Genomic DNA, 70014 nt, shown 5'->3' with positions numbered 1-70014 from the left:
AATAACAAGTAGTAATGCTATTCCTTTACCCTTCTTGGTCACAGCAATGTAGTGGGAGCTGCCAGCTTCACGTGTTTTAATTTTGTCAGAGCACTTTGAAAAAGTGGTATGTGGTATCTGGAAAGCTGATATTACGTGTGAAGATTACAGACAAGCTTTATCTAAGGAAATCTGGCTCTCGAAGTTCTGAGAGTTGTGCCTCTTCGGCTTTCGAAGAAGCAATCCCGTCGAGGATCTGACTCTCGAGATTCGGAAAGCGGTGCTACTCCGGTTTTTGAGAAAGTAATTATGTTGGGAGTCTTTTCTCGAATGTGAGTAAAGGTTGGACGTTCTTGCCAACCTGTCTTGCCGCAAAACACGGAGGTCGACACACATAGGGACTTTCCAGTTGTCAAGCAGTGGTGCTGTTCCTTTACCCTTATGGGTAATAGTAGGGTAGCTGGAACTTCGAAATTCTCGTGCCTAAACTTTGTCAGAGATCTTTGACTAAGTTATATGTGGTACCCGAGGAGTTGATGGTGCATATGGAGAGCGGTGATTGAACAGTAAGATTCACGTGCTTTCTACTTCACCAGAAATCTTCGACAGATTGCCCGTAATTTCCGCAAAGCTGATTGTGCATGTGACAGGTGCTGACGAGGCTGAAAAAGCAGGTGCTTCTTCGATTTCTGAGATCGGCCCTCGTGGTCTCTGAGCAGCCCAGCTTTTGAGAAAGCAAACGCCTCTTCGATTTCTGAGATCGGCCCTCGTGGTCTCTGAGCAGCCCAGCTTTTGAGAAAGCAAACGCCTCTTCGATTTCTGAAGCTCCGTCGAGTGCAGATTTTTATAGAGGCTGGCATTAAGTTCCACAGCACACTTGAATCTCTACCAGTAGAAGCTCATTTCTTGCACTTCTAAGATCTTGATTTGTCTGACCTCTTCCTTCTTCAACACATTTGAAAATGTCTGGACCCTCCGACCGTCGTTTTGACTTGAACCTTGGAGAAGAGACAGCCACGCCTTCTCCAGACAACATATGGCGCCCATCCTTCATATCCCCTACTGGTCCTCTTACCGTTGGGGATTCTGTGATGAAGAATGATATGACCGCTGCAGTGGTGGCCAGGAACCTTCTCACTCCCAAAGATAACAGACTACTTTCCAAACGGTCTGATGAGTTGGCTGTTAAGGACTCTCTGGCTCTTAGTGTTCAGTGTGCAGGTTCTGTGTCTAATATGGCCCAACGCCTATTTGCTAGAACCCGCCAAGTTGAATCATTGGCTGCTGAAGTGATGAGTCTCAAACAGGAGATTAGAGGGCTCAAGCATGAGAATAAGCAGTTGCACCGGCTCGCCCATGACTATGCTACAAACATGAAGAGGAAGCTTGACCAGATGAAGGAATCTGATGGTAAGGTTTTACTTGATCATCAGCGGTTTGTGGGTTTGTTCCAAAGGCATTTATTGCCTTCGTCCTCTGGGGCTGTACCTGGTAATGAAGCTTCAAATGATGAACCTCCAATGCCTCCTCCTTCTGGGGTTTTGTCAAGTACTGAGGCTCCGGATAACCACCCTCCGGTGCTTTCTCTTTCTGGGGCTCTACCGACTGCTGAGACTTCCCCTAAGCAACCTTTGTGAAGGCTCCCTTTTGTTTGTTTATTTTGACTCATGTATATGTACATATTTGTGGCTTATCGAAAATATTAATAAATAAGCTTTGCTTCATTTCAACATATTGTGTTAAATACACCAAAGCCTTCTTCATAAAGTTCTTTGAATTTTTTGCTTTTGTTGAAACCTGTATTGTTGAAGCTTTGTGAGTGGAGCATGTAGTTTGAGGTAGTGTTCCCTTAATTTCCCGAGTGAGGAAAACTTCTCGGTTGGAGACTTGAAAAATCCAAGTCACTGAGTGGTTGTGAGACTGCCGAGTATCAAGGTGCAGTAGCATATGGTGGGAGTCCCCCAAGTCTTCAGGCGAAGAGAGTTGCCGAATGAGGTGTCTAGCTAGTAGTCAATGTCATGAGTAGGAAAACTTCACTTGTTTCTTTTCGAAGTGGTAACCCAGGGCTCTTTCTTCATATATTGTTTTTTGTTATGAAGATGTGTTAGGCCCAAAGAAGTGGAGGCTAGGAACTTTTTTTTTTTTTTTTTTTTTTTTTTTTTTTTTTTTTTTTTACTCCCTCCCTTTTTCTTGTGTCATTTACATGGGTGTATTCGAATGGAGCTGAATGAGGGGTAGGGTATGACTCATTATCATGTGCCATGATTTTGTCTTCCTTTAGCTTCTCTTTTGCTTTGCTTTAGTCTTCCTTTAGCTTTTCTTCAATATAACACCATTTTCTGTGGCTCAGATCGCAAAACCATCTTCATGAAAGTTGTTCCTTAGCTCGTGAACTACAACATATCCGAATTGGAGATCCATCGGAGCAGTACAACTCCAGAAATTCAGGTATGATGAGTGATTGTTCGTCATTTGTATATCAACGCGTCAGACTTGTTGTGAGCTTCAAAAACTCCATTTTCTCTTGCTCAGATCAACATACTTTCTTCATCGAAGTTGTTCCTTAACTTGTGAACTACAACATATCCAAATTTGAGGTCCCTCGGAGCAGTATAACTCCAGAAATCCAGGTATGATGAGTGACTGTTTATCATTTGTCTGTCAACCCGTCAGATTTGTTGTGAGCTTTGAAACTCTATTTTATCTTGCTCAAATAAGCATGCTTTCTTCATTGAAGTTGTTCCTCAGCTTGTGAACTACAACATATCCAAATTTGAGATCCCTCGGAGCTGTATAACTCAAGAAATTCAGGTATGATGAATGACTGGTTATTATTTTTCTGTCAACCCGTCAGATTTGTTGTGAGCTTTGAAACTCTATTTTCTCTTGCTCAGATCAGCATGCTTTCTTCATTGAAGTTGTTCCTCAGCTTGTGAACTTCAACATATCCAAATTTGAGATCCCTCGGAGAAGTATAACTCCAGAAATCCAGGTATGATGAATGACTGGTTATTATTTTTCTGTCAACCCGTCAGATTTGTTGTGAGCTTTGAAACTCTATTTTCTATTGTTCAGATCAGCATGCTTTCTTCATTGAAGTTGTTCCTCATCGTCTCTTTCATAACATATCAAAAATTCAGAATGAACTAATGGTTAAATATTTCCAGATCTTCGAAACATCACAGCAGCTTCGAAATCTGCAAGAATCCGACTGTCATGCTTGGAGCTTCAACACTTTAATTTCCGTGGCTCAAACAGAAATGGTTCCTTCTTGAAAGTTGTTCATCTGCTCAAGAACTAGAGGGTGTCCAAAATTCAGCTCCATTGGAGAGAAGCAGCAGCTGCAAAAATTTGATAGAGAAAAGGAGGCGAAGCTTTGTTGGATTTCTAGGCTGGGGAAGATTCCAGTTTTTGTAGCAACTTCAGTACTGGTGAATTGCTTGTATTTTTGTCCATAACTAAATTTTGGACTTTGAATTATTATTTGATCTATCATAATATGTTTGGGAACATATATAAGTGAATAAATAAGAAGGAAGATTTTGGGCCCTTGTGGGTGTAAAACAAAAAATGTTTAGGTTGTGTGAACAAAATTTGTTTATTTGGAGCAAGGTTTTGTGTTGAAGCTTTGTAGGTGAAGCTTTGGTGTTGAAGCTTTCTAGGTGAAGCTTTGATGGTGAAGCTTTGTAGATGAAGCTTTGTAGATGAAGCTTTCTAGGTGAAGCTTTGATGGTGAAGCTTTGATGGTGAAAGTATGTAGATGAAGCTTTCTAGGTGAAGCTTTTTTAGGTGAAGCTTTGTAGGTGAAGCTTTTTTAAGTGAAGCTTTGGGCCCTTGTGAAGCTTTGGAGGTGAAGCTTTTCGGGTGAAGCTTTTTTGGGTGAAGCTTTGTGGGTGAAGCTTTTGAGGTGAAGCTTTGTGGGTGAAGCTTTGGAGGTGAAGCTTTTCGGGTGAAGCTTTTTTGGGTGAAGCTTTGTGGGTGAAGCTTTTTAGGTGAAGCTTTGTGGGTGAAGCTTTGGAGGTGAAGCTTTTTTAAGTGAAGCTTTGGGGGTGAAGCTTTTTTTGGGTGAAGCTTTGTGGGTGAAGCTTTTTTGGGTGAAGCTTTGTGGGTGAAGCTTTTGAGGTGAAGCTTTGTGGGTGAAGCTTTGGAGGTGAAGCTTTTCGGGTGAAGCTTTTTTGGATGAAGCTGTTTTTTTTTTTTTTTTTTTTTTTTTTTTTTTTTTTGGCGCTTGACACGGTCTTCATTTGCTTGTTTTGTAGTGACTGTGGAAGACGGATTGCTTTCTGATTGAGAAGGGTTCCGGCATCGCTTTGCACCATCTTCATGTGGGTAATATAGGAACTTCCTTATGTTTTGATCATGCATGTAGTGATAGAATTTGTTTCTTCTTATTGTAGATGTCAGAGCCTGGAAGTTCTAGTGATGAGGGCTCTTCTAGCTTTAGCTCTAAGTCTGAGTCTGCAATGTCGGAGTCTTCAGGGTCTTTGTTAGAGTCCGGTACTAGAGAAACATTGGATGATCTTCCCAACCGTCAAACTTTAGCTATTGCTAGTTCTTCCTCCATGGCGTTGGGTGAGGGGGTTGTTTTTGATGCCATACCCATAGTTCGCTCTGAGTTCACAGCAGACCATCTAAAGAATAACTTGTTAGATAATGAGAAGCAGGTTGAGGCGCTAAGGCAGTCATGTAATATCCCTCGTAGTGTAGGGATACGTTTGGTACATGATGAAGAATGGCCTTCTGAGCCTCCCCAGGGTCATGTTATGTTCTACACCCAGATATTACTGACTTTAGGGGTGAGACTACCTTTACATCCGTGGTTGCAAAAGATGTTATCTTTGATCGGATATGCACCTGGGCAACTCAATCCTGGTTTCTGGGATACTTTGATTGGATTTTATATCATTTGGATGGAGTGTGTGTTGTGTGAGCCTTCCTTCCATCAGTGGCGTTACTGTTACAAGATGCGCCCAGCAAAATCATGCACTGGTTATGCCGAGTGTGCATGTCGGAGTGAGAGAGAGCGTATTGTGTATGGTAAGAAAAAGGCATACTACACATGGAAAAACCGTTGGTGCTTTCTGTATAATGATTGGGAGTATGATAAGGGTGTCACGCCTGAGCGACGTGTGCTTACTCACTTCCAGACTGTAGGTTGTAACGTATCCACCGTTCGTACTATTTGCTATTTGTTGTGGTCTTTTCTTGCTTCTAACACTTTGCTTCATGTAGTGACGCGGGGCACCATCCAACTGTTTGGGCAGGAGCTATCTGACATAGAGAAGGTGTTGAGGGTGCCCAAAGAGGATAGACACTTAAGCAAGCTACGACCCTTATTTCGTCGGTACGGTTTCCAACCCTTAGTTTCCGAGAGCCAGGGACGATCGAGTAAGTTGTATCCTTCATGTAAACTTAGCTCAATTCCTTACTTTATTTGGAAAGTTGTATTTCTTATTTTGATTTTCCTTATGCAGTGGAGAAGGTAAGCAAGAAAACAGGGACTAGCACCCATAAAAGGAAAGCACCAGTGTTAGTTCCTTCGGAAGACATCCTACCGCATAAGAAAATTCATAAGTTCCGAGGGGAACCATCCGTTAGACCTAAGTCCCAATATGTGGTCCTTAAGGGGCCTGCCTTTAGGAAGACTGGAGTCGAGGCCGTTGATAATGCTGCTGCCGTAGTTGCAGGAGAAGGGAGCCGACTGTTGCCTCATCCTCTTACTATGGAGCACACTGTCCAGGAAAGTGATCCTGGTTCCCGCCATGAGGGGAAAGGCAAGGAAAGAGCTGGCAGTGTCCCGTGGAAGGACTTGAGGGTTGCCACGCGGCCAAAGGATTTTGGGGATATCAACAATTGCTTGGCAGGGCGTCGATTCGCCTTCGATGAGCTCGGAGAGCCCTTAGCTAAGGATGAATCGGATTGCGACCGGATGTTGAAGCTGTCTTCATATGTGAGTGTTACTTTGTCATTTCCTTACTTTTTCCTCTTTATTATCATTATTTAGGTAGTGATGATCGTCTTGCCATGCATGTCATGGCCGAGTATCACGACAGACTGCAAGAGGTTGAGCGGTACAAGGCAAAACTGAAGGAGAATAAGCAGCTTGTGGACGAGGCCCGGAGGAATAAGGGACTTTTGACTCAGGCCCTCCAACTGAAGGACGAAACCATGGAGAGCTTGAAAAGGCGAAATGGTGAGAACCTAAGGCTTAAGAAATTGTTTGAGGCAACTAAAAAACAGTTGGAGGTGGCTACCTTGGAAGTATCCAAGGTTAGGGGAGAATTGGATGGTGCCTTAGTTGAGATTTCTGAACTGGAGAAGAGCATTCCAACTGAAAGGGAGGCTGCTGTGCAAGAATACTTAAGTTCTTCGACCTTTCATCTTGCTATTAAACCCTACTGTGCTCAAGAAGCTCGCTTTGAAAAAAGGAAATGGATGGCCGTCCTTGATCGTTATGATGATGGGAGCATTCTTCGAAAATACCACGAAGATATAGATGAGCATCATCGAAAGGGCGAGACATTTGTCCTTGCTGTTGATCCTAGCAGCGAAGATGAGTCTGATAATGAAGGTAGTGCTGATGCACAGACTCAGCATGGTGAAGAGGATCTTGGGGATGCAGAGGATGATGGTAGGACACGGAGTGATACTGCCAGGGGCTCGGCTTCAGATGAGAATGAATAGCAGTGTCTTTACTATCTGCATGTATTCTGGATGTAGTAGTCTGATGTGTGTATAACATGTGCCCATGTTATAAGCTTGAGAGTTTTGGATTTTAGGTGTTTATGAGTGTTTGCACTATTATTAATGCATGTTTGGCTATGTATGAATAGATCTATTGTTTGGATATAAGCCATTGTTTGGTTGTTCCTTTCTTTGTATAGTCTTGTCGACACATACTTAGATTTTGCTTCGTGTTGGATATATCTGCTTTGAGGTTTCAACACTTGAGTGTTCCCTTGCTAGGAATGTAAAAGAGTGAGGGCTGAGTTGGCTAAATTACCTCTTTATTGAATTCATTGCCAAATGGCCTTCATTACATAGGATGCCGAACGGCTATAGCTCAACACTTGTACATCGTGAGTCTATTTGTAGTAGTACTTCAAGTGATCAGCGTTCCATGGATGGCCAAGGGTCTTGCCATCGGAGCTTCTAAGTGTGTAAGAGCCAGGGCGACTGATGCCAATGACTTCATACGGTCCATCCCAGTTTGGACTAAGTGTGCCTTCACTCGGGACTCTGTCGCAGAGTAATCTTTTCTTTAAGACCCAGTCTCCTATTTTGAAAGAACGAAGCTTGACCCTAGAGTCATAATAGTTGGAGATGCGCTGCTTGTAGGCGACATTCCTCAAGTGAGCTTGGTTTCTGTGTTCCTCGACTAAATCCAAGTTGAGGGTGAGTTGTTTGTCATTTTCACTTTGAATGTAGTTCTGGACTCGGAATGTTGCTTGCTCGAGCTCAACAGGGACAACCGCCTCTGTGCCAAAGGCAAGTGAGAATGGAGTTTCTCCTGTTGAAGTCCGATATGAAGTGCGATATGACCAAAGAACTTGGGGTACAAATTCTGGCCAACAGCCTTTAGCTTTGTCCAAGCTGGTTTTCAAAGTGCGCTTGATTATTTTGTTGATGGCCTCAACTTGTCCATTAGACTGGGGATGAGCTGGAGAGGCAAAGCATAAGCTGATGTTGAACTTAGAGCAGAACAACCTGAACTTCTTGTTGTCAAACTGTCGCCCATTGTCAGTGACTATCGCATTGGGAATGCCGAATCTACAAAGGATGTTCTTCCACATGAAGTCTTCTATCTTTGCCTCAGTAATGGTTGCCAAGGGTTCTACTTCAGCCCACTTTGTGAAGTAGTCCACTGCAACGACTGCGTAACAGACTTTGCCCTTCCCTGCCGGCATTGGGCCGATCAAATCAAGTCCCCACTGGGCGAAGGGCCAAGGGCTGATCATAGGAGTAAGAGGCTCTGGAGGGGAATGAGGAATAGTTGCATATCGTTGACATTTGTCACATGAGCGGGATACTTTGATGGCATCCTGGTGGAGTGTTGGCCAGTAATATCCTTGGCGAAAAGTCTTGTGTGCTAGAGACCGAGATCCAGCATGATCTCCACAGACTCCCTCATGTATTTCCCGAAGGACGATTTCCGCCTCGGCAGGCGTAAGACACCTTAAGTATGGCAGGCTAAAACCTCGCTTATAGAGTTGATCATTGATGATCAGGTAGCGGGTAGACTTGTATCGAATTTGCTTAGCCTGGACTTTATCATTTGGGAGGGTGCCATGAGCAAGGAAATTATAGATCGGGGTGATCCAACTATCCCCCTGTTGTAAGTTGCATACTTCTGCGGCCATGGTGCTTGGTGTTGCCAACAGTTCGACATGAATTTTTCTTCCAATCTTGTCTTCCACAGCTGAGGCGAGGCGAGCCAGGGCGTCTGCATGACTGTTTGCCGCTCGAGGAACTTGGGTGATCTGGTAGTGGAAGTGCTTGAGCAAAAGTTGTGTTTGCGCAAGATATGCTGCCATGGAGCTGTCCTTAGCATCAAAGTTGTTGGTAACCTGGTTGACCACTAATTGGGAGTCACTGAAAATATCAATTTGTTTAACCCCGAGGTGTTTGGCCAAACGTAATCCTGCTAGAAGGGCTTCATACTCGGCCTCATTGTTTGATGCCTTGAATTTGAAACGAAGAGCATACTCCATTGCTACTTTGTCGGGCGTAGTCAAGACTAGTCCCGCTCCACAGCCCTGTTGGTTGGATGAGCCATCAACATACAGACTCCATGCTGAGGTCGTTGATTCTACTTTCTGAGCTTCCGAGGGTAATGAAGCCACTGCTTCAGGTGTAGAAGCAATGTCAACCGGATATGTGAAGTCGGCAATGAAGTCTGCCACTGCTTGGCCCTTCTCAGCTGGCTTTGGTTGGTAGGAGATGTCAAACTCACCCAACGCTATTGCCCATTTGATCATTCGCCCTGAAGTGTCAGGACTTTGGAGTATCTGTCGAAGAGGATAATTGGTAAGCACGATGATGGAGTGCGCTTGGAAGTAAGGGCGGAGTTTTCGAGCAGACATGACCAATGCCAGAGCCAATTTCTCAATGTTAGAGTACCGTGTCTCCGCATCTTGTAAGGCTTTGCTAGCGTAGTAGACAGGTCGCTCAATATTCCCATCCTTTCGAATGAGAACGGAACTTACGGCTGAAGCTGATACCGATAGGTAGATAATGAGAATGTCTCCTACCTCGGGCTTGGAGAGTAGAGGGGCTTTACTCATGTACTCCTTGAGGTTTTTGAATGCCTCGGCACATTCATCAGTCCATGTAATGTACTTCCTACTTCCCTTAAGTGCTTTAAAAAAGGGAGCACATTTGTCTGTGGCCTTAGAAATGAACCTGGTTAAGGCTGCCACCTTGCCAGTAAGGCTCTGGATGTCCTTTGAAGTTACCGGTTCCTTCATGTCGAGGATTGCTTTGATCTTCTCGGGATTAGCTTCAATGCCTCGTTGGCTAATCATGAAACCTAAGAATTTGCCAGAGCCTACGCCGAAGGCACATTTGTTGGGGTTTAACCTCATTCGATACCTCTTCAAAATAGTGAAAGTTTCAGATAGGTTGGTGATGTGTTGGTCAGCATGTTTGCTTTTGACTAACATATCATCAACGTAAACTTCCATGCTCTTCCCAATCTGCTCGGCGAACATTGAGTTGACTAGTCTCTGATAAGTCGCTCCTGCATTCTTTAGGCAGAAAGGCATAACTTTATAGCAGTATAGTCCTCTGTCGGTAGTGAAGGCTGTGTGTTCTTGATCCGAAGGGTTCATGAGGATTTGGTTGTATCCTGAGTAAGCATCCATGAAGCTCAGGAGTTCACACCCGGCCGTAGAGTCTATAAGTCTGTCAATAAGAGGAAGAGGGAAGCTATCTTTCGGACACCCTTTGTTTAGGTCGGTGTAGTCAACACACATTCTCCACAAGACCTTTTGAAGCAAAATACTTTCTTTGGTCGGATTTTTCTTAACAAGGACCACATTTGCTACCCATGTCGGGTAATTGACTTCGCGGACAAAGCCTATGCCTTTGAGTTTTTCAACTTCTGCTTTCATTGCCTCGTATCGTTCAGCGTCATAAGATCTTCGCTTCTGTCTCACCGGCTTGATCTTGGGGTCAATACTCAAACGATGACAGATGACATCGGGAGAGATGCCTGGCATGTCCTCGTATGACCAGGCGAAGACTTCAGTGTTCTCTTTCAAAAAAGATATCAATGCTAACCGAAGGGGTGGTGACAATGTGGTGCCAATCTTCACCATGCGATCTGGATAATCTCTTGAGATAGGTACCTTCTCCAACTCTTCAGCAGGTTGGGCTTGCTGGGTGAAAGAGTCATCTCGAGGATCATCGGGTTGATTGTTGTTATCAGGAAGATCCAAGTTCGCTTCATCTAGGCTGGTCTTTGTGACTTGGTCATGTACAGACAGGGTTTCCTTGGGTCCGGGCAAGTGTTGTTGCTTAACTGAAGTGTTGTAACATGATCGTGCACTAAGCTGATCTCCTCTGATGTAGCCGTTGCCATGGGGGGTTGGAAATTTCATCAACAGCATATGCGTGGATACCATAGCCTTGAGATCATTGATGCCTGTGCGCCCAAAGATGACATTGTATGCCGTTGGGCAGTCAACCACTAGGAAGTTAGTGGTAATGGTAGCCGTGTAAGGGCCTGTACCAATAGTAAAGGGTAAATGTATGCTCCCTAAGGGTTGCACGATATCACCGGAGAAGCTTATCAGAGGAGAAATCGAGCGATCGAGCAAGTGTTCAGCTACACTGAGTGCCCTGAAAGCTTCGGCAAACATGATATTGACCGAAGCCCCTGTGTCTACGAGGATTCGTCGAACATCAAAGTTGGCTATGTGAGCCTCCACGATCAATGGGTCGTTATGAGGGTAGATGATGCCTCTTTCTTCCTCAGGGTAGAAACATATCGGATCCCAGTTAGGTTTTTGATACTTCCCTCCCCTGATGTCTTCCACGTGAAACACTTGGTGACCAGGCCTCAGACTTCGTTCACTGTTTTTCATGGCCCTATTGGAAGATTCAGATATGGGTGTGCCGCCGCTTATGGAATATATGACATTCACCTGGCGTTGGTTACGGTTATCCCTTTGAGGGTGAAGAAGGAATTGATCAATTTTTCCTTCTCGTGCCAAAGCTTCAATACGATCACGGAGGATGATACATTTCTCGCTATCATGGCCGTTATGCTCATGGTAGCAACAAAACGTGCCCGCGTTATTCGGGGGCGTGTAATCTGGGTGCCTCGGCTTTGGCTTTGGTATCAGGTGAGCTATGCTGGGGTAAATGGCCGCGCATGTGGCATTCAAGGGCGTGTATGTCTCATACCTTGGGGTAGGGGGTATCTTGACGCGGGTTTGACCCACTGCATTGACTGCCTGGGGGCGAGCGTTATTGTGGCGATACCCTTGGTTATCGGGATAGTGTCCCTTACTCTTTTTACTGAAAGGAGAGTGGTGAGGATGGAAATCCTTCCTCTTGCCTTGAAATTGATATGTCTGTTGATTCGGTGAAGCATTATGCAAGGCATGGGGAGGTGCCACTGCTGTTTGGGAAGTCGAGGTCTTCTCATTTAGGTGAGTCTGGCTTCCACCTCCCACTTGTTGATAAAGGATGGTTGTAGGGGGTTTCTCCTGATATGTCTTTGCCTCGCCGGAGGCATGGTTATAAGCCTGCGCCATCACCTCAGAGTAAGTCTTCCAAGTATTGGCATTGATCATGTATTTAAAGAAACAATCACGTAGGCCTGCCGTGAAGGCTTTGAGGGCAGTCTTGTCATCTGCTTCGGCACACCGGGAGTATTCATGGCTGAAGCGGCCAGCATACATACGTAATGACTCGTCTGGCTTCTGGCGGATAGTGTACAAGTCATCTGCAGAGTGCAAGCGATCGGTTTGGAAAATGTGTTGGGAAACAAATAGTTTCCTCAATTCCTCAAATGAGTCTACCGTCTCAGGTGTAAGACGACAATACCAATTTAGAGCTCCACCAGAGAGGGTGGAGGGGAAGAGAAGACATCGCTCTTCGTCGGTGTGCATCCGGTATGCCATGGTGGACTCAAAGAGGTTAAGGTGTTCAATCGGGTCCTCTTTTCCAGTATAAAGTTGCAAGCCAAGCTTTTGCTTTGTCTTTGCTTGAAGGGGGGTGTTGAGGATCCTCCTTGTAAGAGGGCCAGGCCTGGGTTGGTTCCAGTCAGGTATTTCAGCCTGACGTTCAGCCTTCAACTTGTTTACTTCCTCAAGAAGTTGTAGGACAAGGGGGTCCTGAGCGGAGTTATGTGTCACTGGAGCTTTCTTTCGTAAATCTCCATCTCCTCTTGGAATTAGGAAGGTTTGATCAAGGGCATGTGATTTTTCCCTGGACTCGCTGTACTGGCTTCCAGGGTATGTCTGTCGGAACACCTCTGAGTCCCCTGTACCCTCATGTCTCTCTGGGACTTGTTGCCCCTTCCCCAAATTGGTGGCCGGCTTGGGCCGTGGCAGGGGACCGAGTCTCTCAGAAATCCTTGGGTCATTAATCTTTGAGCATATATGGATGGAATTCTCTCGACGTTGCTTCAGGAAATCCCGACAATCGCGAAAGACGGCTTTTGATCCTTCTGCCCCTTCAGTAAAGAGGTGTCTCCCTCCACTTCTCATGGTTCGGGTTGAAGCAACTGGGTTAAGAGAAGCCTCATGTTGATTATCAAGTCGAGGGGTAATCTGTTCCCTATCAGGGATATCTATGTCGAATGCATGTGACCCTCCATGTTGGAGGGCACCCAGTTGATGGTTGACTTCCACGGGGGCAACAAGCTCGCGTGTCTGAGCTTGCCTAGCTTCGTGGAGTGTCTCGAAGAGCTTCTCATATTGCTCCTGGAGGACCTCATTCTTCATTGCTATCTTGTTGTTCTGAGCTTCCAACTCATCGACTTTAGCTTGAAGAAGAACTCGTTTTCCTTCCTTCTTTCGTTGTTTCGCACTATGTGCAAGGGGGGTGTCATTCTGTGTGCTGTGGCTTCCTTCGCTTCCCATGCTGGAGAGGGATGCCTGGTCAAAAGAAAGTGTACGAATGATAGAAACCAGCTTGACACAGCTGAAGAGAGTAGGAATAAGTGTCGTTTCCCACAGACGGCGCCAAATGTTGATGCACAAAACCGGAGGTCTTGGAACAACAGAAAGTGTCAGGTTTTGTGACCTTCGCTTGGTTGCTTAGTTGCTTCAGTCACTAGTGAGGATAAGTACGTGAATGAATAGAGACAGAGAAGCAAACACAGGATGTACGTGGTTCACCCAGATTGGCTACGTCCACGGAGTAGAGGAGTTCTTATTAGTAGTGAAGGGCTTACACAAGTACAAAGGATCAAGCTCTCAATTTAGTGAGTTCTTGTGAATGATTTAACACAAAATGGCATTAGGCAATATTGTGGGGGAATGACCCCTATTTATAGAAAAACTTGTAGCTTTGTCACATTGACATGTGTCATGTTGTGATTGGTTCTTGATGTCGACACGTGCTGCGCTCTGATTGGCTTCTAATCTTGACACGTGTCGAGTAGTGATTGGCCTCCTGGTCGGAGGGGAACTCTTCTGGGTCCTTGACAGTATAGCGTTGGCCGGTGCTCGGTAGTTTCGGGATTGGTCAAGTATGGTACAAACAAAGTCCATCAAATCTAGAGTACGTTCGACCTTGATGATATGGGATACTTTTGCTGTTGACGGAATAATGAATGTGATCTGGAAAGGTGTCGTGCTGTAGTGATCTGTTTCAGCCCACCGTTGAACCTTCTGCTTCAATCTTTTGCATGGCAGAAGTGGTGTGCAACCTTTGCATTTAAATGGTCCTTCAGAACATTCCTTCATAGTGACTCATCCCCGTTTGGCAGCTTCAGTGTAAAGAGCCAATATCTGATCAACTGTCATGAGGTATTTGCCGGTGGAATTCGTGACCTTGACAGCAGTTGAGGATGAGTACTCGAGAGCAATGCTAAGTAAGCAACCAGGCAAAGGCTCCAGGCAGTCAGTTCCAAATTGGAGGTTTGATTTCAGGTTCCGACTGACTGCTCTCTTTCTCCTTGTCCTGCAGGTGTGGACAAGGACAAAGACAAAGACAGGGAGAAAGCATGATATGGGATACTCTTGCTTTCGACCCTGATGATATGAGATACTCTTGTTCTTGGTGTGGCTTATTTGCTGAGGTATTATCGGGGGGAAATAAAGCTGAGTATTTCGAGAGGTTATGTTGAGGGTGCCTTTTCGAATGCGAGAAAGGGTTGAGCATTTTTGCAGGTTTGCCTGTCCGTTGAGGAGGGAGGTCAATGTATATAGGGATTTCCCAATAACAAGTAGTAATGCTATTCCTTTACCCTTCTTGGTCACAGCAATGTAGTGGGAGCTGCCAGCTTCACGTGTTTTAATTTTGTCAGAGCACTTTGAAAAAGTGGTATGTGGTATCTGGAAAGCTGATATTACGTGTGAAGATTACAGACAAGCTTTATCTAAGGAAATCTGGCTCTCGAAGTTCTGAGAGTTGTGCCTCTTCGGCTTTCGAAGAAGCAATCCCGTCGAGGATCTGACTCTCGAGATTCGGAAAGCGGTGCTACTCCGGTTTTTGAGAAAGTAATTATGTTGGGAGTCTTTTCTCGAATGTGAGTAAAGGTTGGACGTTCTTGCCAACCTGTCTTGCCGCAAAACACGGAGGTCGACACACATAGGGACTTTCCAGTTGTCAAGCAGTGGTGCTGTTCCTTTACCCTTATGGGTAATAGTAGGGTAGCTGGAACTTCGAAATTCTCGTGCCTAAACTTTGTCAGAGATCTTTGACTAAGTTATATGTGGTACCCGAGGAGTTGATGGTGCATATGGAGAGCGGTGATTGAACAGTAAGATTCACGTGCTTTCTACTTCACCAGAAATCTTCGACAGATTGCCCGTAATTTCCGCAAAGCTGATTGTGCATGTGACAGGTGCTGACGAGGCTGAAAAAGCAGGTGCTTCTTCGATTTCTGAGATCGGCCCTCGTGGTCTCTGAGCAGCCCAGCTTTTGAAAAAGCAAACGCCTCTTCGATTTCTGAGATCGGCCCTCGTGGTCTCTGAGCAGCCCAGCTTTTGAGAAAGCAAACGCCTCTTCGATTTCTGAAGCTCCGTCGAGTGCAGATTTTTATAGAGGCTGGCATTAAGTTCCACAGCACACTTGAATCTCTACCAGTAGAAGCTCATTTCTTGCACTTCTAAGATCTTGATTTGTCTGACCTCTTCCTTCTTCAACACATTTGAAAATGTCTGGACCCTCCGACCGTCGTTTTGACTTGAACCTTGGAGAAGAGACAGCCACGCCTTCTCCAGACAACATATGGCGCCCATCCTTCATATCCCCTACTGGTCCTCTTACCGTTGGGGATTCTGTGATGAAGAATGATATGACCGCTGCAGTGGTGGCCAGGAACCTTCTCACTCCCAAAGATAACAGACTACTTTCCAAACGGTCTGATGAGTTGGCTGTTAAGGACTCTCTGGCTCTTAGTGTTCAGTGTGCAGGTTCTGTGTCTAATATGGCCCAACGCCTATTTGCTAGAACCCGCCAAGTTGAATCATTGGCTGCTGAAGTGATGAGTCTCAAACAGGAGATTAGAGGGCTCAAGCATGAGAATAAGCAGTTGCACCGGCTCGCCCATGACTATGCTACAAACATGAAGAGGAAGCTTGACCAGATGAAGGAATCTGATGGTAAGGTTTTACTTGATCATCAGCGGTTTGTGGGTTTGTTCCAAAGGCATTTATTGCCTTCGTCCTCTGGGGCTGTACCTGGTAATGAAGCTTCAAATGATGAACCTCCAATGCCTCCTCCTTCTGGGGTTTTGTCAAGTACTGAGGCTCCGGATAACCACCCTCCGGTGCTTTCTCTTTCTGGGGCTCTACCGACTGCTGAGACTTCCCCTAAGCAACCTTTGTGAAGGCTCCCTTTTGTTTGTTTATTTTGACTCATGTATATGTACATATTTGTGGCTTATCGAAAATATTAATAAATAAGCTTTGCTTCATTTCAACATATTGTGTTAAATACACCAAAGCCTTCTTCATAAAGTTCTTTGAATTTTTTGCTTTTGTTGAAACCTGTATTGTTGAAGCTTTGTGAGTGGAGCATGTAGTTTGAGGTAGTGTTCCCTTAATTTCCCGAGTGAGGAAAACTTCTCGGTTGGAGACTTGAAAAATCCAAGTCACTGAGTGGTTGTGAGACTGCCGAGTATCAAGGTGCAGTAGCATATGGTGGGAGTCCCCCAAGTCTTCAGGCGAAGAGAGTTGCCGAATGAGGTGTCTAGCTAGTAGTCAATGTCATGAGTAGGAAAACTTCACTTGTTTCTTTTCGAAGTGGTAACCCAGGGCTCTTTCTTCATATATTGTTTTTTGTTATGAAGATGTGTTAGGCCCAAAGAAGTGGAGGCCTAGGAACTTTTTTTTTTTTTTTTTTTTACTCCCTCCCTTTTTCTTGTGTCATTTACATGGGTGTATTCGAATGGAGCTGAATGAGGGGTAGGGTATGACTCATTATCATGTGCCATGATTTTGTCTTCCTTTAGCTTCTCTTTTGCTTTGCTTTAGTCTTCCTTTAGCTTTTCTTCAATATAACACCATTTTCTGTGGCTCAGATCGCAAAACCATCTTCATGAAAGTTGTTCCTTAGCTCGTGAACTACAACATATCCGAATTGGAGATCCATCGGAGCAGTACAACTCCAGAAATTCAGGTATGATGAGTGATTGTTCGTCATTTGTATATCAACGCGTCAGACTTGTTGTGAGCTTCAAAAACTCCATTTTCTCTTGCTCAGATCAACATACTTTCTTCATCGAAGTTGTTCCTTAACTTGTGAACTACAACATATCCAAATTTGAGGTCCCTCGGAGCAGTATAACTCCAGAAATCCAGGTATGATGAGTGACTGTTTATCATTTGTCTGTCAACCCGTCAGATTTGTTGTGAGCTTTGAAACTCTATTTTCTCTTGCTCAAATAAGCATGCTTTCTTCATTGAAGTTGTTCCTCAGCTTGTGAACTACAACATATCCAAATTTGAGATCCCTCGGAGCTGTATAACTCAAGAAATTCAGGTATGATGAATGACTGGTTATTATTTTTCTGTCAACCCGTCAGATTTGTTGTGAGCCTTGAAACTCTATTTTCTCTTGCTCAGATCAGCATGCTTTCTTCATTGAAGTTGTTCCTCAGCTTGTGAACTTCAACATATCCAAATTTGAGATCCCTCGGAGAAGTATAACTCCAGAAATCCAGGTATGATGAATGACTGGTTATTATTTTTCTGTCAACCTGTCAGATTTGTTGTGAGCTTTGAAACTCTATTTTCTATTGTTCAGATCAGCATGCTTTCTTCATTGAAGTTGTTCCTCATCGTCTCTTTCATAACATATCAAAAATTCAGAATGAACTAATGGTTAAATATTTCCAGATCTTCGAAACATCACAGCAGCTTCGAAATCTGCAAGAATCCGACTGTCATGCTTGGAGCTTCAACACTTTAATTTCCGTGGCTCAAACAGAAATGGTTCCTTCTTGAAAGTTGTTCATCTGCTCAAGAACTAGAGGGTGTCCAAAATTCAGCTCCATTGGAGAGAAGCAGCAGCTGCAAAAATTTGATAGAGAAAAGGAGGCGAAGCTTTGTTGGATTTCTAGGCTGGGGAAGATTCCAGTTTTTGTAGCAACTTCAGTACTGGTGAATTGCTTGTATTTTTGTCCATAACTAAATTTTGGACTTTGAATTATTATTTGATCTATCATAATATGTTTGGGAACATATATAAGTGAATAAATAAGAAGGAAGATTTTGGGCCCTTGTGGGTGTAAAACAAAAAATGTTTAGGTTGTGTGAACAAAATTTGTTTATTTGGAGCAAGGTTTTGTGTTGAAGCTTTGTAGGTGAAGCTTTGGTGTTGAAGCTTTCTAGGTGAAGCTTTGATGGTGAAGCTTTGTAGATGAAGCTTTGTAGATGAAGCTTTCTAGGTGAAGCTTTGATGGTGAAGCTTTGATGGTGAAAGTATGTAGATGAAGCTTTCTAGGTGAAGCTTTTTTAGGTGAAGCTTTGTAGGTGAAGCTTTTTTAAGTGAAGCTTTGGGCCCTTGTGAAGCTTTGGAGGTGAAGCTTTTCGGGTGAAGCTTTTTTGGGTGAAGCTTTGTGGGTGAAGCTTTTGAGGTGAAGCTTTGTGGGTGAAGCTTTGGAGGTGAAGCTTTTCGGGTGAAGCTTTTTTGGGTGAAGCTTTGTGGGTGAAGCTTTTTAGGTGAAGCTTTGTGGGTGAAGCTTTGGAGGTGAAGCTTTTTTAAGTGAAGCTTTGGGGGTGAAGCTTTTCGGGTGAAGCTTTTTTTGGGTGAAGCTTTGTGGGTGAAGCTTTTTTGGGTGAAGCTTTGTGGGTGAAGCTTTTGAGGTGAAGCTTTGTGGGTGAAGCTTTGGAGGTGAAGCTTTTCAGTTGAAGCTTTTTTGGATGAAGCTGTTTTTTTTTTTTTTTTTTTTTTTTTTTTTTTTTTGGCGCTTGACACGGTCTTCATTTGCTTGTTTTGTAGTGACTGTGGAAGACGGATTGCTTTCTGATTGAGAAGGGTTCCGGCATCGCTTTGCACCATCTTCATGTGGGTAATATAGGAACTTCCTTATGTTTTGATCATGCATGTAGTGATAGAATTTGTTTCTTCTTATTGTAGATGTCAGAGCCTGGAAGTTCTAGTGATGAGGGCTCTTCTAGCTTTAGCTCTAAGTCTGAGTCTGCAATGTCGGAGTCTTCAGGGTCTTTGTTAGAGTCCGGTACTAGAGAAACATTGGATGATCTTCCCAACCGTCAAACTTTAGCTATTGCTAGTTCTTCCTCCATGGCGTTGGGTGAGGGGGTTGTTTTTGATGCCATACCCATAGTTCGCTCTGAGTTCACAGCAGACCATCTAAAGAATAACTTGTTAGATAATGAGAAGCAGGTTGAGGCGCTAAGGCAGTCATGTAATATCCCTCGTAGTGTAGGGATACGTTTGGTACATGATGAAGAATGGCCTTCTGAGCCTCCCCAGGGTCATGTTATGTTCTACACCCAAATATTACTGACTTTAGGGGTGAGACTACCTTTACATCCGTGGTTGCAAAAGATGTTATCTTTGATCGGATATGCACCTGGGCAACTCAATCCTGGTTTCTGGGATACTTTGATTGGATTTTATATCATTTGGATGGAGTGTGGGTTGTGTGAGCCTTCCTTCCATCAGTGGCGTTACTGTTACAAGATGCGCCCAGCAAAATCATGCACTGGTTATGCCGAGTGTGCATGTCGGAGTGAGAGAGAGCGTATTGTGTATGGTAAGAAAAAGGCATACTACACATGGAAAAACCGTTGGTGCTTTCTGTATAATGATTGGGAGTATGATAAGGGTGTCACGCCTGAGCGACGTGTGCTTACTCACTTCCAGACTGTAGGTTGTAACGTATCAACCGTTCGTACTATTTGCTATTTGTTGTGGTCTTTTCTTGCTTCTAACACTTTGCTTCATGTAGTGACGCGGGGCACCATCCAACTGTTTGGGCAGGAGCTATCTGACATAGAGAAGGTGTTGAGGGTGCCCAAAGAGGATAGACACTTAAGCAAGCTACGACCCTTATTTCGTCGGTACGGTTTCCAACCCTTAGTTTCCGAGAGCCAGGGACGATCGAGTAAGTTGTATCCTTCATGTAAACTTAGCTCAATTCCTTACTTTATTTGGAAAGTTGTATTTCTTATTTTGATTTTCCTTATGCAGTGGAGAAGGTAAGCAAGAAAACAGGGACTAGCACCCATAAAAGGAAAGCACCAGTGTTAGTTCCTTCGGAAGACATCCTACCGCATAAGAAAATTCATAAGTTCCGAGGGGAACCATCCGTTAGACCTAAGTCCCAAGATGGGGTCCTTAAGGGGCCTGCCTTTAGGAAGACTGGAGTCGAGACCGTTGATAATGCTACTGCCGTAGTTGCAGGAGAAGGGAGCCGACTGTTGCCTCATCCTCTTACTATGGAGCACGCTGTCCAGGAAAGTGATCCTGGTTCCCGCCATGAGGGGAAAGGCAAGGAAAGAGCTGGCAGTGTCCCGTGGAAGGACTTGAGGGTTGCCACGCGGCCAAAGGATTTTGGGGATATCAACAATTGCTTGGCAGGGCGTCGATTCGCCTTCGATGAGCTCGGAGAGCCCTTAGCTAAGGATGAATCGGATTGCGACCGGATGTTGAAGCTGTCTTCATATGTGAGTGTTACTTTGTCATTTCCTTACTTTTTCCTCTTTATTATCATTATTTAGGTAGTGATGATCGTCTTGCCATGCAGGTCATGGCCGAGTATCACGACAGACTGCAAGAGGTTGAGCGGTACAAGGCAAAACTGAAGGAGAATAAGCAGCTTGTGGACGAGGCCCGAAGGAATAAGGGACTTTTGACTCAGGCTCTCCAACTGAAGGATGAAACCATGGAGAGCTTGAAAAGGCGAAATGGTGAGAACCTAAGGCTTAAGAAATTGTTTGAGGCAACTAAAAAACAGTTTGAGGTGGCTACCTTGGAAGTATCCAAGGTTAGGGGAGAATTGGATGGTGCCTTAGTTGAGATTTCTGAACTGGAGAAGAGCATTCCAACTGAAAGGGAGGCTGCTGTGCAAGAATACTTAAGTTCTTCGACCTTTCATCTTGCTATTAAACCCTACTGTGCTCAAGAAGCTCGCTTTGAAAAAAGGAAATGGATGGCCGTCCTTGATCGTTATGATGATGGGAGCATTATTCGAAAATACCACGAAGATATAGATGAGCATCATCGAAAGGGCGAGACATTTGTCCTTGCTGTTGATCCTAGCAGCGAAGATGAGTCTGATAATGAAGGTAGTGCTGATGCACAGACTCAGCATGGTGAAGAGGATCTTGGGGATGCAGAGGATGATGGTAGGACGCGGAATGATACTGCCAGGGGTTCGGCTTCAGATGAGAATGAATAGCAGTGTCTTTACTATCTGCATGTATTCTGGATGTAGTAGTCTGATGTGTGTATAACATGTGCCCATGTTATAAGCTTGAGAGTTTTGGATTTTAGGTGTTTATGAGTGTTTGCACTATTATTAATGCATGTTTGGCTATGTATGAATAGATCTATTGTTTGGATATAAGCCATTGTTTGGTTGTTCCTTTCTTTGTATAGTCTTGTCGACACATACTTAGATTTTGTTTCGTGTTGGATATATCTGCTTTGAGGTTTCAACACTTGAGTGTTCCCTTGCTAGGAATGTAAAAGAGTGAGGGCTGAGTTGGCTAAATTACCTCTTTATTGAATTCATTGCCAAATGGCCTTCATTACATAGGATGCCGAACGGCTATAGCTCAACACTTGTACATCGTGAGTCTATTTGTAGTAGTACTTCAAGTGATCAGCGTTCCATGGATGGCCAAGGGTCTTGCCATCGGAGCTTCTAAGTGTGTAAGAGCCAGGGCGACTGATGCCAATGACTTCATACGGTCCATCCCAGTTTGGACTAAGTGTGCCTTCACTCGGGACTCTGTCGCAGAGTAATCTTTTCTTTAAGACCCAGTCTCCTATTTTGAAAGAACGAAGCTTGACCCTAGAGTCATAATAGTTGGAGATGCGCTGCTTGTAGGCGACATTCCTCAAGTGAGCTTGGTTTCTGTGTTCCTCGACTAAATCCAAGTTGAGGGTGAGTTGTTTGTCATTTTCACTTTGAATGTAGTTCTGGACTCGGAATGTTGCTTGCTCGAGCTCAACAGGGACAACCGCCTCTGTGCCAAAGGCAAGTGAGAATGGAGTTTCTCCTGTTGAAGTCCGATATGAAGTGCGATATGACCAAAGAACTTGGGGTACAAATTCTGGCCAACAGCCTTTAGCTTTGTCCAAGCTGGTTTTCAAAGTGCGCTTGATTATTTTGTTGATGGCTTCAACTTGTCCATTAGACTGGGGATGAGCTGGAGAGGCAAAGCATAAGTTGATGTTGAACTTAGAGCAGAACAACCTGAACTTCTTGTTGTCAAACTGTCGCCCATTGTCAGTGACTATCGCATTGGGAATGCCGAATCTACAAAGGATGTTCTTCCACACAAAGTCTTCTATCTTTGCCTCAGTAATGGTTGCCAAGGGTTCTACTTCGGCCCACTTTGTGAAGTAGTCCACTGCAACGACTGCGTAACAGACTTTGCCCTTCCCTGCCGGCATTGGGCCGATCAAATCAAGTCCCCACTGGGCGAAGGGCCAAGGGCTGATCATAGGAGTAAGAGGCTCTGGAGGGGAATGAGGAATAGTTGCATATCGTTGACATTTGTCACATGAGCGGGATACTTTGATGGCATCCTGGTGGAGTGTTGGCCAGTAATATCCTTGGCGAAAAGTCTTGTGTGCTAGGGACCGAGATCCAGCATGATCTCCACAGACTCCCTCATGTATTTCCCGAAGGACGATTTCCGCCTCGGCAGGCGTAAGACACCTTAAGTATGGCAGGCTAAAACCTCGCTTATAGAGTTGATCATTGATGATCAGGTAGCGGGTAGACTTGTATCGAATTTGCTTAGCCTGGACTTTATCATTTGGGAGGGTGCCATGAGCAAGGAAATTATAGATCGGGGTGATCCAACTATCCCCCTGTTGTAAGTTGCATACTTCTGCGGCCATGGTGCTTGGTGTTGCCAACAGTTCGACATGAATTTTTCTTCCAATCTTGTCTTCCACAGCTGAGGCGAGGCGAGCCAGGGCGTCTGCATGACTGTTTGCCGCTCGAGGAACTTGGGTGATCTGGTAGTGGAAGTGTTTGAGCAAAAGTTGTGTTTGCGCAAGATATGCTGCCATGGAGCTGTCCTTAGCATCAAAGTTGTTGGTAACCTGGTTGACCACTAATTGGGAGTCACTGAAAATATCAATTTGTTTAACCCCGAGGTGTTTGGCCAAACGTAATCCTGCCAGAAGGGCTTCATACTCGGCCTCATTGTTTGATGCCTTGAATTTGAAACGAAGAGCATACTCCATTGCTACTTTGTCGGGCGTAGTCAAGACTAGTCCCGCTCCACAGCCCTGTTGGTTGGATGAGCCATCAACATACAGACTCCAAGCTGAGGTCGTTGATTCTACCTTCTGAGCTTCCGGGGGTAATGAAGCCACTGCTTCAGGTGTAGAAGCAATGTTAACCGGATATGTGAAGTCGGCAATGAAATCTGCTACTGCTTGACCTTTTTCGGCTGGTTTTGGTTGGTAGGAGATGTCAAACTCACCCAATGCTATCGCCCATTTGATCATTCGCCCAGACGTGTCAGGACTCTGGAGTATCTGTCGAAGAGGGTGATTGGTAAGCACGATGATGGCGTGTGCTTGGAAATAAGGGCGAAGTTTCCGAGCAGACATGACCAATGCTAGAGCTAATTTCTCAATGTTGGAGTATCGTGTCTCCGCATCTTGTAGGGCTTTGCTAGCGTAGTAGACAGGTCGCTCAATATTCCCATCCTTTCGAATGAGAACGGAACTTACGGCTGAAGCTGATACCGATAGGTAGATAATGAGAATGTCTCCTACCTCGGGCTTGGAGAGTAGAGGGGCTTTACTCATGTACTCCTTGAGGTTTTTGAATGTCTCGGCACATTCATCAGTCCATGTAATGTACTTCCTACTTCCCTTAAGTGCTTTAAAAAAGGGAGCACATTTGTCTGTGGCCTTAGAAATGAACCTGGTTAAGGCTGCCACCTTGCCAGTAAGGCTCTGGATGTCCTTTGCAGTTACCGGTTCCTTCATGTCGAGGATTGCTTTGATCTTCTCGGGATTAGCTTCAATGCCTCGTTGGCTAATCATGAAACCTAAGAATTTGCCAGAGCCTACGCCGAAGGCACATTTGTTGGGGTTTAACCTCATTCGATACCTCTTCAAAATAGTGAAAGTTTCAGATAGGTTGGTGATGTGTTGGTCAGCATGTTTGCTCTTGACTAACATATCATCAACGTAAACTTCCATGCTCTTCCCAATCTGCTCGGCGAACATTGAGTTGACTAGTCTCTGATAAGTCGCTCCTGCATTCTTTAGGCCGAAAGGCATGACTTTATAGCAGTATAGTCCTCTGTCGGTAGTGAAGGCTGTGTGTTCTTGATCCGAAGGGTTCATGAGGATTTGGTTGTATCCTGAGTAAGCATCCATGAAGCTCAGGAGTTCACACCCGGCCGTAGAGTCTATAAGTCTGTCAATAAGAGGAAGAGGGAAGCTATCTTTCGGACACCCTTTGTTTAGGTCGGTGTAGTCAACACACATTCTCCACAAGACCTTTTGAAGCAAAAGACTTTCTTTGGTCGGATTTTTCTTAACAAGGACCACATTTGCTACCCATGTCGGGTAATTGACTTCGCGGACAAAGCCTATGCCTTTGAGTTTTTCAACTTCTGCTTTCATTGCCTCGTATCGTTCAGCGTCATAAGATCTTCGCTTCTGTCTCACCGGCTTGATCTTGGGGTCAATACTCAAACGATGACAGATGACATCGGGAGAGATGCCTGGCATGTCCTCGTATGACCAGGCGAAGACTTCAGTGTTCTCTTTCAAAAAAGATATCAATGCTAACCGAAGGGGTGGTGACAATGTGGTGCCAATCTTCACCATGCGATCTGGATAATCTCTTGAGATAGGTACCTTATCCAACTCTTCAGCAGGTTGGGCTTGCTGGGTGAAAGAGTCATCTCGAGGATCATCGGGTTGATTGTTGCTATCAGGAAGATCCAAGTTCGCTTCATCTAGGCTGGTCTTTGTGACTTGGTCATGTACAGACAGGGTTTCCTTGGGTCCGGGCAAGTGTTCTTGCTTAACTGAAGTGTTGTAACATGATCGTGCACTAAGCTGATCTCCTCTGATGTAGCCGTTGCCATGGGGGGTTGGAAATTTCATCAACAGCATATGCGTGGATACCATAGCCTTGAGATCATTGATGCCTGTGCGCCCAAAGATGACATTGTATGCCGTTGGGCAGTCAACCACTAGGAAGTTAGTGGTAATGGTAGCCGTGTAAGGGCCTGTACCAATAGTAAAGGGTAAATGTATGCTCCCTAAGGGTTGCACGATATCACCGGAGAAGCTTATCAGAGGAGAAATCGAGCGATCGAGCAAGTGTTCAGCTACACTGAGCGCCCTGAAAGCTTCGGCAAACATGATATTGACCGAAGCCCCTGTGTCTACGAGGATTCGTCGAACATCAAAGTTGGCTATGTGAGCCTCCACGATCAATGGGTCGTTATGAGGGTAGATGATGCCTCTTTCTTCCTCAGGGTAGAAACATATCGGATCCCAGTTAGGTTTTTGATACTTCCCTCCCCTGATGTCTTCCACGTGAAACACTTGGTGACCAGGCCTCAGACTTCGTTCACTGTTTTTCATGGCCCTATTGGAAGATTCAGATATGGGTGTGCCGCCGCTTATGGAATATATGACATTCACCTGGCGTTGGTTACGGTTATCCCTTTGAGGGTGAAGAAGGAATTGATCAATTTTTCCTTCTCGTGCCAAAGCTTCAATACGATCACGGAGGATGATACATTTCTCGCTATCATGGCCGTTATGCTCATGGTAGCAACAAAACGTGCCCGCGTTATTCGGGGGCGTGTAATCTGGGTGCCTCGGCTTTGGTTTTGGTATCAGGTGAGCTATGCTGGGGTAAATGGCCGCGCATGTGGCATTCAAGGGCGTGTATGTCTCATACCTTGGGGTAGGGGGTATCTTGACGCGGGTTTGACCCACTGCATTGACTGCCTGGGGGCGAGCGTTATTGTGGCGATACCCTTGGTTATCGGGATAGTGTCCCTTACTCTTTTTACTGAAAGGAGAGTGGTGAGGATGGAAATCCTTCCTCTTGCCTTGAAATTGATATGTCTGTTGATTCGGTGAAGCATTATGCAAGGCATGGGGAGGTGCCACTGCTGTTTGGGAAGTCGAGGTCTTCTCATTTAGGTGAGTCTGGCTTCCACCTCCCACTTGTTGATAAAGGATGGTTGTAGGGGGTTTCCCCTGATATGTCTTTGCCTCGGCGGAGGCATGGTTATAAGCCTGCGCCATCACCTCAGAGTAAGTCTTCCAAGTATTGGCATTGATCATGTATTTAAAGAAACAATCACGTAGGCCTGCCGTGAAGGCTTTGAGGGCAGTCTTGTCATCTGCCTCGGCACACCGGGAGTATTCATGGCTGAAGCGGCCAGCATACATACGTAATGACTCGTCTGGCTTCTGGCGGATAGTGTACAAGTCATCTGCAGAGTGCAAGCGATCGGTTTGGAAAATGTGTTGGGAAACAAATAGTTTCCTCAATTCCTCAAATGAGTCTACCGTCTCAGGTGTAAGACGACAATACCAATTTAGAGCTCCACCAGAGAGGGTGGAGGGGAAGAGAAGACATCGCTCTTCGTCGGTGTGCATCCGGTATGCCATGGTGGACTCAAAGAGGTTAAGGTGCTCAATCGGGTCCTCTTTTCCAGTATAAAGTTGCAAGCCAAGCTTTTGCTTTGTCTTTGCTTGAAGGGGGGTGTTGAGGATCCTCCTTGTAAGAGGGCCAGGCCTGGGTTGGTTCCAGTCAGGTATTTCAGCCTGACGTTCAGCCTTCAACTTGTTTACTTCCTCAAGAAGTTGTAGGACAAGGGGGTCCTGAGCGGAGTTATGTGTCACTGGAGCTTTCTTTCGTAAATCTCCATCTCCTCTTGGAATTAGGAAGGTTTGATCAAGGGCATGTGATTTTTCCCTGGACTCGCTGTACTGGCTTCCAGGGTATGTCTGTCGGAACACCTCTGAGTCCCCTGTACCCTCATGTCTCTCTGGGACTTGTTGCCCCTTCCCCAAATTGGTGGCTGGCTTGGGCCGTGGCAGGGGACCGAGTCTCTCAGAAATCCTTGGGTCATTAATCTTTGAGCTTATATGGATGGAATTCTCTCGACGTTGCTTCAGGAAATCCCGACAATCGCGAAAGACGGCTTTCGATCCTTCTGCCCCTTCAGTAAAGAGGTGTCTCCCTCCACTTCTCATGGTTCGGGTCGAAGCAACTGGGTTAAGAGAAGCCTCATGTTGATTATCAAGTCGAGGGGTAATCTGTTCCCTATCAGGGATATCTATGTCGAATGCATGTGACCCTCCATGTTGGAGGGCACCCAGTTGATGGTTGACTTCCACGGGGGCAACAAGCTCGCGTGTCTGAGCTTGCCTAGCTTCGTGGAGTGTCTCGAAGAGCTTCTCATATTGCTCCTGGAGGACCTCATTCCTTATTGCTATCTTGTTGTTCTGAGCTTCCAACTCATCGACTTTAGCTTGAAGAAGAACTCGTTTTCCTTCCTTCTTTCGTTGTTTCGCACTATGTGCAAGGGGGGTGTCATTCTGTGTGCTGTGGCTTCCTTCGCTTCCCATGTTGGAGAGGGATGCCTGGTCAAAAGAAAGTGTACGAATGATAGAAACCAGCTTGACACAGCTGAAGAGAGTAGGAATAAGTGTCGTTTCCCACAGACGGCGCCAAATGTTGATGCACAAAATCAGCGAAGACTTTGGTACAACAGAAAGTGTCAGGTTTTGTGACCTTCGCTTGGTTGCTTCGGTCACTAGTGAGGATAAGTACGTAAATGAATAGAGACAGAGAAGCAAACACAGGATGTACGTGGTTCACCCAGATTGGTTACGTCCACGGAGTAGAGGAGTTCTTATTAGTAGTGAAGGGCTTACACAAGTACAAGGGATCAAGCTCTCAATTTAGTGAGTTCTTGTGAATGATTTAACACAAATGGCATTAGGCAATATTGTGGGGGAATGACCCCTATTTATAGAAAAACTTGTAGCTTTGTCACATTGACATGTGTCATGTTGTGATTGGTTCTTGATGTCGACACGTGCTGCGCTCTGATTGGCTTCTAATCTTGACACGTGTCGAGTAGTGATTGGCCTCCTGGTCGGAGGGGAACTCTTCCTTGACAGTATAGCGTTGGCCGGTGCTCGGTAGTTTCGGGATTGGTCAAGTATGGTACAAACAAAATTAAAAGGTAACATCATCCCACGTTATGGGTCTACTAGTTATGTTTCAAAAATCTGACTGTATATCTCGTAGGTTATCCCTCAAAGGTCATCTCTAACAAAAATAAAAATAATACGAAAGTTGAGCCCAAAATACAGATTTTCGAATTAATACGGGTAATGAGAACATCATCCCACTTTATGGGTCTAAGAGTTATTTTTTCCAAAATCTGAGTGTACATCTCATAGGTCATCCCTCAAAGACCATCAGTGCCATAAATAACAAAACAATATGAAACTTTTAGACCCTTGAATTAAAATAAAAGAGCGCAAAATATAGAGTTTCGAAATAATACGGGTAATGAGAACATCTGTGACAGCCCATCTCGATTGTGTATATTATTTTATCCTTGAGAGCATGGAAATTTCTATTATGCCCTTTAATCGTTAAGTTGTGTGTATGTGTATAGGCTAAGGTTTTGGACCAATTAGTTCTATTCCTAATTAATTGGACCCAATTAGAACTAAAAGACTTAAGGTTTTGTTTGATTGGCTGCAAAATGAACCACACACACACACCCATACCAAACCGTTGACTCTCTCTCTCTCTTCCCTCTCGGATTTCTTCAATTGTCCATACAACTGTATGGAGAACTCTCAAATTTACCTTGATGTGCACGAATCGACGTTGAGAAGGTTGTTCTTGTGTTCTCTGTGAGTCCAGGAGCTCATCCATGCCCTTAGTTCGACATGAGAACTTGTCAAATGTAAGAACCAAAAAACCCCGTTTTGGTGCACTGTTCACTCGACATGTTCGCGGAGGTTTCAGGTAGTTTTGAGACTTAGAAAGGTTCTATTCTTGCTTTTCTAGCACCTTGGATTAATTTTGGAAGAGTTTTGACGTAGAAATGCTCTGGTTTTATGAGTTGCAGGGTGACCGAATTATTGTGACTTATTCCGGTGAGATTCCGGTGGATTTCAGACTTATAAGTGGTAAGGATGTGTTCCTTTTGTCCTAAGCTTCATTTTAGTATAAAATTCGTGAATTTTGGTTAAGAATTGAAGAAGATATCACGATTAGAAGATTTTCTAGAAACCGGCAATCGCAACCAAGGAAGAAGGTGGAGAATATTTCGTCAAAGTTGACAGAATATTCTAACGGCTTCAGGTATATTTAACGGCATATTCTATATTTTAACGGAATATTCCCTAACGCGGGTAGGGAATTCGTCAATGTGCCAGGCACGTGCTTGCGCGTGGGCCGTGTTTCTGGCCATGCCTTGGCCGGCACATGGGTTGTCGGAAAAGTTTTCTAAAAATATGGGGATGTTCCTGAGGTTGAGTAGATCACGGTGGTATATTCATATACCCCAATTGAGCAATGTATGAGAAGTTATTACCTAGTTTTGTTTATGTGCTTAAAAATAACGTTTAAATAGTTGTTTCATATATAGGTGAGACCTATCGTGAGGACGAGCGCAGTCAAGCAAGGTTCGGGGGTTACGACCCTTCCACATATCAGTGAGTGTGCTTTTGGTTTTCAGTATATATATACATACTTCGTATTTTCCCAATAAAACTTAATTAAATGGTTTGATACTTTCAAATGCCATGTCAAATGCTCTTTATGTTTAATTGTGCATTATTATGGTTATATATATATATTGTTGCTTGACGATGTGGATGTTCAGGTAAGCAAAGGTGAGTATATTGATGGTAGTGAATATATTAGTGCTGAGATGCATTTTGAGCTATTTATCCTGCATCCCGATGTTAGTGCTTCGCTCGAGGATAGGGCCTAGCCTTCACGTGATCGTTCACCTCCCGCACCACACGTTCACCTTGGATCCAAGGCAGGTGCCAGCCTATCGTACATACCACTTTAGGTGGTTTCGACTCGTAGGTGACTTGCGATACTTCGCACAATCTTCACGTGACTGTAGCACTTGAGCATATTTATTTACACCTAGCCTATCGTATAGACCACATTAGGTGGTTCCGACTCGTGTGCAGAATTTGATTGATGAGTTGTGGACCTAACCGTACAGGTCACTTTAGGTGACTTCAGCTAGTTTACTATTTCATATTGATTTATTGCACCTTGCTTACTTATTTCATTATGAGATTTGACATGCTATATTCGGTGGATTGCTATTTTGAATATGCTTTGAAATATAATCATATCTACTATTTTCAGATAATTATACAGGTTTTACGACAAAGGGTTACTACTTTTGATAGTGAAATGGTTTAGAAAAGCTTTGTTTTTGCCCACTCATACTTTCTGTTTTGTGCCCCTCCAGGTTTTAGGTAAGAGTGCTCGTTGGTGGCTCAAGAGGATTTCACGGCAGCTCTGACAGATTATCGCTAAAGTAGGACCATTTTTAGTATTGTATAATGAGTATTCGTCCTGCTGGACTGCACTTAGGCTACATGCGTTCTGGTTATGTATAGTCACTTCTATTATCGCACTTTCACCTTATCTCATCTAGTGTTTTAGTCCGTTGGTTTTTATTTATTCGAATTTCTTATATCATTATTGCTTCCGCATTGTGCACATGACTACGTCACCCTCACGTAACGGCCAGCATGCCTCGATATTAGGTTGGGGTGTGTCAACATCATCCCACTTTATGGGTCTACGAGTTATGTTTCAAAAATCCAACTATATGTCACCCCTCTGCCCAAAATAATAAGAATACGAAACTTTTATACCCTAGAATTGAAAGGAAGGAGCCTGAAATATAGATTTTTGAATTAATATGGGTAATGAGAACATCATCCAACTATATGGGTCAATGAGTTATGTTTCAAAAATCCGACTGTACACCTTATAGGTATCCCTTAAAGATCAGCTCTACCAAAAATAAAAAGAATACGAAACTTTTAGACCCTTGAATTGAAAGAAAAGAGCCCAAATACAGATTTTCGAATTAATATGTGTAACGAGAACATCATCCCACTTTATGGGTCTGTGAGTTATGTTTCAAAAATCTGATTGTGCATCTCATAGGTCATCCCTTAAAGATTATTTCTGCCAAAAATCAAAGGAGTAAGAAGGTTTTAGACCCTTGAATTGAGAGAAAAGAGCCCGAAATACAGACTCTTGAATTAATACGGGTAATGAGAACATCATCTCATTTTATGGGTCTACGAGTTATGTTTAAAAAATCCAACTGTACATCTCATAGGTCATAGCACAAAGATCATCTTTGCCAAAAATAAAAAGAATTCGAAAGTTCGAGACCCTTGAATTGAAAGAAAAAAGCTCGAAATATATATTTTTGAATTAATATGAGTAATGAGAGCATCATCCCACTATATGGGTTTATGAGTTATGTTTCAAAAATTTAACTATCTATCTCAAAGGTCTTCTCATAAAGATCATCTCTACCAAAAAGAAAAAGAATACGAAACTTGTAGACCCTTGAATTGAAAGAAAAAGTGCCCGAAATATAGATTTTCAAATTAATACGGGTAATGAGAACATCATCCCACTTTATGGGTCTACGAGTATTATTTCAAAAATCCGACTATAGGTCTTATATGTCATTCCATAAAGATCATCTCTGCCAAAAATAAAAAGAATATGAAACTTTTAGACCCTTTATTTGAAAGAAAAGATCCCGAAATACATATTTTCTAATTAATAGGGTGATGAGAACATCATCCCACTTTATGGGTCTACGAGTTTTGTTTCATAAACCTAACTGTACATCTCATAGGTCACCCTTTAAAGATCATCATTGCCCAAAATAAAAAGGATATGAAACTTTAGACCCCTGAATTGAAAGAAAAGAGCCCCAAAAACAAATTTTTTAATTAATACGGGTATTGAGAATATCATCCCACTTTATGGGTCTACGAGTTATGTTTCAAAAATCCAACTGTACAACTCATAGATCATCCCTTAAACATCATCGCTTCCAAAAATAAAAAGAATACGAAACTTTTAGACCCTTGAATTGAAAGAAAAGAGCTCGAAATACAGATTTTTGAATTAGTACGATTAATGAGAACATTATCCCAATTTATGGCTCTATGAGTTAGGTTTCGAAAATCCAACTGTACATATCATAGGTCATCCCTTAAAGTTCTTCTCTTCCTAAACTAAAAAGAATACGAAACTTTTAGTCTCTTAAATAGAAAGAAAAGATCCTGAAATACAGATTTTCGAATTAATATGTGCAATGAGAACATCATCCTACTTTATGTGTCTACAAGTTATGTTTCAAAAATCCTACTGTACATCTCATAGGTCATCCCTCAAAGATCTTCTATGCCCAAAATAAAAAGAACATGAAACTTTTAGACCCTTGAATTGAACGAAGAGAGCCCAAGATAGCTATTTTCGAATTAATATGGGTAATGAGAACATCATCCAACTTTATGGGTCTATGAGTTATGTTTCAAAAATCCAAACATACATCTCATAGGTCATCCCTTAAAGATCATCTCTACCAAAAATGAAAGGAATACAAAACCTTTAGACCCTTGAAATGAAAGAAAAGAGCCCGATATATAGATTTTTGAATTAATACAAGCTAATGAGAATGTCATCCCACTATATGGGTCTACAAGTTATCTTTCTAAAATCCAACTATACAATGCATAGGATATCCCTTAAAGATCATCTCTGCCAAAAATAAAAAGAACACAAAACTTTTATACCCTTGAATTGAAAAAGAAGAAAAAAAAGATCCCGAAGTACAGATTTTCGAATTAATACGGGTAATTAGAACATCATCATAATTTGTGGGTCTATGAATTATGTTTCAAAAACCCAACTGTTCATCTCATACGTCATCCTGTAAAGATGGCCTCTGCTAAAAATAAAAAGAATATGAAACTTTTAGACCCTTGAATTGAAACAAAAGAGCCCCAAATACAGATTTTTGGATTATTACGGGTAATGAGAGTATCGTCCCACTATATGGATCTACAATTTATGTTTCAAAAATAGGACCGTGCACCTCATAGATCATCCCGTAAAGATCGTGTTTGCCAAAAAAATAAAAATAGTGTGAAGCGTTTAGACCCTTGAATTGAAATAAAAGAGTCGGAAATAAAGATTTTTAAATTAATATGAGTAATGAGAACATCGTCGCACATTTTGGGTCTACAAGTTATGTTTCAAAAATCCGACTGTACATCTCATAGGTCATCTCTTAAAGATCTTCTCTACCTGAAATAAAAAGAATACGAAACTTTTAGACCCTTGATTTGAAAGAAAAGAGCCTGATAAATAGATTTTCAAATTAATACGAGTAATGAGAACATCATCCCACTTTATGGGTCTACCAGTTATGTTTCAAAAATCTGAAAGTACATCTCATAGGTCATCTCTTAAAGATCATATCTGCCAAAAATAAAAAGAATATTATAGTTTTAGACATGTGAATTGAAAGAAAAGAGCCCGAAATATCTAGTTTCCAATTAATAAGGGTAATGAGAACATCATCCCACTTTATGGGTCTACGAGTTATGTTTCAAAAATCCGAACATACATCTCATAGGTCTTCCTTAAAGATCATGCCTACCAAAAATTAAAAGAACACAAAACCTTAGGCCTTTGAATTGAAAGAAAAGAACCCGAAATACAGATTTTTTAATTAATACCGGTAATGAGAACATCATCTATATGGGTCTACGAGTTATATATCTAAAATCCGACTATACATCTCATAGGTTATCCCTCAAAGATCATCTCTGCCAAAAATAAAAAGAATAGGGTTAATCTCAGTTTACTACCCTGAAGTTTCATGGTTTTCAACATTTGGTACATGAAGTTTTTTTCATCCCAGAGTCATACATGAAGTCTTAATTTTGGGATTGTTTCAGACATTCGCTAAGTTTTTCGTTAGAACTTTTGTTAACTGATGACATGGCTCCCACGTGGACAATAATTGTGTGCCACGTGTCCATATGGGCCCAGTTCAATATTGAAAATATTTTAAAATATATAAAAACACAAAAGAAAAACCCACCCGTCTTCTACCTCCCTAATCCCCTCTCTTCCTTCTTCCCTCTGCAACCCGTACCCTCTCTTCTCTCCTCTGCCACTCCCACCCTCTTCACCTTCCCTCCCTTCTCCCTCCTCCATCCTTTTCACCTCCACCCATTGCAAAAATCCTAATCCCCAAAAGCATCTAGGGGCGAAAGTCAGACAACCCTACCCCACTCAAATCCCAACACCTCTTGATTTTATATCAATTTGACCCATTTGGTTGATCAACAGACTGGCTTGTGACATTGAAAGTACAATTACTACTACTTGTTGGTGATGTTATTGTAGTATGGTCTTTGAGTCTTTTTTTCAAGTGGGTGTGCTATACATTTTGTATTTCATTATCGTTGCGTCCTGGTAATCTTGCTGCAATTGGTGACCACCTAAAAACAAAAGAAATGAGTTAAATTAAACATTTGAATGGGAGCCAAATTGGACTAGAAGTTGGGATTAGAGGTTTCAGGGGAAATGGAGAAGACCCAGATGACGATATGTTCACAATCAAGCTATTATAGAAGAAGGCTTGAGGTTTGGGCTTGCAGGCGACATCGTTGGCCAACATCCACACATTTTGGTAGAGACTGGTTACCACGGCGACGATCAGGAAGGAGAGAATGGTGGCTGAAGGAATTATTTTGTGAAAACATGTTCATTTGAGCAACATCATATAGCATGCAATTAACAATTAAAGGCGGAATCATGCTTGTATGCACTCAAAAACAAAACATTACCATGAAATTCAAAGCCTAGTAGATTGGTGAACCAATTAATCATCTCAAAACAAAGTGAGTTGGAATTAATACCTTTGTAGATTCCTCTTTGCATAAGCAAAGGCTAATCACCCAAAGAGATAGGGCCTTCATTCCTTGCTTCTTAGATCCATGGATTTGGATGGAAGAATAGGTTCTCCAAGTTCCCAAAATTGAGAACCTCTAAGTCTCTTCACCAAGGTTAGATTGTAGAAGAAATGAGTGACCTTGGAGTAGTAGGATTGCTAGATGTACCCTCCAAGGTGTTGGCCTCTTTAGAGAGAAAATGGAGAGACAATTCTCACCAATTTTCCCCAAAAATAAACCCTTAATGAATTTTAGCTATAAAGTCATTTATATAGTCACTTCTTTAAGTGACCTAAATAACCAATACCCTAATTCATACCATATGGCCGGCCATCTGAAGGGATTTGGGCTTTTGGGCTTTAATGAATCTTTATTCATTAAATTGTCATACAACTTAAGTTAATGGGCTTGACGTTCAAAGCCCATCGGGCCTTAAGGTCCAAAACTATCCCGAAGTCATGTAACGAACTTATTCGTTTGATTAATTAACATATTAATTAATCCTTGCCATAAATAAATGATTAAACCATTTAATCATTCTTACTCATTTCCGTTTAATCTCCAATCTCTACCTTTTATGGTGTGCGATCCATTAGGTTCCTTTTAGCGAGGTAGTGGGCGATTAAAACCATTTTACATCGATTGTGAATTGAAACTATTTTCAATTCTCCCTTTAGTGATTACACACGTTTAGGGCTTCCACAAACCATGAGTGACACCTAGCAGCATATCATGGTTACCCAAGCTAATCAGAAGAGGTTAGAGAACCTATTCAGTTCGGGATTACAAATGCAATACGGTCTTTCTCTAATCTAATACTCTTGACCACATTGTTTGGTTTGATAGTTCAGTTGCTCATGTCTACTATCCAATGTGTGTCTTGTGCTTATATGATTACCTTGAATGTGATTCGGAACGCATTCCCTAATCTCATTCATACTCTGGCCAGAGATTTAAATCATATCAGAGAGTATTCTCCCTCAAACGGTTTGAAGGTTAGAGATCCCTTGTTGCGCATTCACTTGTCTCCATAGCTAAGTCACTTGACCCCAACGATGCCGTGGACACCCTCCTGATGGAGTGACTTTGACATAATCAAAGATCAAGGTCTTAACCACAAGACAACTATGATGCCTCAGGTCAAAGGACTAATTTGCATTATCCCAACTATGAGTTCTCACGTGACATGGAATATGAGAACTCTTCGTTGATCGCGTTCAGTGAACTCATTCTCTATTGAGCACCTACTGTACTTGTCTTGATGTCACACACACCAATGAGTCGAGACTAATCACTCTCCCTGAGAGAAGACATAGTACGTACTGATCTTAATGGACTGTCAACGCCCAATTGGCAATCCTATGATCTGGAACGTTTAGGATGTGTCTACGAAAGAATGGTCTCATGAATCTAACTTCATTAGATTACATTCTCCCAATCACATATTCCTTGGACTTTATCGTTTAAGCATATAACATTTATATGAGACGGCTCAAACAATAATCTTTGCCCTTTATATGTAAAACTAGATTAGTTTAACATGTGAAATGTCCGTAAAGTATCATCACATGATTGGCTTTAGGGCACATTTCCAACAGTGGCTGCACTGTGTTGCAGAAGGAGAACCTAGTGTTGGGGTCAGAGAGAATGGTGTAAGGGGAGAGGGCGACGGCGGGGGTGTTGTGGGCGAGGAGAACTGGGGCTTGTAATTGGGGAAGAGAGAAGGGAGAAGGGAGGGAGAGGGTGTGGGGGGGGGTGAGGCGACAATCAGTTTTTTTATTTTTATTTTTTGTGTTTTTGTATTTTTCTAATTTTTTAGGGTAAAAGACTGTTTACTACCCTCATGTTTCGTAGTTTTCAACATTTAGTACATCAATTTTTTTTCGTCCCAAAGTCATACCTAAAGTGTAAATTTTGGGACAGTCTCATACATTCGTGAGTCAAACTGTTAAGTGTTCCGTTAACTGTGACGTGGTGCCCATGTGGACAACGACTGGACGCCACGTGGATTTTTTTTTTTTGTTTTTGAAAGAAGGGGTTTTCACTTTTTTTAGGGGTTCAAACAAATTTTCCCGCCAAAAATTTTGAATTTTGAATTTTTTTTTTCTTTTTTTTTCTTCTTCTTCCTCCCTCTTTCTTCTTCTTCTTATGGGCAAATTCTTTTTTTTTTTTTTTCTTCCTCCTCCTCCTCCTCCTCCCTCCTTCTCTTCCTTCTTCTTCTTCCTCCTCCTGGGCAAATTCGTGTTTTTTTTTTCTTCTTCTTCCTTCTTCTTCTTCTTCTGGGCAGATTCGTGTTTTTTTTTTATTTTGCTTCTTCTTCCTTCTTCCTCCTTTGGGCAAATTCGTTTTTATTTTCTTCTTCCTCTTCCTCCTCATTCTTCTTCTTCCTCCTCCATCTTCTTTTTCTGGGCAGATTCTTTTTTTTTTCCTTCTTCTTCTTCTTCCTCCTCCTCCTCCTCCTCCTCCTTCTTCCTTCTTCTGGGCAGATTCGGTTTTTTTTTCTTCTTCTTCTTCTTCCTCCTCCTTCTCCTCTTTCTTCTTCTCCTCTTCTTCTTCTTCCTTCTTCTTCTTCTTCTTCTTCTTCTTCTTCTTCTTCTTCTTCTTCTTCTTCTTCTTCTTCTTCTGGGCAGATTCGTTTTTTTTTTCTTCTTCTTCTTCTGGTATTTTTTTAATTTTCACATGGATGACACGTGGCGCCCAGTCATTGTCCACATGAGCGCCACGTCACAGTTAACAGGAGACTTAGGGCTGGTTTGGTATTGCTGTGCTTTTTAAAAAAGCTGATGTGAGAATAAGCGGCTGTGAAATAAATCAGCAGAGTGTTTGGTAAACTTTTTTGTAAAAGTACTTTTGGAAAAAAAAAGCAATCTCATAGTGGGTCTTTTCATTAAAGGAGCACTATAGCTCCGTGTGCTTTGAAAAAAAGCCAGTTTTCCAAAGCTACAAATAGCAGCTTCAGCTTTTTCCTTTGATTTCAGCTTATTCTCACAGTAGCTTCCAAAATAAGCCTTTTTTTCATGGGTGCTTTTTTTTTAAGCACCTCACTTCCAAACCACCCCTTAACAGTTTGACTAACGGATGTGTTGATGCACAAAATCAGCGAAGACTTTGGTACAACAGAAAGTGTCAGGTTTTGTGACCTTCGCTTGGTTGCTTCGGTCACTAGTGAGGATAAGTACGTAAATGAATAGAGACAGAGAAGCAAACACAGGATGTACGTGGTTCACCCAGATTGGCTACGTCCACGGAGTAGAGGAGTTCTTATTAGTAGTGAAGGGCTTACACAAGTACAAAGGATCAAGCTCTCAATTTAGTGAGTTCTTGTGAATGATTTAACACAAAATGGCATTAGGCAATATTGTGGGGGAATGACCCCTATTTATAGAAAAACTTGTAGCTTTGTCACATTGACATGTGTCATGTTGTGATTGGTTCTTGATGTCGACACGTGCTGCGCTCTGATTGGCTTCTAATCTTGACACGTGTCGAGTAGTGATTGGCCTCCTGGTCGGAGGGGAACTCTTCCTTGACAGTATAGCGTTGGCCGGTGCTCGGTAGTTTCGGGATTGGTCAAGTATGGTACAAACAGTGCTCCCCTAAGTTCCCGAGTGAGGGAAACTCCTCGGTTGGGGACTTGCAAGATCCGATCCCTTGAGTAATCACGAAACTTCTAAGTACCGAAGTGTGGTCTGATCTTCATCTGCCCTTCTCTGGAAGTACCTTTCCTCCATCCGGGAATGGTGTATTTAGCTGATGTTGACGCACAAGGTAATGTATCAATTTCACTTGAAGCTTAGTTGTAGTTTCGGGCTTAGTCAAGTGTGATACAAACCCTATAGTAGGAGTCCCCCAAGTCGCCGAGCTAGGAGATCTGCCGAAAGAGGTGACAGACAAGGTAAGCAGTCAAACTTCCAAGTAAGCAACCCAGGATCAGAGATTTGACTTCGGCTTCCGGTTGATTGTTCTTCTTCTCCTTGTCTCTCATTCAACTGTCAGGATAAGGAGAAGCAAATGGATAAGAGATGATATGAGATACTTTTGCTTTGGAAGAAGTAACTTTCCACAGGCTTATTCTTGAACTGTGCTGGAGGGTTTTCTGGTGCCCTTCAGAGTATAAGGCCGACTCAAAAATTTGAGGGTCAAAACAAGTCCATCAAATCTAGAGTACGTTCGACCTTGATGATATGGGATACTTTTGCTGTTGACGGAATAATGAATGTGATCTGGAAAGGTGTCGTGCTGTAGTGATCTGTTTCAGCCCACCGTTGAACCTTCTGCTTCAATCTTTTGCATGGCAGAAGTGGTGTGCAACCTTTGCATTTAAATGGTCCTTCAGAACATTCCTTCATAGTGACTCATCCCCGTTTGGCAGCTTCAGTGTAAAGAGCCAATATCTGATCAACTGTCATGAGGTATTTGCCGGTGGAATTCGTGACCTTGACAGCAGTTGAGGATGAGTACTCGAGAGCAATGCTAAGTAAGCAACCAGGCAAAGGCTCCAGGCAGTCAGTTCCAAATTGGAGGTTTGATTTCAGGTTCCGACTGACTGCTCTCTTTCTCCTTGTCCTGCAGGTGTGGACAAGGACAAAGACAAAGACAGGGAGAAAGCATGATATGGGATACTCTTGCTTTCGACCCTGATGATATGAGATACTCTTGTTCTTGGTGTGGCTTATTTGCTGAGGTATTATCGGGGGGAAATAAAGCTGAGTATTTCGAGAGGTTATGTTGAGGGTGCCTTTTCGAATGCGAGAAAGGGTTGAGCATTTTTGCAGGTTTGCCTGTCCGTTGAGGAGGGAGGTCAATGTATATAGGGATTTCCCAATAACAAGTAGTAATGCTATTCCTTTACCCTTCTTGGTCACAGCAATGTAGTGGGAGCTGCCAGCTTCACGTGTTTTAATTTTGTCAGAGCACTTTGAAAAAGTGGTATGTGGTATCTGGAAAGCTGATATTACGTGTGAAGATTACAGACAAGCTTTATCTAAGGAAATCTGGCTCTCGAAGTTCTGAGAGTTGTGCCTCTTCGGCTTTCGAAGAAGCAATCCCGTCGAGGATCTGACTCTCGAGATTCGGAAAGCGGTGCTACTCCGGTTTTTGAGAAAGTAATTATGTTGGGAGTCTTTTCTCGAATGTGAGTAAAGGTTGGACGTTCTTGCCAACCTGTCTTGCCGCAAAACACGGAGGTCGACACACATAGGGACTTTCCAGTTGTCAAGCAGTGGTGCTGTTCCTTTACCCTTATGGGTAATAGTAGGGTAGCTGGAACTTCGAAATTCTCGTGCCTAAACTTTGTCAGAGATCTTTGACTAAGTTATATGTGGTACCCGAGGAGTTGATGGTGCATATGGAGAGCGGTGATTGAACAGTAAGATTCACGTGCTTTCTACTTCACCAGAAATCTTCGACAGATTGCCCGTAATTTCCGCAAAGCTGATTGTGCATGTGACAGGTGCTGACGAGGCTGAAAAAGCAGGTGCTTCTTCGATTTCTGAGATCGGCCCTCGTGGTCTCTGAGCAGCCCAGCTTTTGAGAAAGCAAACGCCTCTTCGATTTCTGAGATCGGCCCTCGTGGTCTCTGAGCAGCCCAGCTTTTGAGAAAGCAAACGCCTCTTCGATTTCTGAAGCTCCGTCGAGTGCAGATTTTTATAGAGGCTGGCATTAAGTTCCACAGCACACTTGAATCTCTACCAGTAGAAGCTCATTTCTTGCACTTCTAAGATCTTGATTTGTCTGACCTCTTCCTTCTTCAACACATTTGAAAATGTCTAGACCCTCCGACCGTCGTTTTGACTTGAACCTTGGAGAAGAGACAGCCACGCCTTCTCCAGACAACATATGGCGCCCATCCTTCATATCCCCTACTGGTCCTCTTACCGTTGGGGATTCTGTGATGAAGAATGATATGACCGCTGCAGTGGTGGCCAGGAACCTTCTCACTCCCAAAGATAACAGACTACTTTCCAAACGGTCTGATGAGTTGGCTGTTAAGGACTCTCTGGCTCTTAGTGTTCAGTGTGCAGGTTCTGTGTCTAATATGGCCCAACGCCTATTTGCTAGAACCCGCCAAGTTGAATCATTGGCTGCTGAAGTGATGAGTCTCAAACAGGAGATTAGAGGGCTCAAGCATGAGAATAAGCAGTTGCACCGGCTCGCCCATGACTATGCTACAAACATGAAGAGGAAGCTTGACCAGATGAAGGAATCTGATGGTAAGGTTTTACTTGATCATCAGCGGTTTGTGGGTTTGTTCCAAAGGCATTTATTGCCTTCGTCCTCTGGGGCTGTACCTGGTAATGAAGCTTCAAATGATGAACCTCCAATGCCTCCTCCTTCTGGGGTTTTGTCAAGTACTGAGGCTCCGGATAACCACCCTCCGGTGCTTTCTCTTTCTGGGGCTCTACCGACTGCTGAGACTTCCCCTAAGCAACCTTTGTGAAGGCTCCCTTTTGTTTGTTTATTTTGACTCATGTATATGTACATATTTGTGGCTTATCGAAAATATTAATAAATAAGCTTTGCTTCATTTCAACATATTGTGTTAAATACACCAAAGCCTTCTTCATAAAGTTCTTTGAATTTTTTGCTTTTGTTGAAACCTGTATTGTTGAAGCTTTGTGAGTGGAGCATGTAGTTTGAGGTAGTGTTCCCTTAATTTCCCGAGTGAGGAAAACTTCTCGGTTGGAGACTTGAAAAATCCAAGTCACTGAGTGGTTGTGAGACTGCCGAGTATCAAGGTGCAGTAGCATATGGTGGGAGTCCCCCAAGTCTTCAGGCGAAGAGAGTTGCCGAATGAGGTGTCTAGCTAGTAGTCAATGTCATGAGTAGGAAAACTTCACTTGTTTCTTTTCGAAGTGGTAACCCAGGGCTCTTTCTTCATATATTGTTTTTTGTTATGAAGATGTGTTAGGCCCAAAGAAGTGGAGGCTAGGAACTTTTTTTTTTTTTTTTTTTTTTTTTTTTTTTTTTTTTTTTTACTCCCTCCCTTTTTCTTGTGTCATTTACATGGGTGTATTCGAATGGAGCTGAATGAGGGGTAGGGTATGACTCATTATCATGTGCCATGATTTTGTCTTCCTTTAGCTTCTCTTTTGCTTTGCTTTAGTCTTCCTTTAGCTTTTCTTCAATATAACACCATTTTCTGTGGCTCAGATCGCAAAACCATCTTCATGAAAGTTGTTCCTTAGCTCGTGAACTACAACATATCCGAATTGGAGATCCATCGGAGCAGTACAACTCCAGAAATTCAGGTATGATGAGTGATTGTTCGTCATTTGTATATCAACGCGTCAGACTTGTTGTGAGCTTCAAAAACTCCATTTTCTCTTGCTCAGATCAACATACTTTCTTCATCGAAGTTGTTCCTTAACTTGTGAACTACAACATATCCAAATTTGAGGTCCCTCGGAGCAGTATAACTCCAGAAATCCAGGTATGATGAGTGACTGTTTATCATTTGTCTGTCAACCCGTCAGATTTGTTGTGAGCTTTGAAACTCTATTTTATCTTGCTCAAATAAGCATGCTTTCTTCATTGAAGTTGTTCCTCAGCTTGTGAACTACAACATATCCAAATTTGAGATCCCTCGGAGCTGTATAACTCAAGAAATTCAGGTATGATGAATGACTGGTTATTATTTTTCTGTCAACCCGTCAGATTTGTTGTGAGCTTTGAAACTCTATTTTCTCTTGCTCAGATCAGCATGCTTTCTTCATTGAAGTTGTTCCTCAGCTTGTGAACTTCAACATATCCAAATTTGAGATCCCTCGGAGAAGTATAACTCCAGAAATCCAGGTATGATGAATGACTGGTTATTATTTTTCTGTCAACCCGTCAGATTTGTTGTGAGCTTTGAAACTCTATTTTCTATTGTTCAGATCAGCATGCTTTCTTCATTGAAGTTGTTCCTCATCGTCTCTTTCATAACATATCAAAAATTCAGAATGAACTAATGGTTAAATATTTCCAGATCTTCGAAACATCACAGCAGCTTCGAAATCTGCAAGAATCCGACTGTCATGCTTGGAGCTTCAACACTTTAATTTCCGTGGCTCAAACAGAAATGGTTCCTTCTTGAAAGTTGTTCATCTGCTCAAGAACTAGAGGGTGTCCAAAATTCAGCTCCATTGGAGAGAAGCAGCAGCTGCAAAAATTTGATAGAGAAAAGGAGGCGAAGCTTTGTTGGATTTCTAGGCTGGGGAAGATTCCAGTTTTTGTAGCAACTTCAGTACTGGTGAATTGCTTGTATTTTTGTCCATAACTAAATTTTGGACTTTGAATTATTATTTGATCTATCATAATATGTTTGGGAACATATATAAGTGAATAAATAAGAAGGAAGATTTTGGGCCCTTGTGGGTGTAAAACAAAAAATGTTTAGGTTGTGTGAACAAAATTTGTTTATTTGGAGCAAGGTTTTGTGTTGAAGCTTTGTAGGTGAAGCTTTCTAGGTGAAGCTTTGATGGTGAAGCTTTGTAGATGAAGCTTTGTAGATGAAGCTTTCTAGGTGAAGCTTTGATGGTGAAGCTTTGATGGTGAAAGTATGTAGATGAAGCTTTCTAGGTGAAGCTTTTTTAGGTGAAGCTTTGTAGGTGAAGCTTTTTTAAGTGAAGCTTTGGGCCCTTGTGAAGCTTTGGAGGTGAAGCTTTTCGGGTGAAGCTTTTTTGGGTGAAGCTTTGTGGGTGAAGCTTTTGCGGTGAAGCTTTGTGGGTGAAGCTTTGGAGGTGAAGCTTTTCGGGTGAAGCTTTTTTGGGTGAAGCTTTGTGGGTGAAGCTTTTTAGGTGAAGCTTTGTGGGTGAAGCTTTGGAGGTGAAGCTTTTTTAAGTGAAGCTTTGGGGGTGAAGCTTTTCGGGTGAAGCTTTTTTTGGGTGAAGCTTTGTGGGTGAAGCTTTTTTGGGTGAAGCTTTGTGGGTGAAGCTTTTGAGGTGAAGCTTTGTGGGTGAAGCTTTGGAGGTGAAGCTTTTCGGGTGAAGCTTTTTTGGATGAAGCTGTTTTTTTTTTTTTTTTTTTTTTTTTTTTTTTTTGGCGCTGGACACGGTCTTCATTTGCTTGTTTTGTAGTGACTGTGGAAGACGGATTGCTTTCTGATTGAGAAGGGTTCCGGCATCGCTTTGCACCATCTTCATGTGGGTAATATAGGAACTTCCTTATGTTTTGATCATGCATGTAGTGATAGAATTTGTTTCTTCTTATTGTAGATGTCAGAGCCTGGAAGTTCTAGTGATGAGGGCTCTTCTAGCTTTAGCTCTAAGTCTGAGTCTGCAATGTCGGAGTCTTCAGGGTCTTTGTTAGAGTCCGGTACTAGAGAAACATTGGATGATCTTCCCAACCGTCAAACTTTAGCTATTGCTAGTTCTTCCTCCATGGCGTTGGGTGAGGGGGTTGTTTTTGATGCCATACCCATAGTTCGCTCTGAGTTCACAGCAGACCATCTAAAGAATAACTTGTTAGATAATGAGAAGCAGGTTGAGGCGCTAAGGCAGTCATGTAATATCCCTCGTAGTGTAGGGATACGTTTGGTACATGATGAAGAATGGCCTTCTGAGCCTCCCCAGGGTCATGTTATGTTCTACACCCAGATATTACTGACTTTAGGGGTGAGACTACCTTTACATCCGTGGTTGCAAAAGATGTTATCTTTGATCGGATATGCACCTGGGCAACTCAATCCTGGTTTCTGGGATACTTTGATTGGATTTTATATCATTTGGATGGAGTGTGGGTTGTGTGAGCCTTCCTTCCATCAGTGGCGTTACTGTTACAAGATGCGCCCAGCAAAATCATGCACTGGTTATGCCGAGTGTGCATGTCGGAGTGAGAGAGAGCGTATTGTGTATGGTAAGAAAAAGGCATACTACACATGGAAAAACCGTTGGTGCTTTCTGTATAATGATTGGGAGTATGATAAGGGTGTCACGCCTGAGCGACGTGTGCTTACTCACTTCCAGACTGTAGGTTGTAACGTATCAACTGTTCGTACTATTTGCTATTTGTTGTGGTCTTTTCTTGCTTCTAACACTTTGCTTCATGTAGTGACGCGGGGCACCATCCAACTGTTTGGGCAGGAGCTATCTGACATAGAGAAGGTGTTGAGGGTGCCCAAAGAGGATAGACACTTAAGCAAGCTACGACCCTTATTTCGTCGGTACGGTTTCCAACCCTTAGTTTCCGAGAGCCAGGGACGATCGAGTAAGTTGTATCCTTCATGTAAACTTAGCTCAATTCCTTACTTTATTTGGAAAGTTGTATTTCTTATTTTGATTTTCCTTATGCAGTGGAGAAGGTAAGCAAGAAAACAGGGACTAGCACCCATAAAAGGAAAGCACCAGTGTTAGTTCCTTCGGAAGACATCCTACCGCATAAGAAAATTCATAAGTTCCGAGGGGAACCATCCGTTAGACCTAAGTCCCAAGATGGGGTCCTTAAGGGGCCTGCCTTTAGGAAGACTGGAGTCGAGACCGTTGATAATGCTACTGCCGTAGTTGCAGGAGAAGGGAGCCGACTGTTGCCTCATCCTCTTACTATGGAGCACACTGTCCAGGAAAGTGATCCTGGTTCCCGCCATGAGGGGAAAGGCAAGGAAAGAGCTGGCAGTGTCCCGTGGAAGGACTTGAGGGTTGCCACGCGGCCAAAGGATTTTGGGGATATCAACAATTGCTTGGCAGGGCGTCGATTCGCCTTCGATGAGCTCGGAGAGCCCTTAGCTAAGGATGAATCGGATTGCGACCGGATGTTGAAGCTGTCTTCATATGTGAGTGTTACTTTGTCATTTCCTTACTTTTTCCTCTTTATTATCATTATTTAGGTAGTGATGATCGTCTTGCCATGCAGGTCATGGCCGAGTATCACGACAGACTGCAAGAGGTTGAGCGGTACAAGGCAAAACTGAAGGAGAATAAGCAGCTTGTGGACGAGGCCCGAAGGAATAAGGGACTTTTGACTCAGGCTCTCCAACTGAAGGATGAAACCATGGAGAGCTTGAAAAGGCGAAATGGTGAGAACCTAAGGCTTAAGAAATTGTTTGAGGCAACTAAAAAACAGTTGGAGGTGGCTACCTTGGAAGTATCCAAGGTTAGGGGAGAATTGGATGGTGCCTTAGTTGAGATTTCTGAACTGGAGAAGAGCATTCCAACTGAAAGGGAGGCTGCTGTGCAAGAATACTTAAGTTCTTCGACCTTTCATCTTGCTATTAAACCCTACTGTGCTCAAGAAGCTCGCTTTGAAAAAAGGAAATGGATGGCCGTCCTTGATCGTTATGATGATGGGAGCATTCTTCGAAAATACCACGAAGATATAGATGAGCATCATCGAAAGGGCGAGACATTTGTCCTTGCTGTTGATCCTAGCAGCGAAGATGAGTCTGATAATGAAGGTAGTGCTGATGCACAGACTCAGCATGGTGAAGAGGATCTTGGGGATGCAGAGGATGATGGTAGGACGCGGAATGATACTGCCAGGGGTTCGGCTTCAGATGAGAATGAATAGCAGTGTCTTTACTATCTGCATGTATTCTGGATGTAGTAGTCTGATGTGTGTATAACATGTGCCCATGTTATAAGCTTGAGAGTTTTGGATTTTAGGTGTTTATGAGTGTTTGCACTATTATTAATGCATGTTTGGCTATGTATGAATAGATCTATTGTTTGGATATAAGCCATTGTTTGGTTGTTCCTTTCTTTGTATAGTCTTGTCGACACATACTTAGATTTTGTTTCGTGTTGGATATATCTGCTTTGAGGTTTCAACACTTGAGTGTTCCCTTGCTAGGAATGTAAAAGAGTGAGGGCTGAGTTGGCTAAATTACCTCTTTATTGAATTCATTGCCAAATGGCCTTCATTACATAGGATGCCGAACGGCTATAGCTCAACACTTGTACATCGTGAGTCTATTTGTAGTAGTACTTCAAGTGATCAGCGTTCCATGGATGGCCAAGGGTCTTGCCATCGGAGCTTCTAAGTGTGTAAGAGCCAGGGCGACTGATGCCAATGACTTCATACGGTCCATCCCAGTTTGGACTAAGTGTGCCTTCACTCGGGACTCTGTCGCAGAGTAATCTTTTCTTTAAGACCCAGTCTCCTATTTTGAAAGAACGAAGCTTGACCCTAGAGTCATAATAGTTGGAGATGCGCTGCTTGTAGGCGACATTCCTCAAGTGAGCTTGGTTTCTGTGTTCCTCGACTAAATCCAAGTTGAGGGTGAGTTGTTTGTCATTTTCACTTTGAATGTAGTTCTGGACTCGGAATGTTGCTTGCTCGAGCTCAACAGGGACAACCGCCTCTGTGCCAAAGGCAAGTGAGAATGGAGTTTCTCCTGTTGAAGTCCGATATGAAGTGCGATATGACCAAAGAACTTGGGGTACAAATTCTGGCCAACAGCCTTTAGCTTTGTCCAAGCTGGTTTTCAAAGTGCGCTTGATTATTTTGTTGATGGCCTCAACTTGTCCATTAGACTGGGGATGAGCTGGAGAGGCAAAGCATAAGCTGATGTTGAACTTAGAGCAGAACAACCTGAACTTCTTGTTGTCAAACTGTCGCCCATTGTCAGTGACTATCGCATTGGGAATGCCGAATCTACAAAGGATGTTCTTCCACATGAAGTCTTCTATCTTTGCCTCAGTAATGGTTGCCAAGGGTTCTACTTCAGCCCACTTTGTGAAGTAGTCCACTGCAACGACTGCGTAACAGACTTTGCCCTTCCCTGCCGGCATTGGGCCGATCAAATCAAGTCCCCACTGGGCGAAGGGCCAAGGGCTGATCATAGGAGTAAGAGGCTCTGGAGGGGAATGAGGAATAGTTGCATATCGTTGACATTTGTCACATGAGCGGGATACTTTGATGGCATCCTGGTGGAGTGTTGGCCAGTAATATCCTTGGCGAAAAGTCTTGTGTGCTAGAGACCGAGATCCAGCATGATCTCCACAGACTCCCTCATGTATTTCCCGAAGGACGATTTCCGCCTCGGCAGGCGTAAGACACCTTAAGTATGGCAGGCTAAAACCTCGCTTATAGAGTTGATCATTGATGATCAGGTAGCGGGTAGACTTGTATCGAATTTGCTTAGCCTGGACTTTATCATTTGGGAGGGTGCCATGAGCAAGGAAATTATAGATCGGGGTGATCCAACTATCCCCCTGTTGTAAGTTGCATACTTCTGCGGCCATGGTGCTTGGTGTTGCCAACAGTTCGACATGAATTTTTCTTCCAATCTTGTCTTCCACAGCTGAGGCGAGGCGAGCCAGGGCGTCTGCATGACTGTTTGCCGCTCGAGGAACTTGGGTGATCTGGTAGTGGAAGTGCTTGAGCAAAAGTTGTGTTTGCGCAAGATATGCTGCCATGGAGCTGTCCTTAGCATCAAAGTTGTTGGTAACCTGGTTGACCACTAATTGGGAGTCACTGAAAATATCAATTTGTTTAACCCCGAGGTGTTTGGCCAAACGTAATCCTGCTAGAAGGGCTTCATACTCGGCCTCATTGTTTGATGCCTTGAATTTGAAACGAAGAGCATACTCCATTGCTACTTTGTCGGGCGTAGTCAAGACTAGTCCCGCTCCACAGCCCTGTTGGTTGGATGAGCCATCAACATACAGACTCCATGCTGAGGTCGTTGATTCTACTTTCTGAGCTTCCGAGGGTAATGAAGCCACTGCTTCAGGTGTAGAAGCAATGTCAACCGGATATGTGAAGTCGGCAATGAAGTCTGCCACTGCTTGGCCCTTCTCAGCTGGCTTTGGTTGGTAGGAGATGTCAAACTCACCCAACGCTATTGCCCATTTGATCATTCGCCCTGAAGTGTCAGGACTTTGGAGTATCTGTCGAAGAGGATAATTGGTAAGCACGATGATGGAGTGCGCTTGGAAGTAAGGGCGGAGTTTTCGAGCAGACATGACCAATGCCAGAGCCAATTTCTCAATGTTAGAGTACCGTGTCTCCGCATCTTGTAAGGCTTTGCTAGCGTAGTAGACAGGTCGCTCAATATTCCCATCCTTTCGAATGAGAACGGAACTTACGGCTGAAGCTGATACCGATAGGTAGATAATGAGAATGTCTCCTACCTCGGGCTTGGAGAGTAGAGGGGCTTTACTCATGTACTCCTTGAGGTTTTTGAATGCCTCGGCACATTCATCAGTCCATGTAATGTACTTCCTACTTCCCTTAAGTGCTTTAAAAAAGGGAGCACATTTGTCTGTGGCCTTAGAAATGAACCTGGTTAAGGCTGCCACCTTGCCAGTAAGGCTCTGGATGTCCTTTGAAGTTACCGGTTCCTTCATGTCGAGGATTGCTTTGATCTTCTCGGGATTAGCTTCAATGCCTCGTTGGCTAATCATGAAACCTAAGAATTTGCCAGAGCCTACGCCGAAGGCACATTTGTTGGGGTTTAACCTCATTCGATACCTCTTCAAAATAGTGAAAGTTTCAGATAGGTTGGTGATGTGTTGGTCAGCATGTTTGCTTTTGACTAACATATCATCAACGTAAACTTCCATGCTCTTCCCAATCTGCTCGGCGAACATTGAGTTGACTAGTCTCTGATAAGTCGCTCCTGCATTCTTTAGGCAGAAAGGCATAACTTTATAGCAGTATAGTCCTCTGTCGGTAGTGAAGGCTGTGTGTTCTTGATCCGAAGGGTTCATGAGGATTTGGTTGTATCCTGAGTAAGCATCCATGAAGCTCAGGAGTTCACACCCGGCCGTAGAGTCTATAAGTCTGTCAATAAGAGGAAGAGGGAAGCTATCTTTCGGACACCCTTTGTTTAGGTCGGTGTAGTCAACACACATTCTCCACAAGACCTTTTGAAGCAAAATACTTTCTTTGGTCGGATTTTTCTTAACAAGGACCACATTTGCTACCCATGTCGGGTAATTGACTTCGCGGACAAAGCCTATGCCTTTGAGTTTTTCAACTTCTGCTTTCATTGCCTCGTATCGTTCAGCGTCATAAGATCTTCGCTTCTGTCTCACCGGCTTGATCTTGGGGTCAATACTCAAACGATGACAGATGACATCGGGAGAGATGCCTGGCATGTCCTCGTATGACCAGGCGAAGACTTCAGTGTTCTCTTTCAAAAAAGATATCAATGCTAACCGAAGGGGTGGTGACAATGTGGTGCCAATCTTCACCATGCGATCTGGATAATCTCTTGAGATAGGTACCTTCTCCAACTCTTCAGCAGGTTGGGCTTGCTGGGTGAAAGAGTCATCTCGAGGATCATCGGGTTGATTGTTGTTATCAGGAAGATCCAAGTTCGCTTCATCTAGGCTGGTCTTTGTGACTTGGTCATGTACAGACAGGGTTTCCTTGGGTCCGGGCAAGTGTTGTTGCTTAACTGAAGTGTTGTAACATGATCGTGCACTAAGCTGATCTCCTCTGATGTAGCCGTTGCCATGGGGGGTTGGAAATTTCATCAACAGCATATGCGTGGATACCATAGCCTTGAGATCATTGATGCATGTGCGCCCAAAGATGACATTGTATGCCGTTGGGCAGTCAACCACTAGGAAGTTAGTGGTAATGGTAGCCGTGTAAGGGCCTGTACCAATAGTAAAGGGTAAATGTATGCTCCCTAAGGGTTGCACGATATCACCGGAGAAGCTTATCAGAGGAGAAATCGAGCGATCGAGCAAGTGTTCAGCTACACTGAGTGCCCTGAAAGCTTCGGCAAACATGATATTGACCGAAGCCCCTGTGTCTACGAGGATTCGTCGAACATCAAAGTTGGCTATGTGAGCCTCCACGATCAATGGGTCGTTATGAGGGTAGATGATGCCTCTTTCTTCCTCAGGGTAGAAACATATCGGATCCCAGTTAGGTTTTTGATACTTCCCTCCCCTGATGTCTTCCACGTGAAACACTTGGTGACCAGGCCTCAGACTTCGTTCACTGTTTTTCATGGCCCTATTGGAAGATTCAGATATGGGTGTGCCGCCGCTTATGGAATATATGACATTCACCTGGCGTTGGTTACGGTTATCCCTTTGAGGGTGAAGAAGGAATTGATCAATTTTTCCTTCTCGTGCCAAAGCTTCAATACGATCACGGAGGATGATACATTTCTCGCTATCATGGCCGTTATGCTCATGGTAGCAACAAAACGTGCCCGCGTTATTCGGGGGCGTGTAATCTGGGTGCCTCGGCTTTGGCTTTGGTATCAGGTGAGCTATGCTGGGGTAAATGGCCGCGCATGTGGCATTCAAGGGCGTGTATGTCTCATACCTTGGGGTAGGGGGTATCTTGACGCGGGTTTGACCCACTGCATTGACTGCCTGGGGGCGAGCGTTATTGTGGCGATACCCTTGGTTATCGGGATAGTGTCCCTTACTCTTTTTACTGAAAGGAGAGTGGTGAGGATGGAAATCCTTCCTCTTGCCTTGAAATTGATATGTCTGTTGATTCGGTGAAGCATTATGCAAGGCATGGGGAGGTGCCACTGCTGTTTGGGAAGTCGAGGTCTTCTCATTTAGGTGAGTCTGGCTTCCACCTCCCACTTGTTGATAAAGGATGGTTGTAGGGGGTTTCTCCTGATATGTCTTTGCCTCGCCGGAGGCATGGTTATAAGCCTGCGCCATCACCTCAGAGTAAGTCTTCCAAGTATTGGCGTTGATCATGTATTTAAAGAAACAATCACGTAGGCCTGCCGTGAAGGCTTTGAGGGCAGTCTTGTCATCTGCTTCGGCACACCGGGAGTATTCATGGCTGAAGCGGCCAGCATACATACGTAATGACTCGTCTGGCTTCTGGCGGATAGTGTACAAGTCATCTGCAGAGTGCAAGCGATCGGTTTGGAAAATGTGTTGGGAAACAAATAGTTTCCTCAATTCCTCAAATGAGTCTACCGTCTCAGGTGTAAGACGACAATACCAATTTAGAGCTCCACCAGAGAGGGTGGAGGGGAAGAGAAGACATCGCTCTTCGTCGGTGTGCATCCGGTATGCCATGGTGGACTCAAAGAGGTTAAGGTGTTCAATCGGGTCCTCTTTTCCAGTATAAAGTTGCAAGCCAAGCTTTTGCTTTGTCTTTGCTTGAAGGGGGGTGTTGAGGATCCTCCTTGTAAGAGGGCCAGGCCTGGGTTGGTTCCAGTCAGGTATTTCAGCCTGACGTTCAGCCTTCAACTTGTTTACTTCCTCAAGAAGTTGTAGGACAAGGGGGTCCTGAGCGGAGTTATGTGTCACTGGAGCTTTCTTTCGTAAATCTCCATCTCCTCTTGGAATTAAGAAGGTTTGATCAAGGGCATGTGATTTTTCCCTGGACTCGCTGTACTGGCTTCCAGGGTATGTCTGTCGGAACACCTCTGAGTCCCCTGTACCCTCATGTCTCTCTGGGACTTGTTGCCCCTTCCCCAAATTGGTGGCCGGCTTGGGCCGTGGCAGGGGACCGAGTCTCTCAGAAATCCTTGGGTCATTAATCTTTGAGCATATATGGATGGAATTCTCTCGACGTTGCTTCAGGAAATCCCGACAATCGCGAAAGACGGCTTTTGATCCTTCTGCCCCTTCAGTAAAGAGGTGTCTCCCTCCACTTCTCATGGTTCGGGTTGAAGCAACTGGGTTAAGAGAAGCCTCATGTTGATTATCAAGTCGAGGGGTAATCTGTTCCCTATCAGGGATATCTATGTCGAATGCATGTGACCCTCCATGTTGGAGGGCACCCAGTTGATGGTTGACTTCCACGGGGGCAACAAGCTCGCGTGTCTGAGCTTGCCTAGCTTCGTGGAGTGTCTCGAAGAGCTTCTCATATTGCTCCTGGAGGACCTCATTCTTCATTGCTATCTTGTTGTTCTGAGCTTCCAACTCATCGACTTTAGCTTGAAGAAGAACTCGTTTTCCTTCCTTCTTTCGTTGTTTCGCACTATGTGCAAGGGGGGTGTCATTCTGTGTGCTGTGGCTTCCTTCGCTTCCCATGCTGGAGAGGGATGCCTGGTCAAAAGAAAGTGTACGAATGATAGAAACCAGCTTGACACAGCTGAAGAGAGTAGGAATAAGTGTCGTTTCCCACAGACGGCGCCAAATGTTGATGCACAAAACCGGAGGTCTTGGAACAACAGAAAGTGTCAGGTTTTGTGACCTTCGCTTGGTTGCTTAGTTGCTTCAGTCACTAGTGAGGATAAGTACGTGAATGAATAGAGACAGAGAAGCAAACACAGGATGTACGTGGTTCACCCAGATTGGCTACGTCCACGGAGTAGAGGAGTTCTTATTAGTAGTGAAGGGCTTACACAAGTACAAAGGATCAAGCTCTCAATTTAGTGAGTTCTTGTGAATGATTTAACACAAAATGGCATTAGGCAATATTGTGGGGGAATGACCCCTATTTATAGAAAAACTTGTAGCTTTGTCACATTGACATGTGTCATGTTGTGATTGGTTCTTGATGTCGACACGTGCTGCGCTCTGATTGGCTTCTAATCTTGACACGTGTCGAGTAGTGATTGGCCTCCTGGTCGGAGGGGAACTCTTCTGGGTCCTTGACAGTATAGCGTTGGCCGGTGCTCGGTAGTTTCGGGATTGGTCAAGTATGGTACAAACAAAGTCCATCAAATCTAGAGTACGTTCGACCTTGATGATATGGGATACTTTTGCTGTTGACGGAATAATGAATGTGATCTGGAAAGGTGTCGTGCTGTAGTGATCTGTTTCAGCCCACCGTTGAACCTTCTGCTTCAATCTTTTGCATGGCAGAAGTGGTGTGCAACCTTTGCATTTAAATGGTCCTTCAGAACATTCCTTCATAGTGACTCATCCCCGTTTGGCAGCTTCAGTGTAAAGAGCCAATATCTGATCAACTGTCATGAGGTATTTGCCGGTGGAATTCGTGACCTTGACAGCAGTTGAGGATGAGTACTCGAGAGCAATGCTAAGTAAGCAACCAGGCAAAGGCTCCAGGCAGTCAGTTCCAAATTGGAGGTTTGATTTCAGGTTCCGACTGACTGCTCTCTTTCTCCTTGTCCTGCAGGTGTGGACAAGGACAAAGACAAAGACAGGGAGAAAGCATGATATGGGATACTCTTGCTTTCGACCCTGATGATATGAGATACTCTTGTTCTTGGTGTGGCTTATTTGCTGAGGTATTATCGGGGGGAAATAAAGCTGAGTATTTCGAGAGGTTATGTTGAGGGTGCCTTTTCGAATGCGAGAAAGGGTTGAGCATTTTTGCAGGTTTGCCTGTCCGTTGAGGAGGGAGGTCAATGTATATAGGGATTTCCCAATAACAAGTAGTAATGCTATTCCTTTACCCTTCTTGGTCACAGCAATGTAGTGGGAGCTGCCAGCTTCACGTGTTTTAATTTTGTCAGAGCACTTTGAAAAAGTGGTATGTGGTATCTGGAAAGCTGATATTACGTGTGAAGATTACAGACAAGCTTTATCTAAGGAAATCTGGCTCTCGAAGTTCTGAGAGTTGTGCCTCTTCGGCTTTCGAAGAAGCAATCCCGTCGAGGATCTGACTCTCGAGATTCGGAAAGCGGTGCTACTCCGGTTTTTGAGAAAGTAATTATGTTGGGAGTCTTTTCTCGAATGTGAGTAAAGGTTGGACGTTCTTGCCAACCTGTCTTGCCGCAAAACACGGAGGTCGACACACATAGGGACTTTCCAGTTGTCAAGCAGTGGTGCTGTTCCTTTACCCTTATGGGTAATAGTAGGGTAGCTGGAACTTCGAAATTCTCGTGCCTAAACTTTGTCAGAGATCTTTGACTAAGTTATATGTGGTACCCGAGGAGTTGATGGTGCATATGGAGAGCGGTGATTGAACAGTAAGATTCACGTGCTTTCTACTTCACCAGAAATCTTCGACAGATTGCCCGTAATTTCCGCAAAGCTGATTGTGCATGTGACAGGTGCTGACGAGGCTGAAAAAGCAGGTGCTTCTTCGATTTCTGAGATCGGCCCTCGTGGTCTCTGAGCAGCCCAGCTTTTGAAAAAGCAAACGCCTCTTCGATTTCTGAGATCGGCCCTCGTGGTCTCTGAGCAGCCCAGCTTTTGAGAAAGCAAACGCCTCTTCGATTTCTGAAGCTCCGTCGAGTGCAGATTTTTATAGAGGCTGGCATTAAGTTCCACAGCACACTTGAATCTCTACCAGTAGAAGCTCATTTCTTGCACTTCTAAGATCTTGATTTGTCTGACCTCTTCCTTCTTCAACACATTTGAAAATGTCTGGACCCTCCGACCGTCGTTTTGACTTGAACCTTGGAGAAGAGACAGCCACGCCTTCTCCAGACAACATATGGCGCCCATCCTTCATATCCCCTACTGGTCCTCTTACCGTTGGGGATTCTGTGATGAAGAATGATATGACCGCTGCAGTGGTGGCCAGGAACCTTCTCACTCCCAAAGATAACAGACTACTTTCCAAACGGTCTGATGAGTTGGCTGTTAAGGACTCTCTGGCTCTTAGTGTTCAGTGTGCAGGTTCTGTGTCTAATATGGCCCAACGCCTATTTGCTAGAACCCGCCAAGTTGAATCATTGGCTGCTGAAGTGATGAGTCTCAAACAGGAGATTAGAGGGCTCAAGCATGAGAATAAGCAGTTGCACCGGCTCGCCCATGACTATGCTACAAACATGAAGAGGAAGCTTGACCAGATGAAGGACTCTGATGGTAAGGTTTTACTTGATCATCAGCGGTTTGTGGGTTTGTTCCAAAGGCATTTATTGCCTTCGTCCTCTGGGGCTGTACCTGGTAATGAAGCTTCAAATGATGAACCTCCAATGCCTCCTCCTTCTGGGGTTTTGTCAAGTACTGAGGCTCCGGATAACCACCCTCCGGTGCTTTCTCTTTCTGGGGCTCTACCGACTGCTGAGACTTCCCCTAAGCAACCTTTGTGAAGGCTCCCTTTTGTTTGTTTATTTTGACTCATGTATATGTACATATTTGTGGCTTATCGAAAATATTAATAAATAAGCTTTGCTTCATTTCAACATATTGTGTTAAATACACCAAAGCCTTCTTCATAAAGTTCTTTGAATTTTTTGCTTTTGTTGAAACCTGTATTGTTGAAGCTTTGTGAGTGGAGCATGTAGTTTGAGGTAGTGTTCCCTTAATTTCCCGAGTGAGGAAAACTTCTCGGTTGGAGACTTGAAAAATCCAAGTCACTGAGTGGTTGTGAGACTGCCGAGTATCAAGGTGCAGTAGCATATGGTGGGAGTCCCCCAAGTCTTCAGGCGAAGAGAGTTGCCGAATGAGGTGTCTAGCTAGTAGTCAATGTCATGAGTAGGAAAACTTCACTTGTTTCTTTTCGAAGTGGTAACCCAGGGCTCTTTCTTCATATATTGTTTTTTGTTATGAAGATGTGTTAGGCCCAAAGAAGTGGAGGCCTAGGAACTTTTTTTTTTTTTTTTTTTTACTCCCTCCCTTTTTCTTGTGTCATTTACATGGGTGTATTCGAATGGAGCTGAATGAGGGGTAGGGTATGACTCATTATCATGTGCCATGATTTTGTCTTCCTTTAGCTTCTCTTTTGCTTTGCTTTAGTCTTCCTTTAGCTTTTCTTCAATATAACACCATTTTCTGTGGCTCAGATCGCAAAACCATCTTCATGAAAGTTGTTCCTTAGCTCGTGAACTACAACATATCCGAATTGGAGATCCATCGGAGCAGTACAACTCCAGAAATTCAGGTATGATGAGTGATTGTTCGTCATTTGTATATCAACGCGTCAGACTTGTTGTGAGCTTCAAAAACTCCATTTTCTCTTGCTCAGATCAACATACTTTCTTCATCGAAGTTGTTCCTTAACTTGTGAACTACAACATATCCAAATTTGAGGTCCCTCGGAGCAGTATAACTCCAGAAATCCAGGTATGATGAGTGACTGTTTATCATTTGTCTGTCAACCCGTCAGATTTGTTGTGAGCTTTGAAACTCTATTTTCTCTTGCTCAAATAAGCATGCTTTCTTCATTGAAGTTGTTCCTCAGCTTGTGAACTACAACATATCCAAATTTGAGATCCCTCGGAGCTGTATAACTCAAGAAATTCAGGTATGATGAATGACTGGTTATTATTTTTCTGTCAACCCGTCAGATTTGTTGTGAGCCTTGAAACTCTATTTTCTCTTGCTCAGATCAGCATGCTTTCTTCATTGAAGTTGTTCCTCAGCTTGTGAACTTCAACATATCCAAATTTGAGATCCCTCGGAGAAGTATAACTCCAGAAATCCAGGTATGATGAATGACTGGTTATTATTTTTCTGTCAACCCGTCAGATTTGTTGTGAGCTTTGAAACTCTATTTTCTATTGTTCAGATCAGCATGCTTTCTTCATTGAAGTTGTTCCTCATCGTCTCTTTCATAACATATCAAAAATTCAGAATGAACTAATGGTTAAATATTTCCAGATCTTCGAAACATCACAGCAGCTTCGAAATCTGCAAGAATCCGACTGTCATGCTTGGAGCTTCAACACTTTAATTTCCGTGGCTCAAACAGAAATGGTTCCTTCTTGAAAGTTGTTCATCTGCTCAAGAACTAGAGGGTGTCCAAAATTCAGCTCCATTGGAGAGAAGCAGCAGCTGCAAAAATTTGATAGAGAAAAGGAGGCGAAGCTTTGTTGGATTTCTAGGCTGGGGAAGATTCCAGTTTTTGTAGCAACTTCAGTACTGGTGAATTGCTTGTATTTTTGTCCATAACTAAATTTTGGACTTTGAATTATTATTTGATCTATCATAATATGTTTGGGAACATATATAAGTGAATAAATAAGAAGGAAGATTTTGGGCCCTTGTGGGTGTAAAACAAAAAATGTTTAGGTTGTGTGAACAAAATTTGTTTATTTGGAGCAAGGTTTTGTGTTGAAGCTTTGTAGGTGAAGCTTTGGTGTTGAAGCTTTCTAGGTGAAGCTTTGATGGTGAAGCTTTGTAGATGAAGCTTTGTAGATGAAGCTTTCTAGGTGAAGCTTTGATGGTGAAGCTTTGATGGTGAAAGTATGTAGATGAAGCTTTCTAGGTGAAGCTTTTTTAGGTGAAGCTTTGTAGGTGAAGCTTTTTTAAGTGAAGCTTTGGGCCCTTGTGAAGCTTTGGAGGTGAAGCTTTTCGGGTGAAGCTTTTTTGGGTGAAGCTTTGTGGGTGAAGCTTTTGAGGTGAAGCTTTGTGGGTGAAGCTTTGGAGGTGAAGCTTTTCGGGTGAAGCTTTTTTGGGTGAAGCTTTGTGGGTGAAGCTTTTTAGGTGAAGCTTTGTGGGTGAAGCTTTGGAGGTGAAGCTTTTTTAAGTGAAGCTTTGGGGGTGAAGCTTTTCGGGTGAAGCTTTTTTTGGGTGAAGCTTTGTGGGTGAAGCTTTTTTGGGTGAAGCTTTGTGGGTGAAGCTTTTGAGGTGAAGCTTTGTGGGTGAAGCTTTGGAGGTGAAGCTTTTCAGTTGAAGCTTTTTTGGATGAAGCTGTTTTTTTTTTTTTTTTTTTTTTTTTTTTTTTTTTGGCGCTTGACACGGTCTTCATTTGCTTGTTTTGTAGTGACTGTGGAAGACGGATTGCTTTCTGATTGAGAAGGGTTCCGGCATCGCTTTGCACCATCTTCATGTGGGTAATATAGGAACTTCCTTATGTTTTGATCATGCATGTAGTGATAGAATTTGTTTCTTCTTATTGTAGATGTCAGAGCCTGGAAGTTCTAGTGATGAGGGCTCTTCTAGCTTTAGCTCTAAGTCTGAGTCTGCAATGTCGGAGTCTTCAGGGTCTTTGTTAGAGTCCGGTACTAGAGAAACATTGGATGATCTTCCCAACCGTCAAACTTTAGCTATTGCTAGTTCTTCCTCCATGGCGTTGGGTGAGGGGGTTGTTTTTGATGCCATACCCATAGTTCGCTCTGAGTTCACAGCAGACCATCTAAAGAATAACTTGTTAGATAATGAGAAGCAGGTTGAGGCGCTAAGGCAGTCATGTAATATCCCTCGTAGTGTAGGGATACGTTTGGTACATGATGAAGAATGGCCTTCTGAGCCTCCCCAGGGTCATGTTATGTTCTACACCCAGATATTACTGACTTTAGGGGTGAGACTACCTTTACATCCGTGGTTGCAAAAGATGTTATCTTTGATCGGATATGCACCTGGGCAACTCAATCCTGGTTTCTGCGATACTTTGATTGGATTTTATATCATTTGGATGGAGTGTGGGTTGTGTGAGCCTTCCTTCCATCAGTGGCGTTACTGTTACAAGATGCGCCCAGCAAAATCATGCACTGGTTATGCCGAGTGTGCATGTCGGAGTGAGAGAGAGCGTATTGTGTATGGTAAGAAAAAGGCATACTACACATGGAAAAACCGTTGGTGCTTTCTGTATAATGATTGGGAGTATGATAAGGGTGTCACGCCTGAGCGACGTGTGCTTACTCACTTCCAGACTGTAGGTTGTAACGTATCAACCGTTCGTACTATTTGCTATTTGTTGTGGTCTTTTCTTGCTTCTAACACTTTGCTTCATGTAGTGACGCGGGGCACCATCCAACTGTTTGGGCAGGAGCTATCTGACATAGAGAAGGTGTTGAGGGTGCCCAAAGAGGATAGACACTTAAGCAAGCTACGACCCTTATTTCGTCGGTACGGTTTCCAACCCTTAGTTTCCGAGAGCCAGGGACGATCGAGTAAGTTGTATCCTTCATGTAAACTTAGCTCAATTCCTTACTTTATTTGGAAAGTTGTATTTCTTATTTTGATTTTCCTTATGCAGTGGAGAAGGTAAGCAAGAAAACAGGGACTAGCACCCATAAAAGGAAAGCACCAGTGTTAGTTCCTTCGGAAGACATCCTACCGCATAAGAAAATTCATAAGTTCCGAGGGGAACCATCCGTTAGACCTAAGTCCCAAGATGGGGTCCTTAAGGGGCCTGCCTTTAGGAAGACTGGAGTCGAGACCGTTGATAATGCTACTGCCGTAGTTGCAGGAGAAGGGAGCCGACTGTTGCCTCATCCTCTTACTATGGAGCACGCTGTCCAGGAAAGTGATCCTGGTTCCCGCCATGAGGGGAAAGGCAAGGAAAGAGCTGGCAGTGTCCCGTGGAAGGACTTGAGGGTTGCCACGCGGCCAAAGGATTTTGGGGATATCAACAATTGCTTGGCAGGGCGTCGATTCGCCTTCGATGAGCTCGGAGAGCCCTTAGCTAAGGATGAATCGGATTGCGACCGGATGTTGAAGCTGTCTTCATATGTGAGTGTTACTTTGTCATTTCCTTACTTTTTCCTCTTTATTATCATTATTTAGGTAGTGATGATCGTCTTGCCATGCAGGTCATGGCCGAGTATCACGACAGACTGCAAGAGGTTGAGCGGTACAAGGCAAAACTGAAGGAGAATAAGCAGCTTGTGGACGAGGCCCGAAGGAATAAGGGACTTTTGACTCAGGCTCTCCAACTGAAGGATGAAACCATGGAGAGCCTGAAAAGGCGAAATGGTGAGAACCTAAGGCTTAAGAAATTGTTTGAGGCAACTAAAAAACAGTTTGAGGTGGCTACCTTGGAAGTATCCAAGGTTAGGGGAGAATTGGATGGTGCCTTAGTTGAGATTTCTGAACTGGAGAAGAGCATTCCAACTGAAAGGGAGGCTGCTGTGCAAGAATACTTAAGTTCTTCGACCTTTCATCTTGCTATTAAACCCTACTGTGCTCAAGAAGCTCGCTTTGAAAAAAGGAAATGGATGGCCGTCCTTGATCGTTATGATGATGGGAGCATTATTCGAAAATACCACGAAGATATAGATGAGCATCATCGAAAGGGCGAGACATTTGTCCTTGCTGTTGATCCTAGCAGCGAAGATGAGTCTGATAATGAAGGTAGTGCTGATGCACAGACTCAGCATGGTGAAGAGGATCTTGGGGATGCAGAGGATGATGGTAGGACGCGGAATGATACTGCCAGGGGTTCGGCTTCAGATGAGAATGAATAGCAGTGTCTTTACTATCTGCATGTATTCTGGATGTAGTAGTCTGATGTGTGTATAACATGTGCCCATGTTATAAGCTTGAGAGTTTTGGATTTTAGGTGTTTATGAGTGTTTGCACTATTATTAATGCATGTTTGGCTATGTATGAATAAATCTATTGTTTGGATATAAGCCATTGTTTGGTTGTTCCTTTCTTTGTATAGTCTTGTCGACACATACTTAGATTTTGTTTCGTGTTGGATATATCTGCTTTGAGGTTTCAACACTTGAGTGTTCCCTTGCTAGGAATGTAAAAGAGTGAGGGCTGAGTTGGCTAAATTACCTCTTTATTGAATTCATTGCCAAATGGCCTTCATTACATAGGATGCCGAACGGCTATAGCTCAACACTTGTACATCGTGAGTCTATTTGTAGTAGTACTTCAAGTGATCAGCGTTCCATGGATGGCCAAGGGTCTTGCCATCGGAGCTTCTAAGTGTGTAAGAGCCAGGGCGACTGATGCCAATGACTTCATACGGTCCATCCCAGTTTGGACTAAGTGTGCCTTCACTCGGGACTCTGTCGCAGAGTAATCTTTTCTTTAAGACCCAGTCTCCTATTTTGAAAGAACGAAGCTTGACCCTAGAGTCATAATAGTTGGAGATGCGCTGCTTGTAGGCGACATTCCTCAAGTGAGCTTGGTTTCTGTGTTCCTCGACTAAATCCAAGTTGAGGGTGAGTTGTTTGTCATTTTCACTTTGAATGTAGTTCTGGACTCGGAATGTTGCTTGCTCGAGCTCAACAGGGACAACCGCCTCTGTGCCAAAGGCAAGTGAGAATGGAGTTTCTCCTGTTGAAGTCCGATATGAAGTGCGATATGACCAAAGAACTTGGGGTACAAATTCTGGCCAACAGCCTTTAGCTTTGTCCAAGCTGGTTTTCAAAGTGCGCTTGATTATTTTGTTGATGGCTTCAACTTGTCCATTAGACTGGGGATGAGCTGGAGAGGCAAAGCATAAGTTGATGTTGAACTTAGAGCAGAACAACCTGAACTTCTTGTTGTCAAACTGTCGCCCATTGTCAGTGACTATCGCATTGGGAATGCCGAATCTACAAAGGATGTTCTTCCACACAAAGTCTTCTATCTTTGCCTCAGTAATGGTTGCCAAGGGTTCTACTTCGGCCCACTTTGTGAAGTAGTCCACTGCAACGACTGCGTAACAGACTTTGCCCTTCCCTGCCGGCATTGGGCCGATCAAATCAAGTCCCCACTGGGCGAAGGGCCAAGGGCTGATCATAGGAGTAAGAGGCTCTGGAGGGGAATGAGGAATAGTTGCATATCGTTGACATTTGTCACATGAGCGGGATACTTTGATGGCATCCTGGTGGAGTGTTGGCCAGTAATATCCTTGGCGAAAAGTCTTGTGTGCTAGGGACCGAGATCCAGCATGATCTCCACAGACTCCCTCATGTATTTCCCGAAGGACGATTTCCGCCTCGGCAGGCGTAAGACACCTTAAGTATGGCAGGCTAAAACCTCGCTTATAGAGTTGATCATTGATGATCAGGTAGCGGGTAGACTTGTATCGAATTTGCTTAGCCTGGACTTTATCATTTGGGAGGGTGCCATGAGCAAGGAAATTATAGATCGGGGTGATCCAACTATCCCCCTGTTGTAAGTTGCATACTTCTGCGGCCATGGTGCTTGGTGTTGCCAACAGTTCGACATGAATTTTTCTTCCAATCTTGTCTTCCACAGCTGAGGCGAGGCGAGCCAGGGCGTCTGCATGACTGTTTGCCGCTCGAGGAACTTGGGTGATCTGGTAGTGGAAGTGTTTGAGCAAAAGTTGTGTTTGCGCAAGATATGCTGCCATGGAGCTGTCCTTAGCATCAAAGTTGTTGGTAACCTGGTTGACCACTAATTGGGAGTCACTGAAAATATCAATTTGTTTAACCCCGAGGTGTTTGGCCAAACGTAATCCTGCCAGAAGGGCTTCATACTCGGCCTCATTGTTTGATGCCTTGAATTTGAAACGAAGAGCATACTCCATTGCTACTTTGTCGGGCGTAGTCAAGACTAGTCCCGCTCCACAGCCCTGTTGGTTGGATGAGCCATCAACATACAGACTCCAAGCTGAGGTCGTTGATTCTACCTTCTGAGCTTCCGGGGGTAATGAAGCCACTGCTTCAGGTGTAGAAGCAATGTTAACCGGATATGTGAAGTCGGCAATGAAATCTGCTACTGCTTGACCTTTTTCGGCTGGTTTTGGTTGGTAGGAGATGTCAAACTCACCCAATGCTATCGCCCATTTGATCATTCGCCCAGACGTGTCAGGACTCTGGAGTATCTGTCGAAGAGGGTGATTGGTAAGCACGATGATGGCGTGTGCTTGGAAATAAGGGCGAAGTTTCCGAGCAGACATGACCAATGCTAGAGCTAATTTCTCAATGTTGGAGTATCGTGTCTCCGCATCTTGTAGGGCTTTGCTAGCGTAGTAGACAGGTCGCTCAATATTCCCATCCTTTCGAATGAGAACGGAACTTACGGCTGAAGCTGATACCGATAGGTAGATAATGAGAATGTCTCCTACCTCGGGCTTGGAGAGTAGAGGGGCTTTACTCATGTACTCCTTGAGGTTTTTGAATGTCTCGGCACATTCATCAGTCCATGTAATGTACTTCCTACTTCCCTTAAGTGCTTTAAAAAAGGGAGCACATTTGTCTGTGGCCTTAGAAATGAACCTGGTTAAGGCTGCCACCTTGCCAGTAAGGCTCTGGATGTCCTTTGCAGTTACCGGTTCCTTCATGTCGAGGATTGCTTTGATCTTCTCGGGATTAGCTTCAATGCCTCGTTGGCTAATCATGAAACCTAAGAATTTGCCAGAGCCTACGCCGAAGGCACATTTGTTGGGGTTTAACCTCATTCGATACCTCTTCAAAATAGTGAAAGTTTCAGATAGGTTGGTGATGTGTTGGTCAGCATGTTTGCTCTTGACTAACATATCATCAACGTAAACTTCCATGCTCTTCCCAATCTGCTCGGCGAACATTGAGTTGACTAGTCTCTGATAAGTCGCTCCTGCATTCTTTAGGCCGAAAGGCATGACTTTATAGCAGTATAGTCCTCTGTCGGTAGTGAAGGCTGTGTGTTCTTGATCCGAAGGGTTCATGAGGATTTGGTTGTATCCTGAGTAAGCATCCATGAAGCTCAGGAGTTCACACCCGGCCGTAGAGTCTATAAGTCTGTCAATAAGAGGAAGAGGGAAGCTATCTTTCGGACACCCTTTGTTTAGGTCGGTGTAGTCAACACACATTCTCCACAAGACCTTTTGAAGCAAAAGACTTTCTTTGGTCGGATTTTTCTTAACAAGGACCACATTTGCTACCCATGTCGGGTAATTGACTTCGCGGACAAAGCCTATGCCTTTGAGTTTTTCAACTTCTGCTTTCATTGCCTCGTATCGTTCAGCGTCATAAGATCTTCGCTTCTGTCTCACCGGCTTGATCTTGGGGTCAATACTCAAACGATGACAGATGACATCGGGAGAGATGCCTGGCATGTCCTCGTATGACCAGGCGAAGACTTCAGTGTTCTCTTTCAAAAAAGATATCAATGCTAACCGAAGGGGTGGTGACAATGTGGTGCCAATCTTCACCATGCGATCTGGATAATCTCTTGAGATAGGTACCTTATCCAACTCTTCAGCAGGTTGGGCTTGCTGGGTGAAAGAGTCATCTCGAGGATCATCGGGTTGATTGTTGCTATCAGGAAGATCCAAGTTCGCTTCATCTAGGCTGGTCTTTGTGACTTGGTCATGTACAGACAGGGTTTCCTTGGGTCCGGGCAAGTGTTCTTGCTTAACTGAAGTGTTGTAACATGATCGTGCACTAAGCTGATCTCCTCTGATGTAGCCGTTGCCATGGGGGGTTGGAAATTTCATCAACAGCATATGCGTGGATACCATAGCCTTGAGATCATTGATGCCTGTGCGCCCAAAGATGACATTGTATGCCGTTGGGCAGTCAACCACTAGGAAGTTAGTGGTAATGGTAGCCGTGTAAGGGCCTGTACCAATAGTAAAGGGTAAATGTATGCTCCCTAAGGGTTGCACGATATCACCGGAGAAGCTTATCAGAGGAGAAATCGAGCGATCGAGCAAGTGTTCAGCTACACTGAGCGCCCTGAAAGCTTCGGCAAACATGATATTGACCGAAGCCCCTGTGTCTACGAGGATTCGTCGAACATCAAAGTTGGCTATGTGAGCCTCCACGATCAATGGGTCGTTATGAGGGTAGATGATGCCTCTTTCTTCCTCAGGGTAGAAACATATCGGATCCCAGTTAGGTTTTTGATACTTCCCTCCCCTGATGTCTTCCACGTGAAACACTTGGTGACCAGGCCTCAGACTTCGTTCACTGTTTTTCATGGCCCTATTGGAAGATTCAGATATGGGTGTGCCGCCGCTTATGGAATATATGACATTCACCTGGCGTTGGTTACGGTTATCCCTTTGAGGGTGAAGAAGGAATTGATCAATTTTTCCTTCTCGTGCCAAAGCTTCAATACGATCACGGAGGATGATACATTTCTCGCTATCATGGCCGTTATGCTCATGGTAGCAACAAAACGTGCCCGCGTTATTCGGGGGCGTGTAATCTGGGTGCCTCGGCTTTGGTTTTGGTATCAGGTGAGCTATGCTGGGGTAAATGGCCGCGCATGTGGCATTCAAGGGCGTGTATGTCTCATACCTTGGGGTAGGGGGTATCTTGACGCGGGTTTGACCCACTGCATTGACTGCCTGGGGGCGAGCGTTATTGTGGCGATACCCTTGGTTATCGGGATAGTGTCCCTTACTCTTTTTACTGAAAGGAGAGTGGTGAGGATGGAAATCCTTCCTCTTGCCTTGAAATTGATATGTCTGTTGATTCGGTGAAGCATTATGCAAGGCATGGGGAGGTGCCACTGCTGTTTGGGAAGTCGAGGTCTTCTCATTTAGGTGAGTCTGGCTTCCACCTCCCACTTGTTGATAAAGGATGGTTGTAGGGGGTTTCCCCTGATATGTCTTTGCCTCGGCGGAGGCATGGTTATAAGCCTGCGCCATCACCTCAGAGTAAGTCTTCCAAGTATTGGCATTGATCATGTATTTAAAGAAACAATCACGTAGGCCTGCCGTGAAGGCTTTGAGGGCAGTCTTGTCATCTGCCTCGGCACACCGGGAGTATTCATGGCTGAAGCGGCCAGCATACATACGTAATGACTCGTCTGGCTTCTGGCGGATAGTGTACAAGTCATCTGCAGAGTGCAAGCGATCGGTTTGGAAAATGTGTTGGGAAACAAATAGTTTCCTCAATTCCTCAAATGAGTCTACCGTCTCAGGTGTAAGACGACAATACCAATTTAGAGCTCCACCAGAGAGGGTGGAGGGGAAGAGAAGACATCGCTCTTCGTCGGTGTGCATCCGGTATGCCATGGTGGACTCAAAGAGGTTAAGGTGCTCAATCGGGTCCTCTTTTCCAGTATAAAGTTGCAAGCCAAGCTTTTGCTTTGTCTTTGCTTGAAGGGGGGTGTTGAGGATCCTCCTTGTAAGAGGGCCAGGCCTGGGTTGGTTCCAGTCAGGTATTTCAGCCTGACGTTCAGCCTTCAACTTGTTTACTTCCTCAAGAAGTTGTAGGACAAGGGGGTCCTGAGCGGAGTTATGTGTCACTGGAGCTTTCTTTCGTAAATCTCCATCTCCTCTTGGAATTAGGAAGGTTTGATCAAGGGCATGTGATTTTTCCCTGGACTCGCTGTACTGGCTTCCAGGGTATGTCTGTCGGAACACCTCTGAGTCCCCTGTACCCTCATGTCTCTCTGGGACTTGTTGCCCCTTCCCCAAATTGGTGGCTGGCTTGGGCCGTGGCAGGGGACCGAGTCTCTCAGAAATCCTTGGGTCATTAATCTTTGAGCTTATATGGATGGAATTCTCTCGACGTTGCTTCAGGAAATCCCGACAATCGCGAAAGACGGCTTTCGATCCTTCTGCCCCTTCAGTAAAGAGGTGTCTCCCTCCACTTCTCATGGTTCGGGTCGAAGCAACTGGGTTAAGAGAAGCCTCATGTTGATTATCAAGTCGAGGGGTAATCTGTTCCCTATCAGGGATATCTATGTCGAATGCATGTGACCCTCCATGTTGGAGGGCACCCAGTTGATGGTTGACTTCCACGGGGGCAACAAGCTCGCGTGTCTGAGCTTGCCTAGCTTCGTGGAGTGTCTCGAAGAGCTTCTCATATTGCTCCTGGAGGACCTCATTCCTTATTGCTATCTTGTTGTTCTGAGCTTCCAACTCATCGACTTTAGCTTGAAGAAGAACTCGTTTTCCTTCCTTCTTTCGTTGTTTCGCACTATGTGCAAGGGGGGTGTCATTCTGTGTGCTGTGGCTTCCTTCGCTTCCCATGTTGGAGAGGGATGCCTGGTCAAAAGAAAGTGTACGAATGATAGAAACCAGCTTGACACAGCTGAAGAGAGTAGGAATAAGTGTCGTTTCCCACAGACGGCGCCAAATGTTGATGCACAAAATCAGCGAAGACTTTGGTACAACAGAAAGTGTCAGGTTTTGTGACCTTCGCTTGGTTGCTTCGGTCACTAGTGAGGATAAGTACGTAAATGAATAGAGACAGAGAAGCAAACACAGGATGTACGTGGTTCACCCAGATTGGTTACGTCCACGGAGTAGAGGAGTTCTTATTAGTAGTGAAGGGCTTACACAAGTACAAGGGATCAAGCTCTCAATTTAGTGAGTTCTTGTGAATGATTTAACACAAATGGCATTAGGCAATATTGTGGGGGAATGACCCCTATTTATAGAAAAACTTGTAGCTTTGTCACATTGACATGTGTCATGTTGTGATTGGTTCTTGATGTCGACACGTGCTGCGCTCTGATTGGCTTCTAATCTTGACACGTGTCGAGTAGTGATTGGCCTCCTGGTCGGAGGGGAACTCTTCCTTGACAGTATAGCGTTGGCCGGTGCTCGGTAGTTTCGGGATTGGTCAAGTATGGTACAAACAAAATTAAAAGGTAACATCATCCCACGTTATGGGTCTACTAGTTATGTTTCAAAAATCTGACTGTATATCTCGTAGGTTATCCCTCAAAGGTCATCTCTAACAAAAATAAAAATAATACGAAAGTTGAGCCCAAAATACAGATTTTCGAATTAATACGGGTAATGAGAACATCATCCCACTTTATGGGTCTAAGAGTTATTTTTTCCAAAATCTGAGTGTACATCTCATAGGTCATCCCTCAAAGACCATCAGTGCCATAAATAACAAAACAATATGAAACTTTTAGACCCTTGAATTAAAATAAAAGAGCGCAAAATATAGAGTTTCGAAATAATACGGGTAATGAGAACATCTGTGACAGCCCATCTCGATTGTGTATATTATTTTATCCTTGAGAGCATGGAAATTTCTATTATGCCCTTTAATCGTTAAGTTGTGTGTATGTGTATAGGCTAAGGTTTTGGACCAATTAGTTCTATTCCTAATTAATTGGACCCAATTAGAACTAAAAGACTTAAGGTTTTGTTTGATTGGCTGCAAAATGAACCACACACACACACCCATACCAAACCGTTGACTCTCTCTCTCTCTTCCCTCTCGGATTTCTTCAATTGTCCATACAACTGTATGGAGAACTCTCAAATTTACCTTGATGTGCACGAATCGACGTTGAGAAGGTTGTTCTTGTGTTCTCTGTGAGTCCAGGAGCTCATCCATGCCCTTAGTTCGACATGAGAACTTGTCAAATGTAAGAACCAAAAAACCCCGTTTTGGTGCACTGTTCACTCGACATGTTCGCGGAGGTTTCAGGTAGTTTTGAGACTTAGAAAGGTTCTATTCTTGCTTTTCTAGCACCTTGGATTAATTTTGGAAGAGTTTTGACGTAGAAATGCTCTGGTTTTATGAGTTGCAGGGTGACCGAATTATTGTGACTTATTCCGGTGAGATTCCGGTGGATTTCAGACTTATAAGTGGTAAGGATGTGTTCCTTTTGTCCTAAGCTTCATTTTAGTATAAAATTCGTGAATTTTGGTTAAGAATTGAAGAAGATATCACGATTAGAAGATTTTCTAGAAACCGGCAATCGCAACCAAGGAAGAAGGTGGAGAATATTTCGTCAAAGTTGACAGAATATTCTAACGGCTTCAGGTATATTTAACGGCATATTCTATATTTTAACGGAATATTCCCTAACGCGGGTAGGGAATTCGTCAATGTGCCAGGCACGTGCTTGCGCGTGGGCCGTGTTTCTGGCCATGCCTTGGCCGGCACATGGGTTGTCGGAAAAGTTTTCTAAAAATATGGGGATGTTCCTGAGGTTGAGTAGATCACGGTGGTATATTCATATACCCCAATTGAGCAATGTATGAGAAGTTATTACCTAGTTTTGTTTATGTGCTTAAAAATAACGTTTAAATAGTTGTTTCATATATAGGTGAGACCTATCGTGAGGACGAGCGCAGTCAAGCAAGGTTCGGGGGTTACGACCCTTCCACATATCAGTGAGTGTGCTTTTGGTTTTCAGTATATATATACATACTTCGTATTTTCCCAATAAAACTTAATTAAATGGTTTGATACTTTCAAATGCCATGTCAAATGCTCTTTATGTTTAATTGTGCATTATTATGGTTATATATATATATTGTTGCTTGACGATGTGGATGTTCAGGTAAGCAAAGGTGAGTATATTGATGGTAGTGAATATATTAGTGCTGAGATGCATTTTGAGCTATTTATCCTGCATCCCGATGTTAGTGCTTCGCTCGAGGATAGGGCCTAGCCTTCACGTGATCGTTCACCTCCCGCACCACACGTTCACCTTGGATCCAAGGCAGGTGCCAGCCTATCGTACATACCACTTTAGGTGGTTTCGACTCGTAGGTGACTTGCGATACTTCGCACAATCTTCACGTGACTGTAGCACTTGAGCATATTTATTTACACCTAGCCTATCGTATAGACCACATTAGGTGGTTCCGACTCGTGTGCAGAATTTGATTGATGAGTTGTGGACCTAACCGTACAGGTCACTTTAGGTGACTTCAGCTAGTTTACTATTTCATATTGATTTATTGCACCTTGCTTACTTATTTCATTATGAGATTTGACATGCTATATTCGGTGGATTGCTATTTTGAATATGCTTTGAAATATAATCATATCTACTATTTTCAGATAATTATACAGGTTTTACGACAAAGGGTTACTACTTTTGATAGTGAAATGGTTTAGAAAAGCTTTGTTTTTGCCCACTCATA

The 70014-nt window shown here is 43.8% G+C and overlaps 2 protein-coding genes and 4 long non-coding RNA genes across 10 annotated transcripts; all 6 read left to right on the top strand.

The window, feature by feature from the left end:
* Positions 1-2197: 2197 nt before the first annotated feature.
* On the top strand, positions 2198-4144 carry LOC126605278 (uncharacterized). Of its 2 annotated transcripts, XR_007616897.1 has the most exons (6): positions 2199-2427; positions 2512-2609; positions 2874-2971; positions 3147-3697; positions 3754-4028; positions 4130-4144. It is a non-coding gene; the product is annotated as an uncharacterized LOC126605278 (long non-coding RNA). The 2 variants fall into 2 exon arrangements; XR_007616895.1 differs by having other exon boundaries at positions 2198-2427; positions 3147-4028.
* Positions 4145-4914: 770 nt separating this feature from the next.
* On the top strand, positions 4915-21269 carry LOC126603120 (uncharacterized). The gene is made up of 4 exons (XM_050269862.1): positions 4915-5133; positions 5212-5367; positions 5454-5929; positions 20378-21269. Exons 1-4 carry the CDS (start codon positions 4944-4946, stop codon positions 21029-21031), a joined length of 1476 nt encoding a protein of 491 aa, XP_050125819.1. The 5' UTR covers positions 4915-4943; the 3' UTR covers positions 21032-21269.
* LOC126605281 (uncharacterized) lies at positions 16564-17927 on the top strand. The gene is made up of 4 exons (XR_007616900.1): positions 16564-16782; positions 16867-16964; positions 17229-17326; positions 17502-17927. It is a non-coding gene; the product is annotated as an uncharacterized LOC126605281 (long non-coding RNA).
* Positions 21270-41914: 20645 nt separating the features above from the next.
* Positions 41915-43229, top strand: LOC126605283 (uncharacterized). Its single transcript, XR_007616902.1, has 4 exons — positions 41915-42128; positions 42213-42310; positions 42575-42672; positions 42848-43229. It is a non-coding gene; the product is annotated as an uncharacterized LOC126605283 (long non-coding RNA).
* Positions 43230-44011: 782 nt separating this feature from the next.
* Positions 44012-60921, top strand: LOC126605274 (uncharacterized). 4 transcript variants are annotated; one of them, XM_050272647.1, is made up of 4 exons: positions 44012-44832; positions 59279-59434; positions 59521-59996; positions 60077-60921. In XM_050272647.1, the coding sequence occupies exons 1-4, from the start codon at positions 44076-44078 to the stop codon at positions 60728-60730; spliced, it is 2043 nt and encodes a 680-aa protein (XP_050128604.1). In that variant the 5' UTR covers positions 44012-44075; the 3' UTR covers positions 60731-60921. The 4 variants fall into 4 exon arrangements, with proteins under 4 accessions (XP_050128604.1, XP_050128606.1, XP_050128603.1 ...); XM_050272649.1 differs by lacking the exon at positions 59279-59434 and adding an exon at positions 44911-45066; XM_050272646.1 differs by lacking the exons at positions 59279-59434; positions 59521-59996; positions 60077-60921 and adding exons at positions 44911-45066; positions 45153-45628; positions 45709-46717.
* LOC126605279 (uncharacterized) lies at positions 56263-57626 on the top strand. Its single transcript, XR_007616898.1, has 4 exons — positions 56263-56481; positions 56566-56663; positions 56928-57025; positions 57201-57626. It is a non-coding gene; the product is annotated as an uncharacterized LOC126605279 (long non-coding RNA).
* Positions 60922-70014: the final 9093 nt, after the last annotated feature.

Source organism: Malus sylvestris, chromosome 15 (genome assembly GCF_916048215.2).
Source record: "Malus sylvestris chromosome 15, drMalSylv7.2, whole genome shotgun sequence".
Taxonomy (NCBI): Eukaryota; Viridiplantae; Streptophyta; class Magnoliopsida; order Rosales; family Rosaceae; genus Malus; species Malus sylvestris.
Note: the sequence above shows the minus strand (reverse complement) of the source record. Positions and strands in the feature narration are given on the sequence as shown.

Coding starts and splice junctions, on each gene's coding strand:
- LOC126603120 (XM_050269862.1), top strand. CDS start 4,944: ATGCGCCCAGCAAAATCATGCACTGGTTATGCCGAGTGTGCATGTCGG. Junction 5,134..5,211: donor TACTCACTTCCAGACTGTAG/GTTGTAACGTAT, acceptor TGCTTCATGTAG/TGACGCGGGGCACCATCCAA. Junction 5,930..20,377: donor TGTTGAAGCTGTCTTCATAT/GTGAGTGTTACT, acceptor CTTGCCATGCAG/GTCATGGCCGAGTATCACGA.
- LOC126605274 (XM_050272647.1), top strand. CDS start 44,076: ATGTCAGAGCCTGGAAGTTCTAGTGATGAGGGCTCTTCTAGCTTTAGC. Junction 44,833..59,278: donor TACTCACTTCCAGACTGTAG/GTTGTAACGTAT, acceptor TGCTTCATGTAG/TGACGCGGGGCACCATCCAA. Junction 59,435..59,520: donor CGAGAGCCAGGGACGATCGA/GTAAGTTGTATC, acceptor TTCCTTATGCAG/TGGAGAAGGTAAGCAAGAAA.